Source organism: Ascaphus truei, chromosome 16 (genome assembly GCF_040206685.1).
Source record: "Ascaphus truei isolate aAscTru1 chromosome 16, aAscTru1.hap1, whole genome shotgun sequence".
NCBI lineage: Eukaryota > Metazoa > Chordata > Amphibia > Anura > Ascaphidae > Ascaphus > Ascaphus truei.
Genome location: NC_134498.1, coordinates 50105643 through 50176152, shown reverse-complemented (window position 1 = coordinate 50176152; position 70510 = coordinate 50105643). Strand labels below are relative to the sequence as shown.

At 49.7% G+C, this 70510-nt stretch overlaps 4 protein-coding genes across 5 annotated transcripts in view; all 4 read left to right on the top strand.

The window, feature by feature from the left end:
- Positions 1 to 17214: 17214 nt before the first annotated feature.
- Positions 17215 to 40007, top strand: MTMR8 (myotubularin related protein 8). The gene is made up of 14 exons (XM_075573545.1): positions 17215 to 17367; positions 18816 to 18938; positions 19664 to 19826; positions 23027 to 23184; positions 24606 to 24734; positions 27544 to 27678; positions 28931 to 29063; positions 30604 to 30713; positions 31567 to 31692; positions 31988 to 32037; positions 32876 to 33076; positions 33859 to 33984; positions 35322 to 35448; positions 35721 to 40007. Exons 1-14 carry the CDS (start codon positions 17344 to 17346, stop codon positions 36222 to 36224), a joined length of 2109 nt encoding a protein of 702 aa, XP_075429660.1. The 5' UTR covers positions 17215 to 17343; the 3' UTR covers positions 36225 to 40007.
- A 2041-nt stretch (positions 40008 to 42048) lies between these two features.
- LOC142467618 (ankyrin repeat and SOCS box protein 12-like) lies at positions 42049 to 48865 on the top strand. Of its 2 annotated transcripts, none has more exons than XM_075573544.1 (3): positions 42049 to 42362; positions 44602 to 45445; positions 48593 to 48865. In XM_075573544.1, exons 2-3 carry the CDS (start codon positions 44623 to 44625, stop codon positions 48724 to 48726), a joined length of 957 nt encoding a protein of 318 aa, XP_075429659.1. In that variant the 5' UTR covers positions 42049 to 42362; positions 44602 to 44622; the 3' UTR covers positions 48727 to 48865. The 2 variants fall into 2 exon arrangements, with proteins under 2 accessions (XP_075429659.1, XP_075429658.1); XM_075573543.1 differs by having other exon boundaries at positions 42052 to 42298.
- An 8901-nt stretch (positions 48866 to 57766) lies between these two features.
- LOC142467617 (ankyrin repeat and SOCS box protein 12-like) lies at positions 57767 to 63132 on the top strand. The gene is made up of 2 exons (XM_075573542.1): positions 57767 to 59475; positions 62840 to 63132. The coding sequence occupies exons 1-2, from the start codon at positions 58719 to 58721 to the stop codon at positions 62971 to 62973; spliced, it is 891 nt and encodes a 296-aa protein (XP_075429657.1). The 5' UTR covers positions 57767 to 58718; the 3' UTR covers positions 62974 to 63132.
- A 2902-nt stretch (positions 63133 to 66034) lies between these two features.
- The window catches only part of AMER1 (APC membrane recruitment protein 1), an 11056-nt gene continuing 6580 nt past the window's right edge, over positions 66035 to 70510 (top strand). Inside the window, exons 1-2 of the mRNA XM_075573541.1 lie at positions 66035 to 66624; positions 70219 to 70370. The gene's annotated coding sequence lies outside the window, so the exon portion shown is untranslated. The remainder of the gene's footprint in view (positions 66625 to 70218; positions 70371 to 70510) is intronic.

Here is a 70510-nt window from a genome sequence, read left to right as displayed (position 1 = left end):
TCCCGCTCCGCCGGTGCTAATCACTAGTGTCCCGCTCCGCCGGTGCTAATCACTAGTGTCCCGCTCCGCCGGTGCTAATCACTAGTGTTCCGCTCAGCCCGGTGCTAATCACTAGTGTCCCGCTCCGCCGGTGCTAATCACTAGTGTCCCGCTCCGCCGGTGCTAATCACTAGTGTCCCGCTCCGCCGGTGCTAATCAATAGTGTCCCGCTCCGCCGGTGCTAATCAATAGTGTCCCGCTCCGCCGGTGCTAATCACTAGTGTCCCGCTCCGCCGGTGCTAATCGCTAGTGTCCCGCTCCGCCGGTGCTAATCGCTAGTGCCCCGCTCCGCCGGTGCTAATCGCTAGTGTCCCGCTCCGCCGGTGCTAATCACTAGTGTCCCGCTCCGCCGGTGCTAATCACTAGTGTCCCGCTCTGCCCGGTGCTAATCACTAGTGTCCCGCTCCGCCGGTGCTAATCACTAGTGTCCCGCTCCGCCGGTGCTAATCACTAGGGTCCCGCTCCGCCGGTGCTAATCACTAGTGTCCCGCTCCGCCGGTGCTAATCACTAGTGTCCCGCTCCGCCGGTGCTAATCACTAGTGTCCCGCTCCGCCGGTGCTAATCACTAGTGTCCCGCTCCGCCGGTGCTAATCTCTAGTGTCCCGCTCCGCCGGTGCTAATCACTAGTGTCCCGCTCTGCCGGTGCTAATCACTAGTGTCCCGCTCCGCCGGTGCTAATCACTAGTGTCCCGCTCCGCCGGTGCTAATCACTAGTGTCCCGCTCCGCCGGTGCTAATCACTAGTGTCCCGCTCCGCCGGTGCTAATCACTAGTGTCCCGCTCCGTCGGTGCTAATCACTAGTGTCCCGCTCCGCCGGTGCTAATCACTAGTGTCCCGCTCCGCCGGTGCTAATCACTAGGGTCCCGCTCCGCCGGTGCTAATCACTAGTGTCCCGCTCCGCCGGTGCTAATCACTAGTGTCCCGCTCCGCCGGTGCTAATCACTAGTGTCCCGCTCCGCCGGTGCTAATCACTAGTGTCCCGCTCCGCCGGTGCTAATCACTAGTGTCCCGCTCCGCCGGTGCTAATCACTAGTGTCCCGCTCCGCCGGTGCTAATCACTAGTGTCCCGCTCCGCCGGTGCTAATCACTAGTGTCCCGCTCCGCCGGTGCTAATCACTAGTGTCCCGCTCCGCCCGGTGCTACTCACTAGTGTCCCGCTCCGCCGGTGCTAATCACTAGTGTCCCGCTCCGCCGGTGCTAATCACTAGTGTCCCGCTCCGCCGGTGCTAATCACTAGTGTCCCGCTCCGCCGGTGCTAATCACTAGTGTCCCGCTCAGCCCGGTGCTAATCACTAGTGTCCCGCTCCGCCGGTGCTAATCACTAGTGTCCCGCTCCGCCGGTGCTAATCACTAGTGTCCCGCTCCGCCGGTGCTAATCACTAGTGTCCCGCTCCGCCGGTGCTAATCACTAGTGTCCCGCTCCGCCGGTGCTAATCACTAGTGTCCCGCTCAGCCCGGTGCTAATCACTAGTGTCCCGCTCCGCCGGTGCTAATCACTAGTGTCCCGCTCCGCCGGTGCTAATCACTAGTGTCCCGCTCCGCCGGTGCTAATCACTAGTGTTCCGCTCAGCCCGGTGCTAATCACTAGTGTCCCGCTCCGCCGGTGCTAATCACTAGTGTCCCGCTCCGCCGGTGCTAATCACTAGTGTCCCGCTCCGCCGGTGCTAATCAATAGTGTCCCGCTCCGCCGGTGCTAATCACTAGTGTCCCGCTCCGCCGGTGCTAATCACTAGTGTCCCGCTCCGCCGGTGCTAATCACTAGTGTCCCGCTCCGCCGGTGCTAATCACTAGTGTCCCGCTCCGCCGGTGCTAATCACTAGTGTCCCGCTCTGCCCGGTGCTAATCACTAGTGTCCCGCTCCGCCGGTGCTAATCACTAGTGTCCCGCTCCGCCGGTGCTAATCACTAGGGTCCCGCTCCGCCGGTGCTAATCACTAGTGTCCCGCTCCGCCGGTGCTAATCACTAGTGTCCCGCTCCGCCGGTGCTAATCACTAGTGTCCCGCTCCGCCGGTGCTAATCACTAGTGTCCCGCTCCGCCGGTGCTAATCTCTAGTGTCCCGCTCCGCCGGTGCTAATCACTAGTGTCCCGCTCCGCCGGTGCTAATCACTAGTGTCCCGCTCCGCCGGTGCTAATCACTAGTGTCCCGCTCCGCCGGTGCTAATCACTAGGGTCCCGCTCCGCCGGTGCTAATCACTAGTGTCCCGCTCCGCCGGTGCTAATCACTAGTGTCCCGCTCCGCCGGTGCTAATCACTAGTGTCCCGCTCCGCCGGTACTAATCACTAGTGTCCCGCTCCGCCGGTGCTAATCACTAGTGTCCCGCTCCGCCGGTGCTAATCACTAGTGTCCCGCTCCGCCGGTGCTAATCACTAGTGTCCCGCTCCGCCCGGTGCTACTCACTAGTGTCCCGCTCCGCCGGTGCTAATCACTAGTGTCCCGCTCCGCCGGTGCTAATCACTAGTGTCCCGCTCCGCCGGTGCTAATCACTAGTGTCCCGCTCCGCCGGTGCTAATCACTAGTGTCCCGCTCCGCCGGTGCTAATCACTAGTGTCCCGCTCAGCCCGGTGCTAATCACTAGTGTCCCGCTCCGCCGGTGCTAATCACTAGTGTCCCGCTCCGCCGGTGCTAATCACTAGTGTCCCGCTCCGCCGGTGCTAATCACTAGTGTCCCGCTCCGCCGGTGCTAATCACTAGTGTCCCGCTCCGCCGGTGCTAATCACTAGTGTCCCGCTCCGCCGGTGCTAATCACTAGTGTCCCCCTCCGCCGGTGCTAATCACTAGTGTCCCGCTCCGCCGGTGCTAATCACTAGTGTCCCGCTCAGCCCGGTGCTAATCACTAGTGTCCCGCTCCGCCGGTGCTAATCACTAGTGTCCCGCTCCGCCGGTGCTAATCACTAGTGTCCCGCTCCGCCGGTGCTAATCACTAGTGTTCCGCTCAGCCCGGTGCTAATCACTAGTGTCCCGCTCCGCCGGTGCTAATCACTAGTGTCCCGCTCCGCCGGTGCTAATCACTAGTGTCCCGCTCCGCCGGTGCTAATCAATAGTGTCCCGCTCCGCCGGTGCTAATCAATAGTGTCCCGCTCCGCCGGTGCTAATCGCTAGTGTCCCGCTCCGCCGGTGCTAATCGCTAGTGCCCCGCTCCGCCGGTGCTAATCACTAGTGTCCCGCTCCGCCGGTGCTAATCACTAGTGTCCCGCTCCGCCGGTGCTAATCACTAGTGTCCCGCTCTGCCCGGTGCTAATCACTAGTGTCCCGCTCCGCCGGTGCTAATCACTAGTGTCCCGCTCCGCCGGTGCTAATCACTAGGGTCCCGCTCCGCCGGTGCTAATCACTAGTGTCCCGCTCCGCCGGTGCTAATCACTAGTGTCCCGCTCCGCCGGTGCTAATCACTAGTGTCCCGCTCCGCCGGTGCTAATCACTAGTGTCCCGCTCCGCCGGTGCTAATCTCTAGTGTCCCGCTCCGCCGGTGCTAATCACTAGTGTCCCGCTCTGCCGGTGCTAATCACTAGTGTCCCGCTCCGCCGGTGCTAATCACTAGTGTCCCGCTCCGCCGGTGCTAATCACTAGTGTCCCGCTCCGCCGGTGCTAATCACTAGTGTCCAGCTCCGCCGGTGCTAATCACTAGTGTCCCGCTCCGCCGGTGCTAATCACTAGTGTCCCGCTCCGCCGGTGCTAATCACTAGTGTCCCGCTCCGCCGGTGCTAATCACTAGTGTCCCGCTCCGCCGGTGCTAATCACTAGTGTCCCGCTCCGCCGGTGCTAATCACTAGTGTCCCGCTCCGCCGGTGCTAATCACTTGTGTCCCGCTCTGCCCGGTGCTAATCACTAGTGTCCCGCTCTGCCGGTGCTAATCACTAGTGTCCCGCTCTGCCCGGTGCTAATCACTAGTGTCCCGCTCTGCCCGGTGCTAATCACTAGTGTCCCGCTCCGCCGGTGCTAATCACTAGTGTCCCGCTCCGCCGGTGCTAATCACTAGTGTCCCGCTCCGCCGGTGCTAATCACTAGTGTCCCGCTCCGCCGGTGCTAATCACTAGTGTCCCGCTCCGCCGGTGCTAATCACTAGTGTCCCGCTCCACCGGTGCTAATCACTAGTGTCCCGCTCTGCCGGTGCTAATCACTAGTGTCCCGCTCCGCCGGTGCTAATCACTAGTGTGCCGCTCCGCCGGTGCTAATCACTAGTGTCCCGCTCTGCCGGTGCTAATCACTAGTGTCCCGCTCCGCCGGTGCTAATCACTAGTGTCCCGCTCCGCCGGTGCTAATCACTAGTGTCCCGCTCCGCCGGTGCTAATCACTAGTGTCCCGCTCCGCCGGTGCTAATCACTAGTGTCCCGCTCCGCCGGTGCTAATCACTAGTGTCCCGCTCCGCCGGTGCTAATCACTAGTGTCCCGCTCCGCCGGTGCTAATCACTAGTGTCCCGCTCCGCCGGTGCTAATCACTAGTGTCCCGCTCTGCCCGGTGCTAATCACTAGTGTCCCGCTCCGCCGGTGCTAATCACTAGTGTCCCGCTCCGCCGGTGCTAATCACTAGTGTCCAGCTCCGCCGGTGCTAATCACTAGTGTCCCGCTCCGCCGGTGCTAATCACTAGTGTCCCGCTCCGCCGGTGCTAATCACTAGTGTCCCGCTCCGCCGGTGCTAATCACTAGTGTCCCGCTCCGCCGGTGCTAATCACTAGTGTCCCGCTCCGCCGGTGCTAATCACTTGTGTCCCGCTCTGCCCGGTGCTAATCACTAGTGTCCCGCTCTGCCGGTGCTAATCACTAGTGTCCCGCTCTGCCCGGTGCTAATCACTAGTGTCCCGCTCTGCCCGGTGCTAATCACTAGTGTCCCGCTCCGCCGGTGCTAATCACTAGTGTCCCGCTCCGCCGGTGCTAATCACTAGTGTCCCGCTCCGCCGGTGCTAATCACTAGTGTCCCGCTCTGCCCGGTGCTAATCACTAGTGTCCCGCTCCGCCGGTGCTAATCACTAGTGTCCCGCTACGCCGGTGCTAATCACTAGTGTCCAGCTCCGCCGGTGCTAATCACTAGTGTCCCGCTCCGCCGGTGCTAATCACTAGTGTCCCGCTCCGCCGGTGCTAATCACTAGTGTCCCGCTCCGCCGGTGCTAATCACTAGTGTCCCGCTCCGCCGGTGCTAATCACTAGTGTCCCGCTCCGCCGGTGCTAATCACTAGTGTCCCGCTCCGCCGGTGCTAATCACTTGTGTCCCGCTCTGCCCGGTGCTAATCACTAGTGTCCCGCTCTGCCGGTGCTAATCACTAGTGTCCCGCTCTGCCCGGTGCTAATCACTAGTGTCCCGCTCTGCCCGGTGCTAATCACTAGTGTCCCGCTCCGCCGGTGCTAATCACTAGTGTCCCGCTCCGCCGGTGCTAATCACTAGTGTCCCGCTCCGCCGGTGCTAATCACTAGTGTCCCGCTCTGCCCGGTGCTAATCACTAGTGTCCCGCTCCGCCGGTGCTAATCACTAGTGTCCCGCTACGCCGGTGCTAATCACTAGTGTCCAGCTCCGCCGGTGCTAATCACTAGTGTCCCGCTCCGCCGGTGCTAATCACTAGTGTCCCGCTCCGCCGGTGCTAATCACTAGTGTCCCGCTCCGCCGGTGCTAATCACTAGTGTCCCGCTCCGCCGGTGCTAATCACTAGTGTCCCGCTCCGCCGGTGCTAATCACTAGTGTCCCGCTCCGCCGGTGCTAATCACTTGTGTCCCGCTCTGCCCGGTGCTAATCACTAGTGTCCCGCTCTGCCGGTGCTAATCACTAGTGTCCCGCTCTGCCCGGTGCTAATCACTAGTGTCCCGCTCTGCCCGGTGCTAATCACTAGTGTCCCGCTCCGCCGGTGCTAATCACTAGTGTCCCGCTCCGCCGGTGCTAATCACTAGTGTGCCGCTCCGCCGGTGCTAATCACTAGTGTCCCGCTCTGCCGGTGCTAATCACTAGTGTCCCGCTCCGCCGGTGCTAATCACTAGTGTCCCGCTCCGCCGGTGCTAATCACTAGTGTCCCGCTCCGCCGGTGCTAATCACTAGTGTCCCGCTCCGCCGGTGCTAATCACTAGTGTCCCGCTCCGCCGGTGCTAATCACTAGTGTCCCCCTCCGCCGGTGCTAATCACTAGTGTCCCGCTCCGCCGGTGCTAATCACTAGTGTCCCGCTCCGCCGGTGCTAATCACTAGTGTCCCGCTCCGCCGGTGCTAATCACTAGTGTCCCGCTCCGCCGGGCTAATCACTAGTGTCCCGCTCCGCCGGTGCTAATCACTAGTGTCCCGCTCCGCCCGGTGCTAATCACTAGTGTCCCGCTCTGCCCGGTGCTAATCGCTAGTGTCCCGCTCCGCCGGTGCTAATCGCTAGTGTCCCGCTCCGCCGGTGCTAATCACTAGTGTCCCGCTCTGCCGGTGCTAATCACTAGTGTCCCGCTCTGCCCGGTGCTAATCACTAGTGTCCCGCTCCGCCCGGTGCTACTCACTTGTGTCCCCACTCCTCCCCTGTACTAATCACTAGTGTCCCCGCTCCTCCTGTACTAATCACAAGTGGCCCCGCGCCTCCCGTGCTAATCACTAGTTTTCCCGCTCTTCCCCTGTACTAATCACTAGTGTCCCCGCTCTTCCCGTGCTAATCACTAATTTCCTGTGTAAGGTGAGGAGTGGGACAGTATACACCAGCATTATAAAGCTGCTACCCACTGCTGCAACGTCCCTCCTGCCTGGGCACTATATATAGATGCCTTAGCGCAGTAGTGAGCAACGCGATATTCCTCATGGGTCATACATTACCCATATATATATATATATATATATATATATATATATATATATATATATATATATATATATATATATATATATGCAGTAACACACACAGAAATAACGCTCAACACTATATATCACTCCCCGAAGAAGACGGTTTCAAGTCGAAACGCGTTGGAGTGGGAGTCTGCTGAGGGGGGCCCCTACCTTTTTTCTCCTGACATGAGGCTTTGACTTACCAATCTGCCTATGACATCCATTTACTGAGTGGTGATGTATATCTCATATTGCTACTTGTACTACTCTTGTCTCTACTCCATGCAACCTCTCAATATGATTGTATGGTAGCCATCTAATTGTGAATGTACTTATTTTCAGTGTGGATATCTGTCTCACAGGTGTGCTCCTACAGAGCTCCCTGTGCTCTGTGTATGTCAGATTTGGTTTTATGTTTAGACCCTTGCCTCAAGGCTCACACACTTTGGTAGAGTTGAGCCCCCCTCATCTTTTAACCTCATCCCCTGTTTTAATTCACCTTAATAAAATTCTTTTGTTTACACTTGCTAGGTATGTTCGTGTGCTTTTTATAAGGTTGCTTTCTTTGTTGGTTCAATATATATATATATATATATATATATATGTGTGTGTAATGTGCGACCCTTGAGATATATCGCGTTGCTCACTACTGCGCTAAGCCCCAAGTGTGCTACACGTCAGGCTAGACTGCAGAATACCAATTAATTTGGCGACTACATGGCGTTCGTTACATTGCCTGCATGATACGTAGAGGGTCATTTATTAAATGGGCTTCCCACGTTCAGTCCTCAAGAGCAACCATCAGGCTTTCAAGATTTCTCTAATTAACACTTAAAATACCAATTAACATCGCTCTAGTAATTACGAAGATGACTTGGTTGGGTATATGTTGGCCTGTTGGACGCTCCCTCTGCAGTAAAATAAATGTATTAGGGTTATTAATAGTATCGCCTACTTGTAAAGCGCCAACATATTCGGCAGCCCGGTACAAAGGGGGTACAGTGATGTGATAATTATATAGTCACATACAAATAAGGACAAACATGCACAGATACACAGAGGGCCCTAGTCGGGGCGCTTACAATCTAGAGGGTTTAAATATATATTCCGTTTTTTACACTAGTGTTTAAATTCGGAAATATTTAACAAAAACGGGTCCCACGGGTGCTCCGTGGAAGTGAAGGAGTTAATGAGATGTCACATTCGCTTGTGCTGCTCCCTTATAACATATATGTTCTGGCAAACCGTGATTCTGCGCCTGCACCCGACAACGGCGCCACCTTGTGGCCAACTGCAAGCCTTTCATGCAGGGGTGCTCGACACCAGTCCTCAAGCCGCACCCAACAGGTCAGCGTTTCAGGATATCCCAGCTTCAGCACAGGTGGCTCAATCAGAGGCTCAGTAAGACTACTGCTAGGGATTCTGGGAAATGACATGCAAATGATTAGCACACACTGTCACCTTTTTGCTTCTTGTCCATTTTAACATCGCAACCCCTATAAGCTTATGCCTGCCGCATTACACAGCTTTAGCAGCCTAGTGAACACCGTGAGCGCAGTTCCCCGTTGTTCTTAACTCTATCGTTTTTATTACATTAAATAAACATGCCTCCATATAGTGGTAGTAAGTTGAGGTATATAGAATAGCAAGGCTGGGGGCCCTGTGGAACCAGAATATAGTTTTTAAATGTTCCATGGTTCTTATCCACTGGTCTACCAGGTCTTTCATTTCCGCGTGACGCGGATTCCGGCAGAACAATCAAGTTTATTTCATGATGTCACAGATACATAATTACACACCCTGGCAGTAAATCACACGCTATATTTCACTGGCTAATTCATGGATTGAGTGGCTGACCTTGGTTTGCCTCACCTTTTTAATTCAGATGAATTCAGACCATGATTGCCTCTGCTACTGAGGCTGATTATGTATGTATGGGTGTCGTGTGGTCAAGTCGTGTTACTCCTTTTCAACGGGAGATGCTTCCCCAGAGTGGACCTCCCTTGGCCTCTGTAAACCCCTGGTTCCTGTAATCCGGGCCCTGGCTGCCATCGGGAGATGACATTGCAACTTTGTGTTGCTGATCCTGCAGCTATATTTTTCGGGGGGTTTTATGTCAAACACAAAAAAAACCTCAGGAACCGGCTTGCAGATTACCAAAAAATAAAAAAAAAGTAATCTGTTAAGTGCCACATACTAACTACAGACAGTCATCGCTATCCAACGTGTCACTTTACAACGCATGGCATATCCAACGCTTTGCAACGCCTCCCTATGGACCGTTATCCGACGCCTGAATGCGTTATCCGACGCTCACCGCCACTGATTAACATGGGACTCGCTTTACATCGGTGTCACTATCCAGCGCCACTTCCAGAACGGATTCCGGTGGATAACCGAGGACTGCCTGTAGCGTACACACACTCACACTCACCACACTTGTGAGGGGAAGTGCCGCTCTCCAACAACGATTTCCTTGTCCGTCCAAAAGAAGTCCGTAAAGTGATTCAGAGGCGCAGAATCCATCAAGCAGAGGATACAAAGATGTGCACAAAGAAGGAGGTCACCAGATCCACTTCTTTAAATCACGGGGAATCCCATCAGAAGATGGCCGCCAAAGTGTCACTAACGGGTTTTTAGGGACTTTGGATGCTGTGTAGTGACGCTTTGGTGGCCATCTTTGGATGTGATTTCCTGTGATCTAAAGAAGTGGATTAAATATATTATTCCGTTGTTCCAGGGGCCTGGTTGACCCAGGTGGCGGGCCATAGTTTGGCCACGGGCCGTGTTTGGCCCACGGGCCGTAGTTTGCCAACGGGCCGAGTTTGACATCCCTGGTCTACTGCTTCAAATAAGCCATCCACCGAGGCCGGGGGAGACACCCCCCTCATGCAAAAATGAAGAGCAATATAGGCTTTTGGTTTATATTTTTTGGGGGGAGAGTTGTAAGAATTGAAGTTTCGATAAGGCTTTTAATAAGACTTCTTTGATAAAGTGCTGATATTTGCACCAGTTTTGCTGCTGGTCTTCTATGTATTATGAGTAAAATAATGACAAAAGAAGAAATCCTTCTATTTATGGTCTAACCCAGGGGTGCTCAAGACCCCCCCCCCAACAGGCCAGGTTTTAAGGATATCCCAGCTTTAGCACATGTGGCTCACTTGAAGATTGCACCACCTGTGCTGAAGCAGGGAGCCACTGATTGAGCCATCTGTGCTGAAGCAGGGATATCCTTAAAACCTGACCTGTTGGGGGAGGGGTCTTGAGGACTGGAGTTGACCACCCCTGGTCTAACAGAGTAATCCATGTAAAACCACACTTTTCATTTGCTCATAACTTTGACAAAGACGCAATTTTAAGAAGAGTGAGGATGAAACCTGCAACTTTTCTATGTCTTGAATCTGTTTTAATTGAACAATTTTTCATTCAGTTTTTGAAAACATGAATTCTTCTTTAGATTAGACAAACTTTTTACCAAATTCATCAGCAGTCCTTTCTCTTTGATCATTTTCCAAACACGTCATAATAACCTTTGAATTAGTGCAGCAATTAAGAGATGTAATCCTAAAAATAGTAAATGTTTTGTTGTTATTAAAGATGGCAGCTCTTTCATGCTCCTTGTCAGAATGTCATACTTTCAAACTTAATTACTTGAGGTTGCCTCTCTCGGGTCAACGGGACATACTTAATTAGTGCTATATTGTTCCTCAGAATGCAAAAAAACGCATGATAAATATTCCTCCCTTTCAGAAATAGAACATTAATTACTGGATTCACATACATTTCATGCTTTTGCTAAAACCTAGAGATACCAGAATTTGCGTTTCTGTGAAGCTGTTAGTACGTTTGACATTGCTGACGATTCCCGAAATGAGAACTCATTATAAAAAGTTAAAGGCACTTACACAATCTTAAATGTGACAAAAGTTTGGAAATACATATTTATGGCTTTACCTGTCATTTTAATTCGATCAAAAATATCACTGTTCTGGTATCCATTAATGCAACTCATCTGTACTTATAGAAAAAAAAACAGTCGAGTAATTGGGCGCAGGTTGCGTTTTAAGCTATAAAATTGAAAGAAAAAAAAAGCATTTATTTGCAGGTGTAAGTGGTGCATTGTAATTGTCTTTAATAAACCTGGTTGCTGGGTTTTTAAAGCAGATTTTAACAAGAATTTTGCCCAAATTGTCTCCAGTGGCTTTTGGTATGAGTACCCGCGTACCCGCGTACCCGCGTACCCCAGGCTCCCTGTACTCTAATCAACATCCTCAGATAGCAGCAGCATTACCCCAAAGCAGGAAGTAAACCTGATATAATGATATCCTGATCTGGAATGCGGGACACTCTGGCATTAAAGCAGCACTCACATTCACTCTATTCCCCGCCCTCCAAAATTGGGGGTATCACCCTTTCCCTTCCCGAGGTACTAGTGAAGTTACAGGGTTTAAATCTCCCACATGGGGAAACAAAATGGCAGCTGAATCTCCAGCCAATAGGAAGCCACATTATCGGTTGCAACTTCTTATTGGACGGGAATTTAAATCAGCTGGAAAAAAACCCCCAGAAAGTAATACCAGTAAGTATCTCGGGAACCGGGGGAAACAGAGCGATTCCGCTCGGAACGACCCTTATATTCCAATCCTATAAAAGACGGGGAATTAGTTAGGGTGTGGCCAACTCCAGTCCTCAATGGCCACTAACAGGTCAGGTTTTCAGGATATCCCTCCATAGAAGGCTCAATCAGTGTCTCAGTCAACGACTGCACCACCTGTGCTGAAGCAGGGATATCCTGAAAACCTGGCCTGTTGGTGGCCCTTGAGGACTGGAGTTAGCCATCCTAATGAGTTAGGGCAACCGCATAAAGCTAGGTGATTTTTTTCCCCCTCCAATTTCCATGTTCCAGAATGATAAAACAAAATTCATTAATTTAAATCGAAAAGCCGAAAGATGCCCGCTGCTGCGCCTTGCGCCGCGTGAAAGTGACATGGCACCTGACATTACTTCGAATTCATTCTGTTTTCTGAGACGGGCAAAACGTAATTACATGTGACTGCCTCACAAGGGTCGGCAGGGCACAATGAATTAGCACGACATTGTTCTACTATATGTTACTTGCTGTCAGAACAGAACAGTAATTATTCATTATTGCATCCAGATGAATTTCACACTTTCACTAAAACTTGTGTGCAACCAAAACATTTCATTAATGCGGCTTTTTTTGACACCTCTGCTGCTGATTGTGTTTAAGACTGTTCCTCTACATTCAGAGGATCAGAGGGTATCTGCATTAGGTCCAGTTCGACATCTTGGAAATGTACGTGTCCACGTCTCTCGTATCCCCTTTATAATGCGGATCTGACATTTTAGGGATTTGACCTAAATGTGTAGTTCATTGCTCTGGCGTTAAACAATGATGACCCGTCCATGTTACTTATTTATACTCTTGAACTCTAGCTAAATAGAGACTAATTATTAGACTGCATTGGAGCCTCTCTTGCAGCACTCTCATGGATTAGACTGCATCATCAGTCTCTCTTGTAGCACTCTTGTCGATTCGACTACATCAGAGCATCTCTTGCAGCACTCTCATGGATTAGACTGCATCATAGCCTCTCTTGCAGCACTCTCATGGATTAGACTGCATCAGAGTCCCTTTGAAGGGAATGCTTTTTTAAATATAAAAGGTCACTAATTTGCCTTAGGTCATTGGAAGCCCCACATGTTAACCCTTTGAATACCACAAGACGGGCGCCAGGACTCATGACGTAGTTCTCTTAGGAGAGATCGCGTCCTGCGGTCCATTCACCATCTGCAATGATGGCAGGTGGAAGGGGGTGACTCCTCCCCTTCTTTCCCATCATCAGTGACGGAGCAGTCACGTGATCCAGCACGCAAAGCAGCTCCAATCTGAAGCCAGAACATCACCCGCTGCGGGACCTGCAGGCTTGGCCATTTTGATTTCCCCTCTGGGTCTGAAGCGCTCTATTTTTAGCTTTGGGGATCCCCCCCAGAGACCCCAAGATACTTGCTGATTTAGTTTCCAGTGTTTCTGCCTCCTGAGAAAATCAAAATGGCAAAACCTGCAGGTCCCGCGTCGGATGACGTTGTGGCTTCAGATTGGACAACCGTGGCGGCCATGTTTAAATATCCAGGAAGAACACTGGTAATTCAAACAGAAACCTGGCAGGCCTTCAATGCCAACCATAGCATTAAGGCCCGGAGCACCTCCTGCTTCAGACTGTCTTAAAAACAAACAAACATATGGACTATAGTCATGAATCGTACTTTACCCGTCAATGATTTCCTGTCAGTCTGACTAATTCGAGTTAGTCTCACTGACTTTTAGCATTAATCTGTTTCGTGGATTTTAATGGAGTTTCATGAACAAACCTCCCCTCCCCCCCCAGCACTTTTTTATTAACATGCCATTTTGGGTCCAAACCCCCCTAATCACTGATTTCAGTCCTTGGAGGTTTACATTTTTGCATCTCTATAATAGGGGGATTTTGTGAGGCTGATGAGTAACATTTATTTGAAGGCCCTTAGATTAAACGTGGGTGCAATATATACACAGACAATTTCTCCCTATTTATGAGGGGGGCTGCTTCATTTGTAGCTGAAATCGGTATCATTTTTCTGCTGTGTCAGAAAATCTCCGCACCCCAAATCTCTTCACCCCAATGCAAATCAATGGAAGTTTGGGGAAACCAAATCTCCTGCGTTTTCATCACAAATCTCCGTGAATGAAGCTTCCAGCAGTGGGCCAGTGTGGCGATGTATCTTTGCTGTAGTGGGCGAGTGTGGCGATGTGTCTTTGCTGTAGTGGGCGAGTGTGGCGAAGTGTCTTTGCTGTAGTGGGCGAGTGTGGCGATGTGTCTTTGCTGTAGTGGGCGAGTGTGGCGATGTGTCTGCTGTAGTGGGCGAGTGTGGCGATGTATCTGCTATAGTGGGCGAGTGTGGCGACGTGTCTTTGCTGTAGTGGGCGAGTGTGGCGACGTGTCTTTGCTGTAGTGGGCGAGTGTGGCGATGTGTCTTTGCTGTAGTGGGCGAGTGTGGCGATGTGTCTTTGCTGTAGTGGGCGAGTGTGGCGATGTGTCTTTGCTGTAGTGGGCGAGTGTGGCGATGTGTCTTTGCTGTAGTGGGCGAGTGTGGCGATGTGTCTTTGCTGTAGTGGGCGAGTGTGGCGATGTGTCTTTGCTGTAGTGGGCGAGTGTGGCGATGTGTCTTTGCTGTAGTGGGCGAGTGTGGCGATGTGTCTTTGCTGTAGTGGGCGAGTGTGGCGATGTGTCTTTGCTGTAGTGGGCGAGTGTGGCGATGTGTCTTTGCTGTAGTGGGCGAGTGTGGCGATGTGTCTTTGCTGTAGTGGGCGAGTGTGGCGATGTGTCTGCTGTAGTGGGCGAGTGTGGCGATGTATCTGCTATAGTGGGCGAGTGTGGCGACGTGTCTTTGCTGTAGTGGGCGAGTGTGGCGACGTGTCTTTGCTGTAGTGGGCGAGTGTGGCGATGTGTCTTTGCTGTAGTGGGCGAGTGTGGCGATGTGTCTTTGCTGTAGTGGGCGAGTGTGGCGATGTGTCTTTGCTGTAGTGGGCGAGTGTGGCGATGTGTCTTTGCTGTAGTGGGCGAGTGTGGCGATGTGTCTTTGCTGTAGTGGGCGAGTGTGGCGATGTGTCTTTGCTGTAGTGGGCGAGTGTGGCGATGTGTCTTTGCTGTAGTGGGCGAGTGTGGCGCTGTGTCTTTGCTGTAGTGGGCGAGTGTGGCGATGTGTCTTTGCTGTAGTGGGCGAGTGTGGCGATGTGTCTTTGCTGTAGTGGGCGAGTGTGGCGATGTGTCTTTGCTGTAGTGGGCGAGTGTGGCGATGTGTCTGCTGTAGTGGGCGAGTGTGGCGATGTGTCTTTGCTGTAGTGGGCGAGTGTGGCGATGTGTCTTTGCTGTAGTGGGCGAGTGTGGCGATGTGTCTTTGCTGTAGTGGGTGAGTGTGGCGATGTGCCTTTGCTGTAGTGGGCGAGTGTGGCGATGTGCCTTTGCTGTAGTGGGCGAGTGTGGCGATGTGTCTTTGCTGTAGTGGGCGAGTGTGGCGATGTGCCTTTGCTGTAGTGGGCGAGTGTGGCGATGTGTCTTTGCTGCAGTGGGCCAGTGTGGCGATGTGCCTTTGCTGCAGTGGGCGAGTGTGGCGATGTGCCTTTGCTGCAATGGGCGAGTGTGGCGATGTGCCTTTGCTGCAGTGGGCGAGTGTGGCGATGTGACTTTGCTGTAGTGGGCGAGTGTGGCGATGTGCCTTTGCTGCAGTGGGCGAGTGTGGCGATGTGACTTTGCTGTAGTGGACGAGTGTGGCGATGTGCCTTTGCTGTAGTGGGCGAGTGTGGCGATGTGTCTTTGCTGCAGTGGGCGAGTGTGGCGATGTGTCTTTGCTGTAGTGGACGAGTGTTGCGATGTGCCTTTGCTGTAGTGGGCGAGTGTGGCGATGTGTCTTTGCTGCAGTGGGCGAGTGTGGCGATGTGACTTTGCTGTAGTGGACGAGTGTGGCGATGTGCCTTTGCTGTAGTGGGCGAGTGTGGCGATGTGTCTTTGCTGCAGTGGGCGAGTGTGGCGATGTGACTTTGCTGTAGTGGACGAGTGTGGCGATGTGCCTTTGCTGTAGTGGGCGAGTGTGGCGATGTGTCTTTGCTGTAGTGGACGAGTGTGGCGATGTGCCTTTGCTGTAGTGGGCGAGTGTGGCGATGTGACTTTGCTGTAGTGGACGAGTGTGGCGATGTGCCTTTGCTGTAGTGGACGAGTGTGGCGATGTGTCTTTGCTGTAGTGGGCGAGTGTGGCGATGTGTCTTTGCTGTAGTGGGCGAGTGTGGCGATGTGACTTTGCTGTAGTGGACGAGTGTGGCGATGTGCCTTTGCTGTAGTGGGCGAGTGTGGCGATGTGTCTTTGCTGTAGTGGGCGAGTGTGGCGATGTGTCTTTGCTGTAGTGGGCGAGTGTGGCGATGTGTCTTTGCTGTAGTGGGCGAGTGTGGCGATGTGTCTTTGCTGTAGTGGGCGAGTGTGGCGATGTGCCTTTGCTGTAGTGGGCGAGTGTGGCGATGTGCCTTTGCTGTAGTGGGCGAGTGTGGCGATGTGTCTTTGCTGTAGTGGGCGAGTGTGGCGATGTGCCTTTGCTGTAGTGGGCGAGTGTGGCGATGTGTCTTTGCTGCAGTGGGCCAGTGTGGCGATGTGCCTTTGCTGCAGTGGGCGAGTGTGGCGATGTGCCTTTGCTGCAGTGGGCGAGTGTGGCGATGTGCCTTTGCTGCAGTGGGCGAGTGTGGCGATGTGTCTTTGCTGTAGTGGACGAGTGTGGCGATGTGCCTTTGCTGTAGTGGGCGAGTGTGGCGATGTGTCTTTGCTGCAGTGGGCGAGTGTGGCGATGTGTCTTTGCTGCAGTGGGCGAGTGTGGAGATGTGCCTTTGCTGTAGTGGGCGAGTGTGGCGATGTGTCTTTGCTGCAGTGGGCGAGTGTGGCGATGTGACTTTGCTGTAGTGGACGAGTGTGGCGATGTGCCTTTGCTGTAGTGGGCGAGTGTGGCGATGTGTCTTTGCTGCAGTGGGCGAGTGTGGCGATGTGACTTTGCTGTAGTGGACGAGTGTGGCGATGTGCCTTTGCTGTAGTGGGCGAGTGTGGCGATGTGCCTTTGCTGTAGTGGGCGAGTGTGGCGATGTGTCTTTGCTGCAGTGGGCGAGTGTGGAGATGTGCCTTTGCTGTAGTGGGCGAGTGTGGCGATGTGTCTTTGCTGCAGTGGGCGAGTGTGGCGATGTGACTTTGCTGTAGTGGACGAGTGTGGCGATGTGCCTTTGCTGTAGTGGGCGAGTGTGGCGATGTGCCTTTGCTGCAGTGGACGAGTGTGGCGATGTGCCTTTGCTGTAGTGGGCGAGTGTGGCGATGTGCCTTTGCTGTAGTGGGCGAGTGTGGCGATGTGTCTTTGCTGTAGTGGGCGAGTTTTCACAGGGCTCGGGGCAGCTCATTCGCTCTCCTCTCTGGGGGGGATTTTTTGTATTTCCATATTTGCGGCCCATTTCTTTTTCACCCGCCGCAGATTGTAGGACAAGATACTGAGCGTATCCCACAGGCGCGGGGTAACGTTCTGATGTCTATGGGTGCAGCACCCTGGGCTCTGTGGTGACAATTCCTGGGTCTCCATGGTTACAGCAATCAGATTGTCCTGGTTTCCATGGTTGCAGCTGCCTCCTGTCTAGACAAAGTATAGCTTCCTGGTTTCCATGGTTGCCTCGGCTCCAGCGGTTTCCATAGTTACAGTTGCCTCGGCTCCAGTGGTTTCCATAGTAACAGCGGCATCGTTTCTAGGCACAGCATCACTTCCTGGTCTCCATGGAGACGGCACCTCGACCTCACCGCTCACTGGTTTCCATGGCTACAAACGCCTCCATCCAACGCTGTGTCACGCAGCGAGATCTCGCGAGGGCTGGGGGGCGGATCCCGGCAGCTGATCTCCCCCGGTAAGATGGCGGGAGGCGCGCAGCCGTGAGGAGGCGGAGAGCCGGGGCCCGGCAGCCATGGAGCACATCTCTACACCGAAGGTCTCACACTGACACACACACACACACACACACACACACACACACACACACACACACACACACACACACACACACACACACACACACACACACACACACACACTGACACACTCACTGTATTACTGACACACACGCAGTCACTGTATTACTGACACACTAACTCACTGTATTACTGACACACACACACACACACTCACTGTATTACTGACACACACACACACACACTCACTGTATTACTGACACACACACACACACACACACACACACTATTACTGACACACACACACACTCACTGAATTACTGACACACACTCGCTGTATTACTGACACACACACACACACACACACACACACACTCGCTGTATTACTGACACACACACACACTCGCAGTATTACTGACACACACTCGCTGTATTACTGACACACACACACACACACACTCGCTGTATTACTGACACACACACACACTCACTGAATTACTGACACACACTCGCTGTATTACTGACACACACACACACACTCGCTGTATTACTGACACACACACACACTCGCAGTATTACTGACACACACACACTCGCTGTATTACTGACACACTCACTCACTGTATTACTGACACACACTGTAGTACTGACACACACTATGTACTGATATATATTTGTTGGGTTTATACATAGACCTATTTATATAGGGAAAGGGATGTGTAGGAATAAAACACTGTGTGTGTGTGTGTGTGTGTGTGTGTGTGTGCGTGCGCGCGCATGGACAGAATCAGAGAGTGAAAACAGAAAGGTTAAGAGAGGATACTGATAGAGAGCTGAGGATGATATCTAAAGAAGTGTAAGTAATTAATGGCAGATTTGATGTGCCACAACACATAATAATAATAATAATAATAAATCCCATTGCTGCCAGGGAGGCCTGCAATGCATTGCTTGTTGTTCTAGCCGGGAAGGATTACATTAAAGCCACGTGTCTTTAAGACAGGTCACGTTTTCAAGAAGAGATTTGTGTGGACTTAAAAACATGCACACTACACAATATGAACAATCTTCTTGGTCCCAAGCTCTTGAGTGTTTTCTGTCTTTGCTATATATTGGTCCCAGACTCCTAATTCTGTTTTATATACATCAGAATGTCTGCCCTCCAGGTTACCGGACAATCTCTGTTCTGTATTCAGGAGAGTCAGGGAGGTTTGGGCAGTTGACCTCCCGATCTTGCAGGATTATCCGCTGCTTCTTGAATAGATTTATAGCAGAGTGTCACATTATATTGTTTAAAAATACAAGATCCTCTTTTTGGCCCCAAAGAGAGCTTTATCCCTCCATACGTCGCCTCCTCCCTTTTGAAAGCCTGAAAAGGAGCATTTGAAAACATGTTGGGAGAAAGAGAATAGAGACGGGGAATTGGATGGCCGGGCATAGCCGCTTTTTTCGTTGTCTCCTGTCACAGGTAGAGAATGTGAAATTGCTAGACCGATACACAAATAAGAAGTCTGCCACTGGGACCTTATACCTGACTGCCACTCACCTCATCTATGTGGATGCTGCAGCTGGAGCTCGCAAGGAAACGTGGGTATGTTCATGTGCCAGTTCTTAGGGTTACGTTCAGTTAAAGGGCCTAACAGGGTTTAATGAATCTTAGCCTAAGTCAGGGGTTCTCAACTCCCATCCTCAAGATCCCCCAACAGGTCAGGTTTTCAGGCTATCCCTGCTTCAGCACACGGGGTGCCGTCTTCGACTGAGTCACCTGTGCTGAAGCAGGGATTTTTGTTTTTGCATATAATTGACTTGGTGAATATGGTGTTAATTCGTTAAACGCAACATCCGATCCTGTTTTGGGTAACATCCTGGTTGGGGGCTTACTGAATAAGGTCCAATATGCAATCGAGCATTAAAGTCTTATTCAGTTAAGGACTTTAGACCTCAGACAAATTGTTCTGCAGGCTGCCTGTGGAGCAAAGAGGTTATACTGTAGCTGCAATCCCTCCCAATTTATTTTAAAGAGGCAAGGAAGTCAGGTATTCCTAAAATATTCAGCATCTCCTCCGCCTCTTTCTTTTCTCTTTGACAATTTCTCCTTGGTACGCTCTTTACGTGCTTATCTTTCTTATAGGGGAAACGACTGGATTTTGTTTTATCATCTGTAATTTACAGATCTCCATGTATTGTTACATCATAAAGGTTATTTTTCAAAGGGGTCTCTCAAAAAAAGAAAAAGTATTCAGAATATATTGTGTGGGGCTGCAGCGTGAGCCGTTGAGGTTGTCATCTCTGCTGATGAATGTTTATCTCTGCTAGATTCCACACCACCACATCGCCTGTGTGGAGAAGCTGCCGCTCAGCACAACTGGCTGTCCCCTCGTAATTCGCTGCAAGAACTTCCGGGTGGCGCACTTTGTCATCCTGCGAGAACGGGATTGGCATGACGTGTACACCTCCTTACTCAAGCTCTCACAGCCAGGTACTCTTAGTGTGTGGGGTAACTTCACAAAAAACCACAACTGGTTATTTTATGGAACACCAGCACACATTGTTACATTAGCAAAAAGTGTTATTGATATACATTATATATACAGACATTGTATGAACAGTTTAAAGATAAAATAAAATACATTATAGGCAGTTACAGACAAGATTAAAATGTGAGACAGCTTTAGATTTGAAAGAATTAGACTGGTGGCGGCTGTGAGAGTCTCTGGTAGATTGTTCCAGTTGTGAGGTTCTTGGTAAGGCTACGGCCACGTTACCTCTGAGCGCGCCAATGCTTGAGAGCGGTGACATCACCACCTCTCCAAGCATGAGCGCTCAGCTGTCCTGCACAAATTCTACAGAATAGCCTGACTCCCCCCCCTCCTTACCCCCTACCTCTACCACCACCCTCCCCCCTACCACCACCCTCCCCCCTACCACCACCCTCCATCCCTACCTCCTACTCTGGTTGTAGAATGGTCATGTGAGCAGTCTCAGTGCTTAGAAATCAAATTTCCATGTCCCTCCAAGCGTCGAGCTCTGACGAGCGCGTTCCACGTGGTCGTACAGATTTCATATCATTGAAGTGAATGCTCCAAGCGTGCTCGGCGGCAGCGTGGCCGCAGCCTAAGAGAAGGAGGAGCGGCAGGATACTTTGCTGAACCTTGGGACCATGAACAGTCTTTAGCAGTCAGATCTCAGATAGGTGCTACATGTGGTAGGGGTGAGGAGCTTGTTCAGATAGACGGGGCGCTTGCCCAGAAAGTATTTGAAGGTAAGACAGGAGAGATGAACTTTGCACCTGGATTCAAGAGCGCCAGTCTAGTTCTTTGAGCGTTTCGTAGTGATGTGTGTGGTAGTTACATTGGAGGATAAAGCAACATACAGTATTGAGTTGTAGAGGGTATCTAGTTTGCCAAGGTGACTTTGGGGTGCTGTGCCAAATACTATGTCCCCATAGTCTATAATTGGCATTAGTATCTGCTGTGCGATGCGCTTTCTGACCAGCAGGCTTAGGCCTCGCTTACAGTGTATGCGCATGGCGTCTCGCGTGCCTGTCGACTGAGCAATCTGTGGACTGACATCCATAGCGACTGAGGCGTGGCGGAGGCGTGGCTGTGACGTCACGAGACTGGTTTGCCCTTATTGGCTGAACTTCTCAAGTGACCTGGCGTTGCGCAACAAAATCAAAATCTTTTGTCTGCTTGAAAATCTGCCGCTCCGTTGCCCTTCCTCGCGTGCACTATGGCCGGCCCCATAAATCCCCTGCATTTTGTTAGAGCCGCACGTGCCGTCGGTCGCTCCACCAACGCGCTGTTACAGAGGATTTATTCCTATAAAGTACCCCTAGTTTGGCATAGGTTATGGATGTCAGGGCATCAATGTGCAACCCAAATATTAAATGGGAGTCAAACCATATGCCCAAGTATTTAAAAATGGTGACAGGGGCCAGGATGGTATTAGAGTTGGTTCTGGAGCTGATCATAAGTATAGTGTTTGTATGGTGAAGGGTTTGCTTTCATATTTCAGACCCAGTTATGTACCCTTTTAATGCAATGGTTTAATCAATCCTATCTTGGTGACAGTTACTGTAATGTGTCGGCCGTTCTGCCCTGTGTTGCAGTCATGATGAACTACTCTCCTATTCCTGACTGGAGACCCGGCTGACGGAAAATGACTTTGTGTTCAAATTCCTTCACTCGCCGGCAAATCACTGACTTCACAATTAGGCGTGTGTGCGTGTGTGTGCGCGTGTGTGCGTGTGTTTGCGCGCTCGTGTGCGCGTGTGTGTTTTCCTTTGCAAGAACTTTGGAATTCTTCGTTGTGCCTTTTGCCTCTTTCTATAGCTGAAGGCTGATGCTCTGTTTGTTACTTTAGACCAGGCGTGGCCAACGCCAGTTCTGAAGGCCATCAACAGGTCAGGTTTTCAGGCTATCCCTGCTTCAGCACAAGGGGCTCAGTCTTGAGCCAGCCAAGGAAGTAGGGATATCCTTAAAACCTGACCTGTTGTTGGCCGTGAGGACTGGAGTTGTCCACTCCTGCTATAGACAGTTGGAGGTTTGCATCACATGCGTTATATTGTAACACAATGCAGAATAAGTATGTAGCAGCACTTTTTATTTTTTTTTCTTTCTTACCAAAACCACTATTTATTTATTTTAACCCTCCAGGTACATATAGGCCTGTACTGTATATTGGTTTTAACCGATATGTGCTAAAGAGAATTTCAGGGAATTGGGCGTAAATAAAATGCTGTTTTTATATGAACTTGTTTGCAGCGTTTCATTTCCCCGCGCTGACCACGGATTGCTGTTGCGTCTTTGATTGCGGAATGTTGAAAAAGGAACCAGCGGTTTTATTTGTAACAATCGTCGCACAACAGCAGCCCGCACCTCTCGTATCCCGAGGGGACATTGTGCTCAGTCCTCAGGTGGTTTCACTCGTGCTCTGCATTTACTTATTACCGTTTTGAGCAGCTGATTAACCCAAAGGACCTTTCCGTCCCATTTCAGGAGTGGGATCAGACATTAAAGCTTCGTTGCTTATTTCTCACCTTTTTTTTTAAAGGTGTAGCAACATTTGGTAAGAAAAAGAAAGTCTGGTGATGCGAGAAAGTGAACAGTCATATAGCACTTTTGCCATCATTTCTTTTAAAAATGTTTTTCCCCCTCTGTAATTTAACTCCTTTGGTGCTGTATGGCAGGGGGCTCAACTCCAGTCCTCCAACAGGTCAGGATTTCAGGATATCCCAGCTTCAGCACAGGGGGCTCAACTCCAGTCCTCCTGACTCTCCAACAGGTCAGGATTTCAGGATATCCCAGCTTCAGCACAGGTGGCTCAGTCAAAGACCGAGCTACTGATTGAGCAACCTGTGCTGAACCAGGGATATCCTGAAAACCTGACCTGTTGGGGGGTGTCATAAGGACTGGCGTTGATCCCCCTGCAGTATGGGGTGAGCTTTTCTGGGCGAGTGTGCAGCAGATTACCAGCCCAGCATGAAAGCTTCTCTAAAAATAACCCACCCCCAGTCAGCACATTTCCCTTCTGTGTCAGTAAGGGCCGCGTCGCACAAAATAATCCCGACAGGGGGGGTTGGCGATTTTGTTATTTGGGATATTGGTTTACGATCTAGAAGTGAATATGATCAGGTTGTTTGTGTCCTTTCCTTCTTCTCCTGTGGTTCTTCTCTAGCGAAACATGAAGATCTGTATGCCTTCTCCTACAACCCCAAAGCAGACCAAGATGAGCGGGGTTTGGGCTGGAAGTTGATTGACTTGAAGATGGAGTTCCTTCGCATGGGCGTACCCAACGAGCACTGGGAGCTGAGGGACGTTAACCAGGATTACAAGGTGCGGACAGCTGCGGCTTCAATGACATTGTAGGCTGCTAATGGCTTTCAGGATCCTATAGGATGGCAAGGTGGCAGAGGTTGGTGAAAGTGCAAATACTCGAGTGTTTTGCATGCAAAATAGTTTAAGTTTTAAGAGGAACTTTGAAGGATTCATTTACTTCTGTCATTTCCCTACAACCTTTAGAATAACATAATAGCTATTTGAGCAATCATTCTGAGACCATGATGCATTATTTCTCTCATTTTATATAGAAAGTTTGTATAGAGGTTTTTAAGCGGAGGTAGAGGCTATCTCTCAAAAACAATGGCCATCTGCAGTATACAGATATAAGCAAAGATAAAGCAATTTTAATTGGGCTTAAATCCAAAGAGGCTTATCTCCACTTTAGCTCGCAATCCAAGTTAAACACACACGCACGTGTTGGGATAAGCACGCCCATGCTGGCGTTTATTCATCTGTTGAGATGAATACAAGTAAAACCCGTAGCATCTATCTAATGTCTCTGGAGTTGTGAGTAACTAACCTTGGGGTTCCCATCCGAACACTTGTGGATTCGGTTTGCTATCTAGTCACCAAACATGACAGTATCCTGACACGGTCAAATTAGGTTACCCTACTTAAACAGTTACCAGTAGTGTTGCCACTGTAATTATCCCTTAGCCCATACTGAATCATTGATTCTGTTATTCAGCTGTAGGGTTCATAACATGGCCAGGTTATTATCCGGATGCAATCACCCAAACTGAAGCCGTGACCCACAAAAGGGCGCTTCTCTCCCATGCATATGAGTGTGCTAAAGGTTTTTTGCAACTTTTATTGATCTGGGCCTTTAAAGTTCCAATCGTATGATTCAGAAACCAATGTAGCTGCAATGTTAGGCCGCGCTTATAGACCTGGCGACGCTGACGTCACGCTGCGGTCGCTGAAAAAATTGAATTGACTTCCAGTGGCCAAGCCGTCGCGTTGCTCCTACTATATACGCATGCGACGGACTTAATACATTTTTTTTGACGTCGCGTCGCCGGGACTATAAGCGCGGCCTAAGAGATACTACCCAATCTTCATGTATCCCCATCCTCAAATTAAGTGTGCTATTCTAAATAGCGACGTGAGTGTAGATGTTTCTAATTACCTGTGTTTGTGTGTTGTTTTTTTTGTAGATCCCCCTTCTTTTATTTTAAGCAAGAATATATATCAATGCAAAAATGAAATGGCGGTGCAGTATGTCTGTAGAAAGAAGTTACGTTATTTGGGTGCATAGCAGAGCTTTGAATGAATTGACTATTGTTAACAGCAGATAATGCATTGAACCTGCATGTGCGTTGGGTTTGGGGGAGTAGGAGCGCTTCCTGAAGTGTTTCTTCTCGGTCTCCTTCTCAGCGGAAGTCACGTTATGTGGGGTCTCTTTGCCTCCGCAGGTTTGCAGCACCTACCCAACCAGCCTGGTTGTACCGAAGGCGGCAAGTGAAGCCACGGTTGTTGGGAGCTCAAAGTTCAGAAGCAGGGGGCGGTTTCCTGTTCTGTCTTACTACTTCAGAGACAACAACGTGAGTCACGTGTCCTAACTGCGTTCTGATCCGCGGCGCTATGGCTTGCTCGGAAGAAAAGGAAGTATGGGTTTCCGGAGAGTATAAAAACAGGAACCCCTCTGCGATAAGGTCCTGTCTCCTGAGTACCCCCCTCCTATATCCTGTCAGCAGAACACGTCCTGCAGAAGGGAGCAGAATGCCGTAGATTAAAGGAAACGCCACGTTTCTCAAGATCCTACTGGGCATAGACGCCACGTATTTAGTATCATTGTAATAGAAATAAGCAATATACATAGGCTGGTCTTTAAGTCCGCCCCGTTTGTAATCTCTAAAGGTTTGAGTTGATGAACCCTGATTATCTGTTTCTCTGTGAAGACATCCCTATATGTTTTTGGATCATACAATTGGGAGCATCTTTTTATAGATAGATATTGAACAGGTACTGAAAATTCAATTTTTCTATATATTTATCATCACCCAGTCAGAGCTGCTTGAAAAACCTTATAGGAGCCCGCCCCCCCCTCCTTATATGAGCCCCCCACCCCACAATGTCAACTTGGCCTGACAACCATAGAGTAACTTCCACTGCAGTTCACTTATCTGGAAGTGTGAGTTAGACAAAAATACTCTTCGTGGGAGGTGAGACGACGCCGACGCTGCGCGTGGGAGGTGAGACGGCGCCGCAAGTGAGGAGACGACGATGACGCTGCGCGTGGGAGGCGAGGAGGCGGCGCCGCAAGTGAGGAGACGACGCTGCGCGTGGGAGGCGAGGAGGCGGCGCCGCAAGTGAGGAGACGACGACGACGCTGCGCGTGGGAGGCGAGGAGGCGGCGCCGCCGCAAGTGAGGAGACGACGACGACGACGACGACGCTGCGCGTGGGAGGCGAGGAGGCGGCACCGCAAGTGAGGAGACGACGACGCTGCGCGTGGGAGGCGAGGAGGCGGCACCGCAAGTGAGGAGACGACGACGCTGCGCGTGGGAGGCGAGGAGGCGGCACCGCAAGTGAGGAGACGATGACGCTGCGCGTGGGAGGCGAGGAGGCGGCACCGCAAGTGAGGAGACGATGACGCTGCGCGTGGGAGGCGAGGAGGCGGCGCCGCAAGTGAGGAGACGATGACGCTGCGCGTGGGAGGCGAGGAGGTGGCGCCGCAAGTGAGGAGACAACGACTCTGCGCGTGGGAGGCGAGGAGGCGGCGCCGCAAGTGAGGAGACGACGACGCTGCGCGTGGGAGGCGAGGAGGCGGCGCCGCAAGTGAGGAGACGATGACTCTGCGCGTGGGAGGCGAGGAGGCGGCGCCGCAAGTGAGGAGACGATGACGCTGCGCGTGGGAGGCGATGAGGCGGCGCTGCAGATGTGTGAAAGATCGAGCTGCTTTGTAAGCTGTTTTATAGCAAAGTCTTCCAACCAAACCATAGGTGCAATAACTCGGAGGGAATAGGACAATGAGAAAAACACTACACAGTGCAATATTGTTGACAGAGAAATAGTGAGATAGACCAAACAAGTATAGCGGCGACATTCCCAGCAGGAAATCAGGCACTGGGTTAGAACAGTGGAGCGCAATCTTTTTTCCCTGCGCCCCCCTGCCGGCTGTTACCCTCTCTCCGTGCCCCCCCCCCCCTCCTTACCTTGGTGTTGGTGTCATGACGTCACATCACCTTGTCGCGTTGCCATGGCGACACGTCTCCAGAAGCAAGGTAAGTGCAGTTTACAGAGGCCTTCGCTACTTCTCCAGCACTTAAATTAAGTACCTTCAAGAAGCACGCGGGGCCTCTAAACCCCGCGCGCCCCGCAGACGATCTCGCGTCGCCCAGTTTGCGCACCGCCAGATTAGAATGAGGTACTTCTTCTGCGATGGTCAGATGGGTTTCACAGGTTAATGATGGAGGATAATTACCAGATCAACCTGTGAAACCCATGTGACCATCACAGAAGAAGTACGTCATTCTAACCCAGTGCCTGATTTCCTGCTGCACGTGGGAATGTCGCCGCTATACTTGTTTGGTCTATCTCACTATTTCTCTGTCAACAATATTGCACTGTGTAGTGTTTTTCTTCTTCTCATTTGTATATACTCTGAGATATTGCGCCCCTGGCTTGGTTGTAAGTATTGCTAGGACACCCTGGAAAGTCTTTCAGTGGGCTGCATCTCATCGGGTTGTAGGATAATAGTTTTTTCTGTTGCAGAACCTATTTTTAAATGTTTTAAATTTAAGTGAAATCCCTTGTTCTGTTTTGTCTGTTTTCATTATAGCCAAGTCTGTAAGCTTTATGGCAACACCTGCAGTATGGCTATAGGTAGCAAAAAAAAATATGCATGTGGGAATTTTGACAATCTGTTATTGACCAACCCATAAATGCGCTTGAATATGGTTACATAAGTCTTTCTCGGATTCATTGTTCCGATTTTTTTAACTTTACGCCATCCTGTCTCACTGCTTTCTCCCCCCGCCCCCCTCCTCACCCAAAGTCGGCGACTTTTTATTATACTGCAGCCTACATCACAAGAACACAACTTGTTGCCCCAGACTGCTCAAAGTTCATTAATGAAGCACCCGATCTGAATAATATTTAGCTGCACAAGTTATACTGTAAATACCTTTGTTGTATATAATTAACCACACGTAACATTTCCCCTTGCTGCACGTGTCTGAAGTAAGAGTCCTGTGCAGCGTCCGAGTTTCCCTGCAGGTCAGGGGGCACTTTGTACATGGTGGGAGATGATGATGATGATGATGGAAGATCCGTTCCTTCTCCTTTGAGGCTCTGGGGAACGTTGAATGTGAGGAGCCTTGTTCTCATGCTGCTTGTGTTTCTTTCCCAGGCTGCGATCTGCAGGTGTAGTCAGCCTCTGTCTGGCTTCAGCGCCCGCTGCCTGGAGGATGAGCAGATGCTGGAGGCCATCAGCATGGCCAACCCAGGCAGTCCGTTCATGTATGTTGTAGACACAAGGCCCAAGGTATCCGTGACTGAGATCATGCATGTGGTGGGGTGGGGGTGGGGAAACACACGGATATGTTTTTTTATTTTATCAGAAACATTATAAAGGCAGGTACCGGTAGCTAGCTTCAATTGTGTTAGAACGCCATTCATGCTACAAGCACACAAAGTACCCTCCAGTACTTAAAAGGTTAAAAAAAGGTTCCCTAGAAGTTTTTCACTTAAAGCAGCAATGTTAGTTTTATTTATAATAATAATAACTTTATGTGAATTGACGGTAGAGGCAGGGAAATTAATACTCTGCCGTAACCCAGGGGAGATCTGGATGTTACAGAACGAATATCTAATGTTTAGTAACTCGTAGGAGAGGGATCGGTGGCGAGGTTTAAACAAAGCTGTAGGGTGACCAGCCACGTGGTGTTCTGTACAGTTGTTGCTGCATCACACTCCTGCAGCAGTTCCCTTCCCCCAGTGGAAGGACTAGAAAAAGGCTGAATGAAGAACATGTTAGGGCTTTAATATACAGCGTGCGGCCGTGCTTTCCTATGCGAACGCGCGTGCATGTGCCGCATGCTTTTCGTGTATATAGTGCCGGGAGCTTCAGGTAAGGTGTGTGTGTGTGTGTGTGTGTGTGTGTGTGTGTGTGTGTGTGTGTGTGTGTGTGTGTGTGTGTGTGTGTGTGTATGTGTGAGTATATGTGTGTGCACGGGTTGTGTGAGTGAAAGTAAGTCCTAGATAAGATTTTTTTTTTTTTTTTTTAAAGAAAAAAAAACTTTAATATTTGTTTTTTTTTTTTTTACTTCTGCAGTTATTTACGCACACACACACACATCTATACAAACACACATCCATGTATACACACACACACACATTTGAGCGCAGGCAGCGGCGCTGTCTGTCGGCTCCCCTCTCCCTGCCGTGCGCGCGCGGCCCTTCTATAGAAAGGCTGACTGACGTCAGCCAACTAAAAATCCGCGCGCGCTGCGTAGCACGCGCCCGGCACTATAGAACGTGCCTTAGTGACTGCTGCTGCAGCCATGATTTCCTGCCGCTGAAATCATATTAAAAGCTTTAGCACAAAGACTGGAGTTTCCCACCGCTGATCTAGGGGATAGATGCAATGACAAATACTCTGTATTAAGGGGGGATGGGAGGTGTTATGCTTTTGTTTTACATTTTGCTGTAACTTCTAATGATTTGTCATGTAATGTTTTGGGCTTGGTTGTGTTGTGGTTTGACTCGAGCGGCTGCCTTCCTTCTGTGTGTGACAGCTGAATGCGATGGCGAACAGAGCAGCGGGGAAAGGCTACGAGAATGAAGATAATTACTCCAACATCCGCTTCCAGTTCATTGGGATTGAGAACATCCATGTGATGCGGAGCAGCCTACAGAAACTCCTGGAGGGTAAACACACTGACATACTGCAGCTTGTGTTCTCAGAGAGTGATTAGCATTGGTTAAGCCCCAGGTACAGTGGATCAGGATCCCCTTATTATCTCTGCGGCCGGGGCTCGCGGCAGAACTTTAATCCACTGGTTAGGAAAAATCCAGGAGATTTAACCGATCCACCTTAACCACATCCGTTCTCGAGTCAAATCTCGAGTCCTTAAAGCTGTCATGTCATTTTATAATGTTAATATAAGCATACGTATATATTTAAAATGTAAATATAAGCATATTGGCATTCAGGCCACATGAGAGAGTACAAATTGTGACTCAGAAGTATAAAGTTATGCATGCATACACACAGAAATATAAAGTTATGCATGCATACACACAGAAGTATAAAGTTATGCATGCATACACACAGAAATATAAAGTTATGCATGCATACACACAGAAATATAAAGTTATGCATGCATACACACAGAAATATAAAGTTATGCATGCATACACACAGAAGTATAAAGTTATGCGTGCATACACACAGAAGTATACAGTTATGCATGCATACACACAGAAGTATACAGTTATGCATGCATACACACAAGTATAAAGTTATGCATGCATACACACAGAAGTATAAAGTTATGCATGCATACACACAGAAGTATACAGTTATGCATGCATACACACAGAAGTATACAGTTATGCATGCATACACACAGAATATACAGTTATGCATGCATACACACAGAAGTATAAAGTTATGCATGCATACACACAGAAGTATACAGTTATGCATGCATACACACAGAAGTATACAGTTATGCATGCATACACACAGAAGTATACAGTTATGCATGCATACACACAGAAGTATACAGTTATGCATGCATACACACAGAAGTATACAGTTATGTATGCATACATACAGAAGTATACAGTTATGCATACACACACACAGAAGTATACAGTTATGCATGCATACACACAGAAGTATACAGTTATGTATGCATACATACAGAAGTATACAGTTATGCATGCATACACACAGAAGTATACAGTTATGCATGCATACACACAGAAGTATACAGTTATGCATGCATACACACAGAAGTATACAGTTATGCATGCATACATACAGAAGTATACAGTTATGCATGCATACACACAGAAGTATACAGTTATGCATGCATACACACAGAAGTATAAAGTTATGCATGCATACACACATTAAGTATACAGTTATGCATGCATACACACAGAAGTATAAAGTTATGCATGCATACACACAGAAGTATAAAGATATGCATGCATACACACAGAAGATGATTATAACATGCTCTCATATAATAGATTTTGAACTGTGCAACATCCTTCACTCCTGTGACACTGGCATGACCTTTTTAAACATATTTGTATGGAAAGGTTTCTTATAATGTACAGATGTGTATCCCGCAGCTGGGTGGCTCTATCTGTTGCTGCCAGTGTCATACCATCATGTGGAGTTGGCGTGCTGGCTGAGTTAACCGCGGAACAAACTGTCCCTTTTCCTCTCCAGTGTGTGAACTGAAAAGTCCGTCTATGAACGATTTCTTGACGGTGCTTGAGAACTCTGGCTGGCTGCGGCATATTAAAACTGTAATGGACGCCGGGGTGTTCCTGGCTAAGGTATGTCATGGTGGTCACTACACTCTATCGGATGCTCTGGTAATAAAAGCTCCCTTTCACCTCCGTCACCCACCTGTGACTTGGAAATAAAACGGTTTCTCTCCGTGGCTGTGTCGCCCGGAAAAGCAGTCAAGATTACATCCCAGAAGAGGCCCCCCCCAAATATAAACCAGAAATCATTAGTGTGTATTTAAACGTTATCTTAAACGCTCATAAGTTACACTTTCCCTTTTTTCATTCATTGTGCAAAAATTAGTCGGTTTCCGTTTTCTCTGCAGGAACTATTTTCCTGGATTACAGCCCTTGACAGCAGAGATCCCCGCCCCCCCCCCAACAGGTCAGGTTTTCAGGATAGTCATGCTTCAGCACAGGTGGCTCAATCAGTCCCTGCTTCAGCACAAGTGGAGCAGTCTTCAACAGCCTCTGATTGAGCCATCTGTGCTGAAGCGGGGATATCCGGAAAACGTGACCTGTTGGGGGCCCTTGAGGACTGGAGTTGAGCCTCACTGTATTCGTGTTATCACAACAGATGCGATAAAGACTGCATCAATAATCCAAATCGTTTGGTTACTACGGAGACACGAAAAGTTTAAACAAGTCTTTTAAAAATACTTATTTGTTGTGTGTAAAATTGGTCAACCACCTGCTTGTAAACCCCAGCACATGCCACTGCCGTTCGGTTCGCTGTGCTGCTAGCGGGACTGGCCCTTTAAATGGTATATTATGAGCGGAATATTCAAAGCGGGCAGTGAATGAAATCCCGCCGGGATCGGGTGCTCACACCGCCGTGGCCGCGCAGTGGAAAGTGAAGTTACCCTCTTAACGGTTGTTTACCTGGCACATTTCTCGGCAGGCGGTGAGAGTCGACAAGGCCAGTGTGTTGGTGCACTGCTCCGATGGTTGGGATCGGACCGCTCAAGTCTGCTCGCTGGCTAGTGTTCTCCTGGACCCGTTTTACAGGACCATCAAAGGACTCATGGTGAGGACAGAAACGGGAGCAGCGATCCCAAGGGCAAGCTGGGGGCGGCCAACTCCAGTCCTCAAGGGGCCACCAACAGGTCAGGTTTTCAGGATATCCCTGCTTCAGCACAGGTGGTTCCCAAAATATGTGTCTCCTGGGATTCCCCAAGAGAAACCCCCGCCTGGAGAGTATCCGTGCAGTTGCCTAAATGCGGCATTCTTGCTCCTACTTTTATTTTGACTTTTTTTTGGGGGGTGGGAGGGCTGTAGGCAGAAGTCTTTCTCATAACTTTGTTCTCCTCTTCTCATCAAAGGTTCTCATAGAAAAGGAGTGGATTTCCGTGGGCCATAAGTTCACTCAAAGGTAAATTCTAAAATGCTCTTTGTTGGGGGAAAAACTCCTGAAAGGGCGTCACGAGATTCACATTTTCCCCAAATTCAATTCTCCAAAAAAGTTGCCTTTTCATTTGTGTCACATTGAGTCTGTGTCTGTTTTCTCCGGATAATCTGACAGTGTATACAATGTTTTTTCACATTATTTTAACGCCTTCGCTATACACTTAGGGCACCGACGAAGAACTGCGCTGTAGCAATCTGTGGCTGAGCAGAATAAAGTATTTTATTGTTTATTTCTCTAGAACGAAGGGTTTGTTAATGCTGCCTGTCTCAGGGTTGCTCTCCTGACATCTTTTAAGGGGTTAAATAATTTTGAATGTGTTTTTGTAAACATGCAAATAAAGAGCACGCGTGAGCACATTCACATGTCTCCGACAGGCCTACAGCCTGCCTTGCAGCCAGGGATTCTGGGTAATGACATGCAAATGAGCACACTGTGTCGCTTTTAGCTTGTTCATTTTAACATGGATCCCTATAAATGTATGCCTGTGTATTACACAGCTTTTGTAAACCTGGTGAGCGGAGACATTAGAGAAGTTTGATTACCTCTGGCTACTCCCTGGTTCCAAAACCACCAAATGTTTGCATTGTGCAATTTAAAAATTCTTTAAAGGGAAAATGTGACATTGTTTGCAAACAAGGCGTGTGCACCTTTCAGTCACTTTAGTAGATAAGATTGTGTGCTGAAACTACACACTACTGTGTATTAGAAGCTATATCAAGGTGCCATTAACTAAAAAAAAAAAAACGGTATCGGGGGTTGCACTTTTTAAGGGGTTAACACTCGTGCTGTTTGTCTTGTGCAGATGCGGTTACCTCAACGGGGACCCCAAGGAAGTGTCCCCTGTGTTCACGCAGTTTGTTGAGTGTATATGGCAGCTCACGGAGCAGTTTCCCTGCGCGTTCGAGTTCAGCGAGCGATACCTGCTGGAACTTCACGACCATGTCTTCTCCTGCCAGTTTGGGAACTTCATCGGGAATTCCCAGAAGGAACGCGAGGACCTCGGGTGAGTTTGCCGGCGGACGTGTGACTGACGGGGACCATCCGTCTGATATCCGGTTACTCCCTGGTCTATTGGCCCTGCATGAATTTCCCAGGATTAACAAAGAATGGCCGCCCGCAGGCTGCTCCCGGCATGTCAGTGAGTCGCCCCTGACCAACTGCGTGGCTCAGGGAAAATGCCTTCCTTTATTTTTTATTATGGAACACAAACTCCCCTTTTTTAATGTTTCCCAAAAGAGTCCAATGTATTTTGGGGTTGCTGCCTTAAACCAGCAGATCTATTACTTTCAGGACGCTTTGTTGTTCTCCTTGATTTTAAGTTCCTGCCAATAGACATGAAAGGGCCTGTAGTTCTGGGGTTTGTTTTAGGCATTTAAGTCTCAAAATTGAAAATGGTCGAGAATTTAAAAACCACAATTGCACCAAATGGGAAAGCTCAATGTTTGCATTAGTTTGCAGGTTATGAATTGGAGCGTTCATGGAAGACAATTCAATTGTTAAAATTTAAAACATACATTTTAATTTTCATACCAAAACAATGTCAGAATGTTAGCCTCATTAGGTAAGTGAGATGATTGGCCCAGACAGTTCCCAAACAGATTAAAACCATTCCGATTGGTTGACATCATCTTGTTCCATAATATATTGATAACCACGTACTATTGGTTGCTGGCGGCATGGTGCTCCTGTGTTCGGTATTTGGCACCATGGCGCATTAAAGGAATTGTTAGGCTAATTATTCATGTTTATTTATTTTCCAATAACCTTTCATTCGATCTCCACCAGGATCTTTGAAAACACTCACTCGTTGTGGCCGTTTCTTTTGAGCCGGAAGCGGGACTACGTGAACCCCCTGTATATACCCACCGCCTACAAAACTCTGCGACCAATCACACTGCCGTTCAGCTTCAAGTAGGTTACTTGCTAGAAAAAAAAAATGGGAGCATGGTTGCGCAAAGAAATGAACACAAAACACACACCAGATATAATAAGCTATCTCAATCTCTCCCTGCAGCTCAGTCCCAAATCTCTCCCCAGAGAGAGAGCACAAATACACAGGAACACTGGGCCCTATAGAAGTTTTCTCCCATGCGCTATAGGTCCAAGTGTTCCTGTGTATAATGTACTCGCTAGGCCAGGGGCGGCCAACTCCAGTCCTCAAGGGCCACCAACAGGTCAGGTTTTCAGGATATCCCTGTTTCAGCACAGGCGGTACAATTGAGCCTCTGAGACACCTTTGCTGAAGCAGGGATATCCATAAACCCTGATCTGTTTGTGGCCCTTGATGACTGGAGTTGGTCAGTCAACGACTGACCAACTGTGCAGCCTGTCCTGAAGGGATATCCTGAAAACCTGACCTGTTTGTGTGCCCTTGAGGACTGGAGTTGGCCACCCCTACGCTAGGCAATTCCCCCGCTTTTAACCTCTACACTTCCAGAGGCGCTGGCAGTGCATGGCGGCCCCCAAGCCCAGTGTGAGGCGTAACTGTTACATTGAAAGGAACGCAAAAATGAAAAAAAAAACTCGCTGCTGATGCTATTTAAGCTTGGTCATGTCGCAGCTTGTCACATGCAAAGTCAGCAAGTGGAACGGCTACATCTGCGTGATGCTTATCCCGAAATATTCCCCATGTATTACACGCCTGCATTGTACAGCGATTCCAGTGTTTCATTAAACAGGACAGGGCAAACCATTCACAATGCCAGTGATATTGGCATTGTTTTGCAATTCCATGTATTATATCTCTAAATATGTAATCGATTAGAACGAGAGAGGGGTAATATGTAATGCCTTGGGGTTTTAACCCCCTCACTGCCACGGTGGCTTGCCTACGTTTTTATAGAATTTTTTTTTTAAAGCAGCATAGCATTTGGGGGTGGGGGGGGAAGAGGGGTTAGTAGGTGGGAAGCAGAACCCCATTAATTTCAGCTCCGGGGGACCCCCTGCTTCCTGATACGCCGTAGGGGGGGTGCCAGGAGCAGCTCTGCAGGTTTAAAGCCCACAGTCCCGCAGGCCAATAGGAAGCTTCAAGGGATGATGTCGCCACTTCCTATTGGCCCCCGGGACATTTAAGCCGTCATTTCGTAGCCCCACCAAGCCCAGCCGGAGCTGTTGCCGGCACCCCCGTACATAGGTAAGTATTTCCAGAAGCAGGGGTCCCCAGAGATGAAATGAACGTGGTTGAGTTGCGGAGACCCCCAGCTTTAAAGCGCGCTTTGTAACTTCAATTGTTATTTATTTTTTTGGAGGTTCTGGTGTGGAATGTATAATCGCTTTGACAAAGGCATGCACCCGAAGCAGTCTGTCCTGGATTACCTGCTGGACTGTATGAACAAGAAAGGCACACTGGAGACCAGCGAAACGGAGATGGAAAATGTAAGTGTTTCATGGGGAGAGCGAGAACAGACAGAGCGTAAGCCACAGAAGGCAGTGTAACTAAACGCTTTGCAGACTACTCCATCAAACCGTAGGCAGCGACCCGTCCGAGATGCTGCACCACAGCTGTAGAGAAGATTCAAATGTATTGTTCACTCCAATTCTGTTGATGTGCATAGGCTATCGGGTGTTTTCGCACTGGGATGGTCTTGTGGCATAGCACTGCTTAGTAATTATGGCCCTTTACCTCTATTTGTCTTGTCCTGAAACAGAAACGTGTCGCACAAGATGACCCTGTTCGAGAAGTCTCTGCATTGCCAAAGCACTTGGAAGCTGTTCCAGCGGAGGCAGAAAATCCAGCGCGCTGCAAAGGAGAGCCCGTGGCACATCTCTCCAACGGGTCCATCGCTGACCGCGACCATAGGCGGCCCGAGCAGAATCAGAGCAAAGAGGAGGACATTACCAGTAACCACGAAGAGGACATCACCAATAACCACGAAGAGGACATCACCAGTAACCACGAAGAGGACACCAATAACCACGAAAAGGACATCACCAATAACCACGGAGAGGACATCACCAGTAACCACGGAGAGGACGCCACCAATTACCACAAAGAGGATGTCACCAATAACCACAAAGAGGACATCACCAACAACCGCGAAGAGGACATCACCAATAACCACAAAGAGGACATCACCAACAACCACGAAGAGGACAGAACCTCGTCTGCCCAGAATGTGCTTCCAGCTGCCGAGATGGGAGAATGGCGGTGACCAGCAAGAATTGTCACAAGTAATTAAAGGAAGCTGCTGAGGACATTTACCTTCCCACGAAGGCTCGGACAAAAGAAACACTTGTACGTTGGGAAAGGGACAGGTAGGATGGTTTTGCACGGCTTAAATCCCTACACAATGGCGTGCTTTAGCTTCGCTTAACACAAGGCTGCCACGTTTAAATTGGCTGAGTGTGTAAGGTTCAGGTGTCTAGTCTGGACCTGGATCCCAGAACGTGATACTGATGCGAGTGGGACCAGCCAGCAAAGAGTTTATTAGCACGAGGAGGTCTTGGAAAGTCAACGTTCTTATTTTCATGGTTTTTGGCAAGAGAGAGAACGACGCCCAAGACTATATGTGCTAGCACTTTGGCAATGTCCACGTGGTGCAGGTATATGTCCCTTCAGCACACAAAGTCTTTATAGGCGAGAAAGAGAGCAGAGACTGGCACAAAGGGACTAGGGAAGCTGATCCTGGAGGCTGGTTCTCTGTAACCGTTTTATTTCCGCAATACCTGGCAAAGCGATAAGGGATCGGCCAGCGTGCTGCCCCCTGATGGATGCCTTATCCTGACATGTTTTTATCTGGTGTCAGGACCAGAGTGGGACTCTTCCCTTAAAGCCGCGGTTCCGCCCCGGTATTTTTTTCCATTTCCATTGGTCTCTGGAGCTGAACCGCGTTAATTTCAGTTTCGGAGATCCCCTGCTCCCCAAGACGCTTTCTCCCGACGGCATCCCCAGCGGGGTGCACCGTATGGTGGTTTTACATCTCTCGCGGCCCAAGATCCAATAGGAAGCTGCCACATCATCCATCATGGCTTCCTCTTCGCTGCTCGCGTTCCGTGGAGACATTTAGTAATGGGGCAGTACTGGCAGCACCTTTTGGAGTATCTCGGCGCGCAAGGGGTCACCGGAGCTGAAATTAATGCAGCTCATCTCCGGATACCCCCTGCCTCATAACTTAAATGGAAAAAGGCTTGCAATGCTCCTTTAACACCTGTGCTGCCAGACTGGTGGGCAGTGCATTGCTGGCAGCACAGGGGTTAATACCCTCCCCCATTTTTGTCAGTATTGCAATATTTTTTAACTGCTAATCAGGATTGCGCAAGATAACCATGCCAGGTTATCACGTGTCGGGGCAGGGGCCACAATATCCGATAGAACAGGGGCGGGCAACTCCATTCCACCAGGGCCACCAACAGGTCAGGTTTTCAGGATATCCCTGCATCAGCACAGGGGGCTCAGTTGAAGATTGCACCACCTATGCTGAAGCAGGGATATCCTGAAAACCTGACCTGTTGGTGGCCCTGGAGGCCTGGCGTTGCCCACCCCTGGAATAGACCAATAAATAAGAAGCATTGAGACATACATCCGGATTGGGAGTAACTGCACGTGTGTTTGCCATCGCTCTCGCTCACTGATGAAGGAATGCAGTTACTGTTCCAGAGCTGCAGTAATCCTCGCCAAATTATACACCGCTATCGTTTGTGAATTTTCAAAGATCACTTATATAAATTGTTTTTATATCAATATTTCTACACAATATAAAGTTAGTACCGGAGGAGGATTTTAGAAGTATCCCAACAGGTAAAAAAATACAGATTAAAGGCAATTTGTTACAAGAAAGTATTTCCTTTCACCTTATTTGGGGCACAACATTTTTAAATGCGGTTTTGTGTGCTCACTAACATTGTACCCACCATATTCTTGCCCCACCTGGCATGGAGGGGGTTAACCTTTCCACAGACCTCAGAGAATGATGATAATGTCGTGAACGCTTCCAGAAATATTCCTTCATAAAGCAATGACACAAACAGCAACCAATATAAAAGGCGGAGACATTGGGCGGGGAGCGGGCGAGATTGTGCCGCCGGTCGGTGTGAGGTCGGACACCATGCGGTTTAGTCAGTTGGTTCTAGTGGCATTTTTACTTACATTCTGCGAGCTCCAGTTTTATAGAAATCAAATGTCTCATCTTCTTTATTGATACTACAGATAGATACCGTGCATTTACAGCACCTATGTTGTGTTTGGGTCTGTTGCACGGAGTCGACTGACCCTTCAATGGCACACCCCCCACCCTCACCAGACACAGACACCCCCACCCACGTCATGTTTGTTTCAGCCCTCATGCTGTCGGGGGGTTAGTCTGAGAAACGTCTAATAAATGACTGCATTAGTGGAACCTGCCAGTATGGCGATTAATGGGGTGAGTCGCATGTGGTTCCCCAAAGTAATTCGTCCTGTGAGTGACCCCCCCCACCCCCCCACCCCCCCATTATAACATGTTCGATTGTATCACCCTGTTACATTACAATACTGGTGATTATCATGGCGTGTGCTGGTGCTTTGCCGTCCTGTTTCTGTAAACTGATCAGACGTGTATTCCTCGTCATAATGAAGCACTGTACAGGGGATATAATAAGGGGGTATCAATGAACCAACATTCATCCACAGCCACCTGTGCCGCCACTGGATTTGTGCCTCGTTGTACCATTCTTGAATCCACACACTATGTAACACATCAGGAACGTGAATCATTGCCTCGAGTTAAAAGGGATTACAATCTATTATTCCATTAGAAGCAATTGTCCAATGGGTCAGAATACCAGGAGAGACGCGCAGGCTGAATAACACTGCCTGCCCGCTGTTTGTGCTGACGGGAGCCTTGTGCCGTTGCTTTTAATGGAATAATACATTTTGCTGCTGTCACTGGGCCGTGCGCTAACCAGGGAAACTCTGAGCTGCATTCAAATGCGCTGCCCCACGGGAGGGGGGTTTCCCTGCGCATTAAAAAGGAGCCGGGGTTTGATGGATGGGCCTCCTCCCGTGAGCTCATTCAGTAGTGAAACGATGCTTTCCAGGCTGCAGTACCGCTGAAGTATTCACCGTCCATTGTCTGCTAGATCAAACGTAATTTTTCTTAGTTATTATTGTTAAGTGGCCACATCCAATAAAACAAATGTCCTTTTAAAATCCGGCCGAGGAGACCGTTTCAAGGACACACAAGGGAGGAAACCCAACCATTATTAAAAAAATAATATATATATATATATTTGTGTAATCATTGTATTGTTCCTAATGATATGTTTATCTTTTAACCTTGCCCGGTGCTGATACTGTTTGGGGTGTTATGTCCGTGATAATGGCTGTGGAATTCGCGTGCAATGCGTCATGTTCTGGATCCCACAGGCGGAGGGTCAACCTGCGCTCTTATGATGCAGCACAGAGTCTGATCTGAGATCTATCAGAGGTGGGCAACTCCAGTCCCCAGGGGCCACCAACAGGTCAGGTTTTCAGGATATACCTGCTTCAGCACAGGTGGTGCAGTCGAAGACTGAGCCACCTGTGCTGAAGCAGGGATATTCTGAAATCCTGAGCTGTGGCCCCTGAGGACTGGAGTTACCCACCCCTGGTCTAAAGCTTCCGCTACCTCTAATCCTTACAGATTAATATGTGGCAAAACCCCCAAGGAAATTAGGCATATACTCTGCATCACTGTACAGTGTCACATGCTTCTGATGGACCTCGGCTTATCATTGTAACGAATACCCAGAGACGAGTCATTGTATGAATGTAAATGCTGCTTCTATGTGCTCGCTGAGGGGTATTACATGTCTGTCATTTGAAGCCTCTCCGTGTACATACACTCTCTGTACTGCTCTCTTGGAACAATAATATGCCGCCGTCTCACTAAGTTTGTTTATAAATGTCACAATTGTCTCTTTGTTTTTCTTACAGTTCTGAATAAATGCGTTTTTGGGGGGCGCTTTTTAATACACTAGTGCTTTTTCTGTTTTTATACTTTTATGTGGTTGGAAAAGATTAAACGCCAGTAGAACAGAAACTGTTAAGGTATGTGTGCCAAGCGATTTAAAGGCACTTTCACTTAGGCCAAATATATCATGTTCCCCATACATTTTCTTTGAATCTATCATGATTTGATATTCACCAGAAGTTTTCTGCTTATGGAAAATGTTAACATAAAATATTCCTTGGAATAAAAAAAGCTGTTGTGAATCTTTTGTGTTTTCTATTCAGCAGCACCGAGGAACATCACAAGACGGATTAATTACAATAATAGCTGGTTCTCCATATCACAAACTGAGGCGTGCTGCCTCCTTACTCCTGCAAAAATGTGCAGCTGTAAACAAACCCCCCCATTATTTTATTGTACATTTCATGTTGAATCGTCTAAATCAGGGCCCTTCAACTAGTTCTCCAAAGGCCCCTGAGCAGAAAACATTTAGGAGTACAAGGCCCACAAGCCTATTGCAATGTCATTTTAGATAGATTTAAAGCCTTAAGTGTTCACTGTTTTGCAAGCATTTTAGAACATCTGTGATTATATATATATATATATATATATATATATATATATATATATATATATATATTGTACATAACATTAACTTGCGCGTGTGTTTCAGTGTAAAACATTACACTTTGCTGCCTAAGCAACGAGTATGAAACCAGCAGAGAGTCTGAGAGTCACCCCGAGGGCTCCCGCCGGGCGCCAGTTGCAGTGAGTGCCCTGGCTTAAATTAACCTTTTTATTTTGAGGCAAAGTTTTATACAGGGTGTGTGTGACCTGCCTTCTAAGCCCAGAAACGTATGGGTCTGTCTGCAAACTCAATCCTGGTAAAATATGCCAAACATTTAGGTTATCTTTGATATTTTGCACCCGCTTTGAACTCTGGCTGTTGCAAAGGGCTGATCACGCCCCTATAAACCTTGCAGGGTATTCTTGTAATGTGAGCCTGGGAGGTTTGTGCCATCTGCAGTGGTATCTAATTTATGGGAGTACAAAGCAGAGACACGGGCCTATTCACCATACAGGATTTTTCATTTTAACATTCCCTTGGTTTCATCTTTCCTACAGCGATCCTCCTCTTTCCTTTTATTATTTTGCAAATGTTTGTTCCTTCCCGTAGATGTGAGATTCAATACTTCTTTTCTTATTGGAAATAAAATGAATGTTGTGTTTTGAGCTTTTAATTTCCCTATATATTTGGTTTTTTTAATTGGAGGACCTCTGCTTAAGTCTTTGGTTAATTCATTTCTCTGCTGTTTCAAAATGCAAGAAATTGGTGAGAGCTTCAATGTATCGCTGGCTTTGCTTTATTTTCGTCACTGTATATTTTAAGTGCCAGGAAATAAAATGTTGGTCGCAAATTTCACGGAGACAGGAACAAAAAGTCTGCTCTATCCTAAACTTATTTTTATGCGGATCAGTATCAGGTTTTCAGGATATCCCTGCTTCAGCACAGGTGGCTCAGTCAATAACTGAGCCAGCTGTGCTGGAGCAGGGATATTCTGAAAACCTGACCTGTTGGTGGCCCTTGAGGACTGGAGTTAGCCACTCCTGGCTTAACTGCACAAAAGGTGTATGTAACGTGATATTTGATCAGAAGCAGGGACCTAGGGACTTAAACATTTGCATCTTTTGATTGACTGACCATTACATATATCTTTTTGATTCATATTTTGGATGTGCCGTGCTATCCGGTACAATATTACAGCGTGTCATATTTGAATCACTACGTAAATGGTTGGCATTATATAAAATAAAAGTCCAAAAACAAACGCACCTAGTTCTAGAAGATGTTTCCAAAGCGACTGACCAAGATGGTAGCTGCGCTGACGTTACCGATGGCTGCCTTGAGTAATTCAGCAGATGTACTAAAGCCAGGACATTGTCCCTCCCGTACCAGGCTCTGTAGCATCTTCCCTCTAAACATACTATAGCACCTGCCAGCCACCTCTATATTTACCCACCCAGTGGGGAGAACAGTCCAAGAATGGAAATGGTAAGCAAAGCCTCTGCAGGGTTATTTTTAGCAGAAGTTTGGTCCCTTATCCATTCAGTTGCACTTCACTTATCTCAGTCAGTCCGTCCAATACACCAGTGTTCCTCCTTGGGACTCCAGGGCTTGGGTTTGCGGGAACGGTCGCCCGACAGTTTTTGGATATCATTTGCAGACACAAGAAGAAGGGGTTTGACGTTGGCACCAAGGCATAAGGATGGGGCACCAGCCTTAACAAGGGCATTGAGTCAGCATACGTCTCATAAAGGTGAGATATCAGCTATGTCAGCATGAGGCTACATGGTGGCTTTTTGCAGTAGCAGCCCAAACCTGTGAGTATTTAATGAGTTTATTTCATTTTATATAAAAAAATATATATTTGAGAGAATCTAGGTAGGGCTATGGGAATGGTGCAATTTCATGTGTTACAGTGCAAGTAGCTATTTTATTCTTACATGGTTACATAGTAGATATGATTGATTGAAAAAAAAAAGACATGCGTCTATCAAGTTCAACCTATGCTAAATTTAGATGACAGATACTTTATCCTATATCCGTGTTTACAGTATATTGATCCAGAGGAAGGCAAACGCACAATCCCAGTGAACTATCCAATGATATATCATAAAAGGAAATATAAATTCCTTGCTGACTCCTAGAATTGGCAATCAGATTACTCCCTGGATCAGCACCCTTCCCATTCTGCACTTATTGCAATTTAACCCCCAGGCTGCTGGAGAGGCATGCAATGCATTGCAAAGAATGCATCACTGGCTTCCATGATGTTACAATGGCAAAGTCCCCCAAATAAATGTGAAATTATACTCTTCTTTGCTGCATGTAGCCATTTAACATACTTCTTTTTTTTATGCTGTCTACAGTGGTTCTTTCCTTACATCCCTAGCTTGTATCTCTCCTACAGCTGTTCACCTGTATAATGCAGGTTATTGACTATTTTCCCATTGGCTTTTACCTGAAACAATAATCAGTTGTGTGTAATGAAATGCTTCTACTGTATCTAATAACAATTGCAGAGAAAAAACAGACAGCTTTTATTTTCTGCGTTTTCCCTCAAACATTTTACACATTCAACTTTCTATGTTGAGAACCAAATTCTTTTTTGTCTGTAATGAAACCTCTTCTTATTTGGAGGGTCCTGGATTTAAGAGAGATACAGAGCCCTAAGCATGGTGTCCATGCTGACGTTCCTTTGTTTGCTATTTCACGGTTACATTTCATTGGTTCAGAGCCCGCTCACTTTATCTGTTTATGCCTCAGGGTTTACCAAACTATTAAATATGGAAAATAAACCGCAGTCAGAGTTCATGTCGCTGAGCAGAACGTTTTCTGCGTTTACAAACCTGAACTACCACTTTTTAGTTTATGAAATGGGTATTCCTTTGTCTGTCCGCCGCACAAGGGGAGCCACAAACCTTACACTATGGTGTGTGCGAATCTTTCCCCGCAGTTTGTGCTCACTATTCGTACAATGCTGTCACATTACCCCCATATAATAATAGCGGTAGCGCTACTGTTTCTCAATCCTTCAGAGCGCGAGCGTCAGAAACCGGCGGCACAGATTTACATATGGGAGTTATTCATGAAACTGCAATAGTACCGATCAAGACACGATCGCACGGAAACTACTACTGAAGTCAATGTACTATCACCGTTTTGGGAATTAACCCCCCACTGTCTGTGAAACAGTTAGTACATTAAAGGTACAATCCCACATTATCGGCCAGTAGAATTTCTCTGAATGGTGGAAGTGTTTGTCACTCAAGTGTTTTATTTCCCCTTATCCCGCCCCGTCCTTATCAGAGAGCAAATACAGATAAGGGGAGATGAGGAGGGGGGATGGGGACTCTGGGTGGACAAGTGCTGATCACACTGTGACATCGCACAGTGACATCACACAAAAGGGAGCAGCCAAATCCAATGTAACCTCTCCCAAGTCTCACTTTAAAACATGTTAAAAAATACTTATAGGTGTCAGATTTGGGTAAAAAAAAAAAAAAGGGTATCAAAGATAAGACTCCTTAAACATGTCACTGGAATGAGTTCACTTTTGTCCTAGGAGGGACTGCCCCCTGTAGGGAAACTGTCATTTATACAAATGATGGTAAATATTCAATAAATAAAAACAATAAAAAGAGACAAATCGGGCACAGTAAGTTTGGTGAATATTTTTGGACCGTGCTTATGTTATGCTATTCTATGTTTTGTATATTTTACACGTATCTTTCTTTATATGTAACACACATTTGCAGTTTTTTCCCCTCCCAGTTTATGAGGGAGACTTTCTTATACTGTAATTTACAGATTCTTTTCCCCCCGGCATTCTCCCACAAACAAAGTCTCCCCGACCTCGCACATCACTCTGTGTCATATTTACTAAGCGGTGCTATTTTATAAAAACCGCTTTGGGGCCAGAACACCATTTTCAGCACATTTTATGTGAATTAAACAGAAGCTGTCTTGGCATGGCTTAGTAGAAAAACCCAATCCCCTGAATCTCAGATGTATAAATTGTGTTCCACAGAAATTCTCATTGTGTTTCTTCTTCCGCAGTGTCTATGTATTGGGAAGTTCATGATGAAAACGGTCCTTTTCAGATGCAGAAAGATGAGTCTTATGGATATCACAAAGATTTTTTCCATGTTAAAGCCAAAAGAGGAGGAAGAGGACCTTGCAGAAGCCCGGGAGCTCCACTTGGCCGTAGTTATGGACAACCCTGAGTATCTCGGTTCTCTGCTTTCTGAAGACAGATACAAGGAGTTCATCAACAGCCGGAATGGGTGGGGCGTTCCTGGGACCCCTCTCCGCCTGGCCGCCTCTAAGGGCTCCCTGGAATGTCTAAAGATTCTCTTGGCCAACGGAGCCGAGGTGGACAGCCTGGATGTCAAGGCCCAGACTCCGCTCTTCACTGCAGTCAGCGCTGGCCATTTAGACTGTGTCAGGGAGTTACTGAAGGCCGGAGCCAGCCCCTGTGGTAGCATCTACAATAACTGTTCCCCCGTGCTGACCGCGGCTCGGGACGGCAACGCCAGCATCTTAAGGGAGCTCTTAGAATATGGGGCGGAAGCCAACGTCAGGTCAAAGGTCCCCGACTGGGCAGCTAATAACACCGCCTCCACTGGCCCCTTATACCTGTCGGCGGTGTACGGACACCTGAAGTGCTTCAGGACTCTGCTGCTCTATGGGTCGGACCCAGATTACAACTGCACAGACCAGAAACTTCTGAGTAGGATCAAGCGGCCCAAAACAGTGCTGGAGATCTGCCTGAAACACGGGTGTAGGGCACAGTTTGTGGAACTACTCATTGATTTTGGTGCCAACGTGTACTTACCCAACATTCAGATTAACAAGTCTTTCTCCAATCCCGAGGCAGTGGAGCTCCTGATGAGAGAAAGAGGTAACACATTCTGCAGATACAGAGTAACAGAGTTGCCTCTAATCTTATCGCTTGTTTTTCTCATCCCTCAGCTAATCCTATGTCTGAGAGTTTGTTACGTCGCCAAAAATTCCTTACTTCTCTCATTGAATTACTGTTGTTGTCGGCAAAAAAGTGGCATAAACACCCACTGTGCAGAGTGGGTAATGACAAAAAACATTTATGCGCACTAAGGCCACAGATATAGTGGGTGCGCGGTGGAGCGCATGGCGTCACGCACGTCTGTTGGCCGAGCGATCTGTGGCCTGAGATTCACAACCTCGCGAAGGCGTGGACGTGGCGAGGCTGGTTCGCCCTCATTGGCTGAACCGTTCACGTGACCCGGCCATCACGCGACAAAAACAAATTCACTTGTCTCCTGAAAACGCTCCTGCGCCATCGTGCGCTCTATGGCCTGCCTCACAGAGGCGCGGCCTGTTGTTGCTCACGCGCGTGGTTGCTCGCAGTATGGACGCGGCCTCAGACAAGTCCCCAAACCAGCATGATTACCCTATCATCACACGGCGTACAATGCTTCCACTGCTGCCAGGGATTCTGGGTAACGACATGCAAATGAGCGCTCAGAGTGTCACTTTTTGCTACTTATCTACTTTGACATAGATCCTTTTAAGCTTATTCCTGCTGTAATACAGAGCTTTTACAGCAAAGCCCGGGATATAGAAAAGTGCATGGCCAGCAAACCTAGAGAGAGCCTTTTGGACCATTTGGGTCTCATCCAGGCCGGTTGGGTACTGGTCTCACGCTGATGAAACATGCAAACTGGTAACAGGATAAACGATTTCCCGTTTCTCCGTTAAAAAAGTAATTCACAGAAGCCCCTTCCAGCTTTCTTCCACTTAATGCTGCCGATAAGAAATGGTTAAATATATGTACATTTCTTATCTCTTCATTCTATACAACATACTGTTTCTTAGTTCGGAAAAAGCATCCTAGATCTATACCAGGGGCGGGCGACTCCAGTCCTCAAGGGCCACCAACAGGTTAGGTATTATGAGTTTCCCTGCTTCAGCACAGGTGGGCTCCATCAGTGGCTCAGTCGAAGAGCCTGCTTTAGCACAGGTGGCTCAGTCTTCGGCTGAGCCACTGATTGAGCCACCTATGCTGAAGCAGGAATATCCTAAAAAAAACTGCCCTGTTGGTGGCCCTTTGGACTAGGATTGGCCAAATGACGCCGCAGGGTCACATGACGTCACATGCGTTGTCATGTCAGACGCCAGAGAACAGGTAAGGCGCGGGGGGAAGGCTGGGGGCGCAAGGGGAAAAAGTTTGCGCACCCCTGGCCTACCACCAGACTATTATTGTATTGCGTTGAATCTTCCTTTTTATTACTATCGTTTATTTGCAAAGCGCCAACATACTCCGCAGCGCGGTACAAGGCGTAGTACATGGAAATGTAAACGACATACACAGAAATGCTTGCCAAATAAGGAGAAACGAGCAGAACCAGACACGAAAGGTACCAAGGGCCCAGATCCCGAGAGCTTACAATGCCCTCAGCCACATTAAAAGTACAGAAGATTACATTTTGAAAACTGCATAGACATGTTGGTCCTGTATGGAACATTTAATGGGAATTCCTCTTGCAGGTCCCACTGGTATGGTGCTTTTTATAACCCTGCGCTATTCATAAGTGTGTCTGTTACACGTTATGGCCAAACAGCACGGGCTGTTGAAAAGTCCAGTGACATTTAGGGAGAGTTTACCTGATAACATTGTGTGCAGTATCCTGAAATCTGTCATCCATGCGCTTTAAACTCATTCTGCGCTGAGACAAGGAGGCACCGATAACGAGATGATCCCTGTAGTGGAGATGTGGCTAATTTAAAGACTCATTAAAACAGCCAAACTTTTTCCAAGTGGTCTAATTATTAGATAGCAGTTAGTCACACTCGTATTCTTCAGTATGTCACAGTTACAAACTAAATAAAGCCAGTCAGTGGGCAGTGTTTACAAAGAGTTGGGTTTACTTCTGGAACACAAGTATTATCAGCGAAACATTCCAGGGGAGAAAACCGATTTCTGAGCCTGTGTGGGGGGGAACGGAACTGCGAATCATTGAATACATATTAATCAAGCTGAGGTTCTAAGAATGCACTTATATTCATTATGTGAAATGTGTGTTTAATAATACACTGGGTGAAATACATATATTCATTATGAGATTTTTAGATTTTATAGTTATATAGTAGATAAAGTTGAAAAAATACATATGTCCATCAAGTTCAACTTGTGCTAAATTTAGATGATTGATGCGTATCCTATATTTTTGATTTACAGTATATTGATCCAGAGGAAGACAAACAAAAAAAAAACATCCAATGATTTCTCATAAGGGAACAAATAAATTCCTTCCTGACTCCAAATATTGGCAGATAGTCCCTGGATCAACATCCTTCCCATGTTTACTTTTCAGGTATATCCCTGTATCTCTTTCCTTTCTAAAAAGATGTCCAACCTTTTTTTAACATATCTATTGTATCTGCCATCACAGTCTAAAACAAAATGAAAAAAAAAAATACAAAAAAATCCAGTGCAACTTTTGGCAAAATGGTTTCACGCAGAAAAAGAAAAAACACCCTAACTTCAGCAAATAACATTCAGATCTCTTGCTAAATCTATCAGCTGGTAACCCCCTCCCTGCCAGAGGCACCTGCATTGCATGGACAGAGAAACGGTTACATATTATGACGGGTTCTGAACTCCAGTCCGCAAGACCCCAGAACAGGTCAGGTTTTCATGATATCCCTGCTTGAGCACAAGTGGTGCAGTCTTCGACTGAGCCACTCTGATTGAGCCATCTGTGCTGAAGCAGGGAATATCCTGAAAACTTGACCTGTTGGGGGGGGGGGAGGGGGGGCTTGAGGACTGGAGTTGAGAACCCTTGTATTGGGGCATTCACACCCTGCTTGTTAAGAGTATCACCTGGATGTTCACCATCACACAGGGCGAGGAAGTGGTTTGCTTCACCGACAGCACAGGGTGATATTGTTGCTTGTACATTGTAAATTCCCAGCGAAGGCGGGTGGGACAAAACATAGTAACAGGGTAACAGACATTAGCACGTCCTGACCTCCACGAGTGTAATCTCTCTGTGTTGTTCCCTTACAGTGGATCCCAGGTCCTTGATGTCTCAGTCCCGTTTGGCCATCAGGAAGCTACTGAGACAAGTGGGAAGGCCGCATCTTATTGACCAGCTGGAGATCCCTCAGACAATGGTCAGATATCTACAGCACCAAACCTGAGACAGCTGATAGTCTGCAGAGACAGTGCTGCCAGGATCCATGGGACCTTAGGAGAGCCGCTCTGCACAATGCACTGAGCAGTTTGGGATGGTTATTGGGACTATATACTGGACCTGTGATTAGATCAAACTGTTTACTTCACCGTTATAGTTTGTATTTGTACAGGTGCCTTTAGGAAAATATTGCACATCATAACAATATTCCAGCAACAGTTAATTGATGTAAATAATGAACAAACCAAAGTGTGACTGAGTATCACAGTATTTCAGGTTGGTACGCCAATCTCATTTCTTCCTATCGATTGAAGAAGGTAAAAGGAGAATGTGTGTGTCGCTGCCAACGCACCAAACTTCAAATAGACAATATGATAAAGGGCTTAAATGTGGGCAGTGGTAAAATAAATGATTACATAGCAGCATAAAAAGTGAACTGTATAATAAAAATAGTCACAAGAGTGAAATAACGTGTATAAAAATGCTTAAACACAACCCTAGAGGTCTGCAGCTCAGGAAAAGGGAAGGCTCAGCTCCACAGAACTAGAAATGAGAACAAAAAAGAGCACACAACTCTCATAGTGCATTACTGTATTACGGATACGGCATGAAAAAGGTTAAAAACGCACGTACAGTATTAAAGATAAAACAAGCTTATCGTATATATCCACCGTGTGGTTGGAAACTGCCCCCAGCAGGTACACCGGGGCAATGTCAGGATGTGGGCCTTGACCAGAGCAGAGAACTATTGTGTTGTGTGGTAGAAATGGTACATGTGTGTGTATCTTTATTTGTATACCCCCATGTACAGAGCTGTCCATAGCAGTAATAGACAGAACTGAATAATAGGAGACAAAATGGGAGTAAGCGCTTCATACAGAATCGTAAACATTAGGAAAAGGCGTTCCTGCCCCGTACAGCAGGCCCGACTCTGCCCGTCCCAAACATTCCCCACTATTTGCTCTGCGAGTGATCTTGTGTTCACAAGGCGGCCGTGCAGTGGGGTTAGATGAGATACAAAGTGACAGTGATACAGCCGTTATCACACACTGACACAAAGTATACTGAAAACGGCACAAAGAGATTGCACATACTTATACAAAGTATACAGGGACCAAAGGTTAAAGAGACCCCTGTCCTCATGAGCTTACAATCTAATGGGGAAAAGGAGGACACTATATTTATCAAAGGAGAGTGAAGCAATCAGATTTCTTTCTTTGATGAATTACTATTTCCCAGCGGTATTGAACTGTAAAAAGTTTGGCCATTAAACAGGAGGTCAGAAGCAGAGCTAAATTCTGGGCTAAAATGTTTTTAGGGGACGTGGTCTTTAAAGAACATCAGAAGAAGAAGAAACCAGAGAACAGAATCCTATCCGCTCGACAGACCTGAGATTGGACTGCAGGTGGAGAGATCGATGTGACCTCAGGGATTACTGCTGTAACACCAACACACAAAGCCAGATGTCCCACCAGACCAAGCTGAGCAGACCACGAGCAAAGCGAAACAGTGACGAGTACAGTGGGCCACTATGTATGTAGGACATAGTGCCAACAGTGTACACAGAGCTTTACAGGAGAGAGAATACTATAATGAATATAATGTATTTATAAAGCGCCCACATAATCTGTGGCGCGGTACGATGGAGGAACAACAAACAATATCAGACACCAGGAAACAAAATCCCTGCCTGAGGAGCTTACACTCTAAGGATGTATAATAGAAAGGTGCAGTCTTAATATAAATCAATATATCTAAATGCAACTATCCTGTACTGAAGCAGGGATATATGGAAAACCTGACCTGTTGGTGCCATTGAGGACTGGAGCTGCCCATCTCTAATCTATGTTTTGGTGCGAATTGACCTTCATTTCCCCCTATTCCTACTGGCCACGGGCTTCACTGGGAACTGTGTATACTGGAGAGATAGGGATGTACAGAACATTGCGTTACAAGCGGCGGCCTCTGTGATGTCCGACTCTGTAACGCAGCCCCAATCCCGGCGTCTGTGCATTGTATGAGCCACAGACGCGGTATGTCCTGGGTTATATCGCAGTGAGGCCGTGGGTGTGGTACATCCTCCCCTGTGCTGGACTCTGACACAAGCCCACGATGGAAATAAACAGTGCGACAAACCCTTTTGGTACCCAGTACTATTTAAGTAATAATCCCCTCAGAACAGGGCATTACTGGCCAATAATGCCCTGGCTGGAAGAGTTGAAGGCCCGAGGCGAAGCGGAGGGACTTTAACCCAGCCAGGGCATTATTGGCCAGTAATGCCCTGTTCTGAGGGGATTATTACTATTATAGGCTAAATGTAGGCTTATTTTTTTATTTTATTTTTAAAAATGTTCATAAAAAAGATAGATACTTTTGTAGTCATATTGATTTTTATCAGCTGATTGTCTACATTTTATTTGCTTTTACTGCAAGTTTATTAAAAGGAAATTGAACATACACACAGCCCCCCCTCTCTCTATATATATATATGTAGCCATGCATAATAATGACTGCGTACATCTTCCCTGTTGGCAGTAAGTCCTGGTAGGTACAGGCCTGCCAACAGTAGTTATGGAGGTTTTCCCTCACACCCTGGTGTGGTGCCCTGTGTAAGGAAGGGAGTGGCTGTATGCTCTGAGTCCCTGGATAGTGACATCAGAGATGCGCCTGCCCCCTGAGGTATAAAAGGCACAGCACTGTCAGTTAGTGTTGTGTTAGCCAGCAGTTGTGTGAAGCAGCTGGTAAAATGTATGCTCCTGCATAAGGGATTGGAGGAATACTTTTGTGACCCTAGTGCTGTAACTAGCGGTAGCAGAGTGACCAATCAAGTCTGTCTAAGCCACACTGTGTCCAGGGACCTGGCGCAGTGGTGATCTCCCTAGGAGAACGGGAATCCCACTTCAATACGGGAGGGCGTACCTGGCAAAGGGACAGCACGGAGAGATGTGCGGCTAGAGCCGGCAGCTGCATGGGGCAGTCTGCTACATCCCATTCTACAATAAATATGCCTTGTTCAAAGATACCCCCACTGTGTGAGTGTGAGATTACTCTGCAGTGGCGGTCACCACCGAGAAGGAGTTCCTCACAAGGACCATCTCCCTGGGGAAGCATAGATCCTGATGAGGTGGAGGCGCTGCACATGAAGTAAGTTGGACTCGTAACCACTACCTCAGAGACCTGTCCTGCTGCCATCCTCTATAACACCAAGCGGGAGACTCAGGAGTCCTGTTACTAGCAGGTGCACCACCACACACGACCTTGTAATGGGGACCGGTTAGACCATACGGGCCAATATGAGATTGGGTGGGTCAGACAAGGGGGGTCCAGCCGTTACATATATACACACACACACACACACACACACACACACACACACACACACACACACACACTGCAGCCGCCCCCTCTACACACACAAACACACTTTGCAGTCCCCCCTACACACTCTGCAGCTCCTCCTCTACACCCACAAAACACACTGCAGCCCTCCTCCACCCTCTACACTCACACAACACACACAGCAGCCCCTCTACACTCACACAACACACACAGCAGCCCCTCTACATTCACACAACACACACAGCAGCCCCTCTACACCTACAAACACACTGCAGCCCCCTGTAAACCCACAAAACTGCACACACCAAAACACACTCTGCAGCTCTCCTCCACCGTCTACACCCACTGACACACCCACACACAGCAGCCCCCTCTACACCGACAAAACACACTGCAGACACACAAACCAACAAAACAGACTGCTGCCCCCTTTACATCCACAAAACACACACCAGCAGCCCCCCTCTACACCCACTGCAGCCCAATGTAAACCCACACACTGCAGATACACACACACACACCACTCTGCACCCCTCCTCCACCATCCACAAAACACAATGCACACACTGAAGCCCCCCCCCCTCTGCACCCACAAAACACAGACACACAAACCAAAAAAACAGACTCTGCCCCCTCTACACCCACAAAACACACCAGCACCCCCTCCCTTCACCCACTGCAGCTCCCCTCAAGACCCACACACTGCACACACACCCTGGCTGCAGGCAGGGAGGGGGAGGAGTCAGTGCCTGGCTGCAGGCAGGGAGGGGGAGGAGTCAGTGCCTGGCTGCAGGCAGGGAGGGGGAGGAGTCAGTGCCTGGCTGCAGGCAGAGAGGGGGAGTAGTCAGTGTCTGGCTGCAGGCAGGGAGGGGGAGGAGTCAGTGTCTGGCTGCAGGGAGAGGGAGGAGTCAGTGCCTGGCTGCAGGCAGGGGGAGGAGTCAGTGCCTGGCTGCAGGCAGGGTGGGGGAGGAGTCAGTGCCTGGCTGCAGGCAGGGAGGGGGAGGAGTCAGTGCCTGGCTGCAGGGAGGGAGGGGGAGGAGTCAGTGCCTGGCTGCAGGCAGGGTGGGGGAGGAGTCAGAGTCTGGCTGCAGGCAGGGAGGGGGAGGAGTCAGTGCCTGGCTGCAGGCAGGGAGGGGGAGGAGTCAGTGTCTGACTGCAGGCAGGGAGTAGGAGTCGGTGTCTGGCTGCAGACAGGGTGGGGAGGAGTCAGTGTCTGGCTACAGGCAGGGTGAGGGGAGGAGTCAGTGCTTGGCTGCAGGCAGGGTGGGGGAGGAGTCAGTGCCTGGCTGCAGGCAGGGTGGGGGAGGAGTCAGTGCCTGGCTGCAGGCAGGGAGGGGGTGGAGTCAGTGCCTGGCTGCAGGGAGGGGGGGGAGTCAGTGCCTGGCTGCAGGCAGGGTGGGGGAGGAGTCAGTGCTTGGCTGCAGACAGGGTGGGGGAGGAGTCAGTGCTTGGCTGCAGACAGGGTGGGGGAGTAGTCAGTGCCTGGCTGCAGGCAGAGTGGGGGAGGAGTCAGTGCCTGGCTGCAGGCAGGGAGGGGGAGGAGTCAGTGCCTGGCTGCAGGCAGAGTGGGTGAGGAGTCAGTGCCTGGCTGCAGGCAGGGAGGGGGAGGAGTCAGTGCCTGGCTGCAGGCAGGGAGGGGGAGGAGTCAGTGCCTGGCTGCAGGCAGGGAGGGGGAGGAGTCAGTGCCTGGCTGCAGGCAGGGAGGGGGAGGAGTCAGTGCCTGGCTGCAGGCAGAGTGGGGGAGGAGTCAGTGCCTGGCTGTAGTAAGGTTGGGGAGGAGTCAGTGCCTGGCTGCAGGCAGGGTAGGGGAGGAGTCAGTGCCTGGCTGCAGGGAGGGAGGGGAGGAGTCAGTGCCTGGCTGCAGGGAGGGAGGGGGAGGAGTCAGTGCCTGGCTGCAGGCAGAGTGGGGGAGGAGTCAGTGCCTGGCTGCAGGCAGAGTGGGGGAGGAGTCAGTGCCTGGCTGCAGGCAGGGAGGGGGAGGAGTCAGTGCCTGGCTGCAGGCAGAGTGGGTGAGGAGTCAGTGCCTGGCTGCAGGCAGGGAGGGGGAGGAGTCAGTGCCTGGCTGCAGGCAGGGAGGGGGAGGAGTCAGTGCCTGGCTGCAGGCAGGGAGGGGGAGGAGTCAGTGCCTGGCTGCAGGCAGAGTGGGGGAGGAGTCAGTGCCTGGCTGCAGGCAGGGAGGGGGAGGAGTCAGTGCCTGGCTGCAGGCAGAGTGGGGGAGGAGTCAGTGCCTGGCTGCAGGCAGGGTGGGGGAGGAGTCAGTGCCTGGCTGCATTGAGGGAGGGGAGGAGTCAGTGCCTGGCTGCAGGGAGGGAGGGGGAGGAGTCAGTGCCTGGCTGCAGGCAGAGTGGGGGAGGAGTCAGTGCCTGGCTGCAGGCAGAGTGGGGGAGGAGTCAGTGCGTGGTTGCAGGCAGGGAGGGGGAGGAGTCAGTGTATGGCTGCAGGCAGGGTGGGGGAGGAGTCAGTGTCTGGCTGCAGGGAGGGAGGGGAGGAGTCAGTGCCTGGCTGCAGGGAGGGAGGGGGAGGAGTCAGTGCCTGGCTGCAGGCAGAGAGGGGGAGGAGTCAGTGTCTGGCTGCAAGCAGAGTGTGGGAGGAGTCAGTGCCTGGCTGCAGGCAGAGTGGGTGAGGAGTCAGTGCCTGGCTGCAGGCAGGGAGGGGGAGGAGTCAGTGCCTGGCTGCAGGCAGGGAGGGGGAGGAGTCAGTGCCTGGCTGCAGGCAGGGAGGGGGAGGAGTCAGTGCCTGGCTGCAGGCAGAGTGGGGGAGGAGTCAGTGCCTGGCTGCAGGCAGGGAGGGGGGGGTGTCAGTGCCTGGCTGCAGGCAGAGTGGGGGAGGAGTCAGTGCCTGGCTGCAGGGAGGGAGGGGAGGAGTCAGTGCCTGGCTGCAGGGAGGGAGGGGGAGGAGTCAGTGCCTGGCTGCAGGCAGAGTGGGGGAGGAGTCAGTGCCTGGCTGCAGGCAGGGAGGGGGAGGAGTCAGTGCCTGGCTGCAGGGAGGGAGGGGGAGAAGTCAGTGTCTGGCGGCAGGCAGGGTGGGCGAGGAGTCAGTGCCTGGCTGCAGGCAGGGAGGGGGAGGAGTCAGTGCCTGGCTGCAGGCAGGGAGGGGGAGGAGTCAGTGCCTGGCTGCAGGCAGGGTGGGCGAGGAGTCAGTGCCTGGCTGCAGGCAGAGTGGGTGAGGAGTCAGTGCCTGGCTGCAGGCAGGGAGGGGGAGGAGTCAGTGCCTGGCTGCAGGCAGGGAGGGGGAGGAGTCAGTGCCTGGCTGCAGGCAGGGAGGGGGAGGAGTCAGTGCCTGGCTGCAGGCAGGGAGGGGGAGGAGTCAGTGCCTGGCTGCAGGCAGAGTGGGGGAGGAGTCAGTGCCTGGCTGTAGTAAGGTTGGGGAGGAGTCAGTGCCTGGCTGCAGGCAGGGTAGGGGAGGAGTCAGTGCCTGGCTGCAGGGAGGGAGGGGAGGAGTCAGTGCCTGGCTGCAGGGAGGGAGGGGGAGGAGTCAGTGCCTGGCTGCAGGCAGAGTGGGGGAGGAGTCAGTGCCTGGCTGCAGGCAGAGTGGGGGAGGAGTCAGTGCCTGGCTGCAGGCAGGGAGGGGGAGGAGTCAGTGCCTGGCTGCAGGCAGAGTGGGTGAGGAGTCAGTGCCTGGCTGCAGGCAGGGAGGGGGAGGAGTCAGTGCCTGGCTGCAGGCAGGGAGGGGGAGGAGTCAGTGCCTGGCTGCAGGCAGGGAGGGGGAGGAGTCAGTGCCTGGCTGCAGGCAGAGTGGGGGAGGAGTCAGTGCCTGGCTGCAGGCAGGGAGGGGGAGGAGTCAGTGCCTGGCTGCAGGCAGAGTGGGGGAGGAGTCAGTGCCTGGCTGCAGGCAGGGTGGGGGAGGAGTCAGTGCCTGGCTGCATTGAGGGAGGGGAGGAGTCAGTGCCTGGCTGCAGGGAGGGAGGGGGAGGAGTCAGTGCCTGGCTGCAGGCAGAGTGGGGGAGGAGTCAGTGCCTGGCTGCAGGCAGAGTGGGGGAGGAGTCAGTGCGTGGTTGCAGGCAGGGAGGGGGAGGAGTCAGTGTATGGCTGCAGGCAGGGTGGGGGAGGAGTCAGTGTCTGGCTGCAGGGAGGGAGGGGAGGAGTCAGTGCCTGGCTGCAGGGAGGGAGGGGGAGGAGTCAGTGCCTGGCTGCAGGCAGAGAGGGGGAGGAGTCAGTGTCTGGCTGCAAGCAGAGTGTGGGAGGAGTCAGTGCCTGGCTGCAGGCAGAGTGGGTGAGGAGTCAGTGCCTGGCTGCAGGCAGGGAGGGGGAGGAGTCAGTGCCTGGCTGCAGGCAGGGAGGGGGAGGAGTCAGTGCCTGGCTGCAGGCAGGGAGGGGGAGGAGTCAGTGCCTGGCTGCAGGCAGAGTGGGGGAGGAGTCAGTGCCTGGCTGCAGGCAGGGAGGGGGGGGTGTCAGTGCCTGGCTGCAGGCAGAGTGGGGGAGGAGTCAGTGCCTGGCTGCAGGCAGGGTGGGGGAGGAGTCAGTGCCTGGCTGCAGGGAGGGAGGGGAGGAGTCAGTGCCTGGCTGCAGGGAGGGAGGGGGAGGAGTCAGTGCCTGGCTGCAGGCAGAGTGGGGGAGGAGTCAGTGCCTGGCTGCAGGCAGGGAGGGCGAGGAGTCAGTGCCTGGCTGCAGGGAGGGAGGGGGAGAAGTCAGTGTCTGGCGGCAGGCAGGGTGGGCGAGGAGTCAGTGCCTGGCTGCAGGCAGGGAGGGGGAGGAGTCAGTGCCTGGCTGCAGGCAGGGAGGGGGAGGAGTCAGTGCCTGGCTGCAGGCAGGGTGGGCGAGGAGTCAGTGCCTGGCTGCAGAGAGGGAGGGGGAGGAGTCAGTGCCTGGCTGCAGGCAGGGAGGGGGAGGAGTCAGTGCTTTGCTGGTGCCTCCTATCCAATCACCTCCCCTGTCTAAGGCTGCGGTCCCAGTCACCGCCACAGTGCACAGCTCGGCGTGCGCTGTGCTATCAAGCCCCGCCCCCCCAGTCCGGCCGGTCCCAGTCCCTACCTTGTCGCGCACCTTTCCCCAGCGGTGCGCGACACGTTTTCAGGGAGGCAGGAGAATTTGACCTCGACATCTGCGACGCCAATAAGGGCGAACCAGCCGCAGGACGTCATGGCCACGCCCCTGCAAACCCAGAGCCACGCCCCCTCCCGTCGCAAACCTTCCCTCTCACCCCAGACCGCAGATCGCGGTGTAGCGCTGTGCACGCGCCGCGCCCCCCCCGCCGGGCTCGCGTCACAGTGAAGACTGGGGTCTCAGCCTTAGAGCTGATCTCACTTCAAAGTAAGGCTGCGGTCCCAGTCATGTCTGCGACACGCGCGCCCGGCGGGGGGGCGGCGCGTGCACAGCGCTAACCACGATCTGCGGTCTGAGACGAGAGAGGGAGCTTGCGATGGGAGGGGGCGTGGTCGGGGATTTGCGGGGGCGTGCCCATTACGTCACGCGGCTGGTTCGCCCTCAATTTCATTGAGTTTTAAAAAAACTTGCAGTACGGCGCGGATGCACCTTCAGCGTGAAGGTGCGTACTGGGCCCTTCCCCATTGAGGGGCGGTGCTTACACGCACAGCGCACGCCGCGCCGTGCGCTGTGGCAGTGACTGGGACCCCAGCCTAACACACACAGCGTCCACAGGCTGGAGACCAGAAGAAATCCTGGCCTGGATCAGCAGCTCCACCTGGCCTGGATGTCTGAAACCCAACACAATGATAGACAGGAGGGTGTAGTCCCGCCCCATGGAATTCTGATTTGTCAGAAACTTTGTCATTCACTTGACGGTGATGATCAGTGGCTATGACCCGCCCTTCCTAGATGTTGATTAGTTGGGGTGGCTGTCAATCACAGGGAGGAAGATGAGGAAGTGTTGAAGCGGCTCATGTGAAATACTGGGGGAGAGAAGAGAGAGATAGAGAGGGGAGAGACAAACACGAGGAGAGAGACAGAGTAGAAAGACAGAGAGGAGAGAGACAGACACAGAGAGAGAAGAGAGAGGAGAGAGACAGATACAGAGAGAGGCAAAGAGAGGAGAGACAGACACAGAGAGGGGAGAGAGGAGAGAGACAGACAGAGAGGAGGGAGACAGGAAAGAGAGAGAAGAGAGACAGAAAGAAGAGAGAGACAGACACAGAGAGGAGAGAAACAGATACACACAGAGAGAGAGAGAGAGAGAGACAGACAAAGAGAGGAGCAGAGCAGACAGAGAGAGAGAGAGGAGAGAAGAAAGAGAGAAGAGAGACAGGCACAGAGACAGAGGCAATACGTTGATACATTCAGGAATACAGAACACATTGCACTGCAATTAGGTCCGATGATTAGAAGAAACGGTAATAGTGTAGAAGACTGGTGCACTCACCTAGGGGGGATACTCTCATTTTGGGAGACTGCATTTACTCTAATTAGAGAGAGCCTAGAACCCTTTCCTCTAAATAGGACAGCCAGCTTGCTGTGTGATTTGGAGAGACAGTCCTCACTTTAATTAGGAAATACCAAGACTGCAGTCTGCGCTTTCACCCCCTGACAGAAGAAGGCTGAGGTTCTGACCACAGATTATAATATGCACTATATTTCCGTATGATCTATATGCACAGTGGGGGCAGTGATAACACATGTGGAGTGCTCACACATGCTTCTTGCCCCATGAAGGGCACTCTTGCGTGTGGTTTCCCTTTGGAGCAGTAAACACCTGTAAGGATCCCCCATGCTGCGGCTCAGCGGATATGAAGAAGACCTCGCCGAAAGCCGCGAGCTCCACCTTGCGGTGTCCATGGACAGACCGCATCACCTTAGTGAGCTGCTGTCCCAGGACAGATACAAGGAGTTCATCAACAGCCGGAATGGGTGGGGCGTTCCTGGGACCCCTCTCCGCCTGGCCGCCTCTAAGGGCTCCCTGGAATGTCTAAAGATTCTCTTGGCCAACGGAGCCGAGGTGGACAGCCTGGATGTCAAGGCCCAGACTCCGCTCTTCACTGCGGTCAGCGCTGGCCATTTAGACTGTGTCAGGGAGTTACTGAAGGCCGGAGCCAGCCCCTGTGGTAGCATCTACAATAACTGTTCCCCCGTGCTGACCGCGGCTCGGGACGGCAACGCCAGCATCTTAAGGGAGCTCTTAGAATATGGGGCGGAAGCCAACGTCAGGTCAAAGGTCCCCGACTGGGCTGCTAATAACACCGCCTCCACTGGCCCCTTATACCTGTCGGCGGTGTACGGACACCTGAAGTGCTTCAGGACTCTGCTGCTCTATGGGTCGGACCCAGATTACAACTGCACAGACCAGAAACTTCTGAGTAGGATCAAGCGGCCCAAAACAGTGCTGGAGATCTGCCTGAAACACGGGTGCAGGGCACAGTTTGTGGAACTACTCATTGATTTTGGTGCCAACGTGTATTTAGCCGACGTCCCATGTGATCAGTCATTCCCCAATCCCGAGGCAGCGGCGCTCCTGATGAGAGAAAGAGGTAACACATTCTGCAGATACAGAGTAACCAGCACGTGCACATACAACCCCTTATCTGTGACTGCGGGGCCCTGAATACCAGGCTGGAGGTGAAAGCCGGGATGCTCACCCACCCAGTGCCAATCCAGTGCCAATACAGTGCCAACCCGATACCTGCACCATACTGAGCATCTAATGATAAACTATATCTATAAGAGAGAACAGACACAAAACAATTATAGTAGCACTAATCTACAGAAACACATATATCAATAGCACCGACCGGATAGTGTGTGATACACAGCACACACGGGGTTAATCACAGATGCTAGCACAATGATGTTAGGGAGCAGGACATACAAGACACAAACAACACATAACATACATGACCAGTCCCAGAAAGTCCTTCCAAGGTAGAAAGGTTGAGTCCAATGGTTGCAATGGGAATAAACTGCAGCTCCCAAAAGGATCAACCAAATCCTAAGGAGTACCTAAAACGGAAAAAACGAGAGAGCGCAATCCCATAGCGCAATATGACATTTATTGGGACAAGGGAATAGGGACAGTGGGATCAAGCGCACTTACAGGGTGAAATTTAAAACGAGCATTAGTGAATTATATCACCGCCAACGCTTTCATATTGCGCTATGGGTTTGCGCGCTCTCTTTTTCCCCCCGTTTTATATATATATTTGTACAAATATTTTAATTGAGTTTCGTGGGGGGGGGGGGGGTAATGATATACAGGGGGAGGGGGTGTGGTGGGTGTAGAGGGAAGGGGGAACGGGAAATACTTGCCATACATTTAAAAATTTCAAACCTTTTTCTAGTTACATTAATGTTTTCAGGCCGAGTAGCACTGTTACACTGTAATCACATACCGGCACACTTATCCAATGCAGAACATTTATTCACATACGGGCTCTACAGGTGCACTGCCATATCCCTTTCCAAAGATTCTCTTCATTGGCTCTCTTGCCCAATGATACACATTATATATATATATATATATATATATATATATATATATATATATATATATATATATGTGTGTGTATGTAGAGGTATCAGTACATATATATATATATATATATATATATAGTTAAATATATATTTAACAATGTCACATAAGATCGTTTTTAGTACTAATATTATCATTGTGTCAATTCAAACTTCCTTTTTAGTACTTGTAGTGATTTTCCATATTGAATTTACAGCCCTTGTGTGTTTTTTTTGGGTAGGGAGGGGGTCATTTCTGGTACTGTGCTGATGTTTTTAACCTGCTATAGGAGTCTCTGTCATGCTTTCCTTTTTACCCTTGTTGAATATTCAGTTATTTCCCCCAGAAGTGATATTGTATGATGATTACACACAAGCTTGCCCACTTTGGCTGCTGCAACTTTCTGCTTACCGGCTTTCCTGCAATCTACTAAAAATGCCAAAGTTACATTAATCTTGTTCTGTCTCGGGTCAGTTCCTTTGTCACTCTGCTGGCTGTCCTGAAACACTGCATTGATTACAGGATTAATTGTCTCTCCTTTGGGGCCCGGCCACTGATCTTGTTAGTATTTTAACTATAATCTCTCTGTTTGTCTGCAGGTTCTTACTAAATCCTGTGGTGATGAGAGGATAAGGAGAACATTACTTCTAGAAATGTTCTTTATACCGCGTGTTCCCCGTTTCCATTTTTAATTTCTATACATTAAAACCAGGATGAAATCGAATAAATGAAATAAACCGGGTAGAATCAGGGGTTGGGAAATGACACACACACCCATTTTACCTCCAGCTGCGCCACACTAAAGCAGAACCAAGAGCAACAACATTTGCGCCCAGCATCTTCGTGAGCCAATTATAGCGTTAACTGTGCTGTTCCGTTCGGTGTTGTACGCGGTTTCACTACGGGAAATGCTTTAATCAGAAAAACTGGTAGTTTTCCGGTTAAAAATCAGCAAATACTGAAAACGAGGAACACTATTTATGCAGTTGCCTCACTCCATTATGACTCCACTTACCAGCCATGTTTCGGATTCTCACCAGCAGACAGCTGTAGGGTTGGCGGCACATTTTACAGACCATTGGTCTCTTTATTGTGGACACATCTCCAGATGGATATTGGCAAATAATAATAAACAGACGCCAGGCAGATAATGGGGACTTAAAGGGCGCAGGTTGGTGTTTTTTGTAACACAAGTTTTACTGAATTTTGCGGATATTAGGTACAGAAATAAAAAGACGGGACGAGTGCACCGCCAGTTGTACAGGGAAAAGCAGAAACATTACACTGTATACATTTGAACAGACATAGTCACATAAACACATGATCCTATGTCAGGAGTGGCCAACTCAGGGGCCACCAACTGGTCAGGTATTCAGGCTCTCTGCTTCAGCACGGGTGGCTCAATCAGTGGCTCAGTCGAAGACTTGAGGACTGGAGTTGGCCACCCCTGTCCTAGGTAATGAACCCACTCAAGTCAGTTTCCACCACCCTTGAGAAAAGTGTCCCACGTTTTATGGCATTCCCTCAAGCTATGCCCGGTGAAAGCTGTTGGCCTCCATCCTCATCACTTCATCGATCTTTCGCACGACCTTATTCTGCGGTGGGATTAGGTGCTTTTCCCACGAAGCAGCAATCGAGCAGTGAGCCGCAGCTAGAATATGGGAGGCCAATCTCCTACTGGCCAGATTTATATTCTCGATTGGCTTGGCTAGGATAATTATGGCGTTAGAAGCTCGTGGTCCATGACTTAATTACATCAATAGGCCGCGGACATGGTGCAGGGAGCGGCGCTGGGCAGCGCTGACGCTCATGCTCTCCTGCTCAAGCAGGAGCTTTTTCGTGTCCCTGCATGAGCGTCAGTGAGCGCGCTTGTGTGCCGAGTGGGAGGCTGGCCTGGAGGCGGGGCTAGTGGATCCACGGCGCCGACGTCACGGACTGCCATTGGCTTCTGGCAGTCACGTGACCGGCCCTGCGCTTCCCTCAGCGGGAAAACTAAAATTGGCTTGTCGGCTGAAATTCAACACGCCTCCGCACGCCTGCGGAAGCGTGCGGAAGCGCTGTCTAAAGCCGTGCTGATAGGGATAATGTTTCTCCTCAGCGCGGCTCAGCACGGTCTTTTTGACCATGTCCGAGGCCTTAGTGTGGATGGAAAGACAGAGAAGGGGGATAAGATGCTGACTTCCAAATATGTTAACGGTTTAGATAGAAAGCGTTTTGCAGAAGAAAAAGTCAAGCATGAGCGAGAGTTGATTGAACTGAAGAAGCACTTCATTGAAAAGAGCAGCCTCCCAGTGATGGCGGGTGGGACAAAACATAGTAACAGGGTAACAGACATTAGCACGTCCTGACCTCCACGAGTGTAATCTCTCTGTGTTGTTCCCTTACAGTGGATCCCAGGTCCTTGATGTCTCGGTCCCGTTTGGCCATCAGGAAGCTGCTGAGACAAGTGGGAAGGCCGCATCTTATTGACCAGCTGGAGATCCCTCAGACAATGGTCAGATATCTACAGCACCAAACCTGAGACAGCTGATAGTCTGCAGAGACAGTGCTGCCAGGATCCATGGGACCTTAGGAGATCCGCTACTAATCAAATACAATTTGGAGAATCTTTCTTCTGTACTGGATAAAGGCATCATATCGCTGTATTAGCATGCTCATCATTAAAGAGAATCTGAAGTCACATGGATGTATACTCTTATTTATGTAGCCCAAACAATGGGTGCAATGCTTTGCAAAAGAGAAAATACAGGATAGGGAATTTTAATTTCATAAGTGCAGCAGACATAAAATCAGTCATTAGGAAAGGAAATTCCTGCCCCGGGGAGGATACAGTCTGGGGGTTGCCTGGGTCATGTTTCTTGATCTCATTGTATGTTGCATTAATTAACCCCTTCACTGACAGATTATTAAAGATTGATTACATAGAGGTGAAAAAACGCAGACTTTTCTCATGACATTATGATTATATGATGCAGATATAATTACATTTATCATGTGTACATATCTGCCATTTTCTTCTCGTACTTTTGCACCTTTTCGTCTCCAGGTCTGTGATGGTGTAAATCTCCCTTAACGGTCCGGTGTGTGATATATTAATCCTATTAATGAGCTAATTCTATTTAATTGAATATTGTTTTTCTTCACACGTTTTTGTTATTCATTTTATTGCATTGAAGTTTTCTTGTGCTGATAAAATGAATATGCCACAGGAGGAAATGTGAATATAACATACAGGTTGGGCAGGCCATGGCTGGATGTGGAGGAAATGTGAATATAAGGCAGCGCTTATAGTGCTGGTGACGCGACGTTGCGTCAAAACAAATGCATTAAATCAGTCGCATGCGCTTATAGTAGGCGCGACGTCGCGTCAAAACAAATGCATTGAATCAGTCGCACGCGCTTATAGTAGGCGCGACGTTGCGTCAAAACAAATGCATTGAATCCGTTACATGCCCTTATAGTAGGTGCGACGTTGGGCCGGAGCGACCTAAATCTCTGTAGTCAGTAGAATTCAAATTTTACAGCGACGGTCTCACCATGTGACAGGCTATAAACCAATCAGATAGCTTCTGATGCAGGGAGAGGGGGAATGTGTGTGTGTGTGATATTGTGTGATTGTGTCTGTCAAGTGAAACACTACATTAACAACTTTAAAATAGTAAAGTCTCCCTTAATTTAAAGTAAAAGTAAAGTATATTCAGCAAACAAACAGAAATTACAACGTCTCTCCGTTTCAGCCTCCCACGGCTCTGGTCTCCGCTCCTCTGCCTTCCCCCTTGCTCTGGTCTCCGCTCCTCAGCCTTCCCACGGCTCTGGTCTCCGCTCCTCAGCCTTCCCCCTTGCTCTGGTCTCCGCTCCTCTGCCTTCCCACGGCTCTGGTCTCCGCTCCTCTGCCTTCCCCCTTGCTCTGGTCTCCGCTCCTCTGCCTTCCCCCTTGCTCTGGTCTCCGCTCCTCTGCCTTCCCCCTTGCTCTGGTCTCCGCTCCTCTGCCTTCCCCCTTGCTCTGGTCTCCGCTCCTCTGCCTTCCCCCTTGCTTGACGTCTCCAAAACTCAAATTACAACTTTCGCAAGGGCTACGGAGACGGGTGACATCATCCGTAGCCGTAGCCGGCACTATAAGCGCAGCCTAACACAGGTGGAAATCTGAATATTAGGCTGCGGCCAGGCAGGGAGGGAGCGTGCTGGCGCTCATGCGTGATGACGTAACGCGCTCCTACTCGGCCGGGCAATTTGTGGCCGGCTAGGTGCGTGCGCGGGGGGCGTGTCGGGGGTATCAGCCAAGACGTCATGAAGCTGGTTCACCCTCATTAGGCGAACCGCTCACGTGACGCGCGAGCGGCAGATTCAAATTTGCTTGCTCCGGCAAGCAGCTAAGTGCCTAGCATGCGCAGGCGCTCGCCACACATTGCAGCAATGTTTCATCGTGGGCAGCGTGAGCGCGCCTGCCCGCTCAGCGCCACCCTGGACGAGGCCTAACACAGGAGGAAATGTGAATATAACACACAGGTAAGGCTGCGGTCCCAGTGCGTTCTACCGCGCACGGCTCGGCGTATTTACAACTTGCGACGGAGCCAGTTCAGCCAATGAGGGCGAACCAGTCACGTGAGGTCATGTCCACGCCCCCGCAAAACCCCCGCTACGCCCTCTCCCGTCACAATCCCTGCCTCTTTCCAAAGCGCAGATCGTGTGACGCGCTGTGCACGCGCCTCCCCCCGCCAGGCGCGCGTGCTACAGTGCAGACTGGGACTGCAGCCTCGGGCCGCGCTTATAGTGCCGGCGACGCAACCGATGACGTCGCTGGCCTTAAAAGGGGGAGGTAGAGGGACGGAGAAGCTCTCTGATTGGCCACATTGAGGGACCGTCGCCGAAAAAAACAAAAACAAATGTCAGTGACTAACAGAATTTTGGTAGCACTGGCGCTCCGTCGCTTTGTCGCCGTCGCGTACACAATAAGCGCTGACGACAAAGCATTTGTTTTGACACGACGGTCGCGTCGCCGGCACTATAAGCGCAGCCTAAGGCTGCGTCCATAGACATTTCTCCCGTGCGGAGGCGCGCGGAGGCGCGCGGAGGCTGAGGTAAAGTGGGTGCCGTCCGTGGGCGTGGCTATGGGTGTGCCAATGATGTCACGGAGCTGGTTCGGCCTCATTGGGCGAACCGCTTACGTGACCGCCCTATCGCTGATTTCTCGTGCATCGCGCGCCCCCTCCTCCCTCCGTGCGCACGCGCCCGCACGCTGCATGTACGCGCACACAGCATTAAGGCAGTCTGTTCGCTCAGCGTGCGGACGCGTCCGCGCTGTCTGCCACAGTATGGACGCAGCCTAAAGCCATGGCTGGATGTCGGGGACAGTTACATTGTATCCACACAATGCTGAGAGCCGAAAACCCGGCCTGGCTCAGCACTTCCCCAACTCTGCCTTGTGATTGGCTCAGCTGTGCTGTCCATCAGCGACAGATCATAGGAGCAGATTGTTTTTGCCGCCTCCCCGCTACGTGATTGGGTGAGAGTTGGATGGCACGCCCATGCTGCCTGCTGATTGGTTGGTGAGGGAGGTGAGTCAGAGCTGGCCTGTGGGAAGGAGTTAGATAGCGGGCCGGACAGGAGCAGTGTGTGCGGGGACAGGGAGGCCGGACCCGGGGAGCCAGAGCACGGGACACCGGGGACAGGGGAGGCCGGACCCGGGGAGCCAGAGCACGGGACACCGGGGACAGGGGAGGCCGGACCCGGGGAGCCAGAGCACGGGACACCGGGGACAGGGGAGGCCGGACCCGGGGAGCCAGTGCACGGGACACCGGGGACAGGGGAGGCCGAACCCGGGGAGCCAGAGCACGGGACACCGGGGACAGGGGAGGCCGGACCCGGGGAGCCAGAGCGCGGGACACCGGGGACAGGGGAGGCCGGACCCGGGGAGCCAGAGCACGGGACACCGGGGAGGCCGGACCCGGGCAGCAGTGTGTGCGGGGACAGGGGAGGCCGGAACCGGGGAGCCAGAGCACGGGACACCGGGGACAGGGGAGGCCGGACCCGGGCAGCAGTGTGTGCGGGGACAGGGGAGGCCGGACCCGGGGAGCCAGAGCACGGGACACCGGGGACAGGGGAGGCCGGACCCGGGGAGCCAGAGCACGGGACACCGGGGACACAGCAGGGCCTAGTCCTGAAGGGAGAGCAGGTGAGAGAGAGAGAGAGTGTGTGTGTGTGTGACTGTCACTGTGTGTCTATTACTGTGTGTGTGTAACTGTGTGTGTCTGTCTGTGTGTGTGTCACTGTGTGTGTCACTGTGTGTGTCACTGTGTGTGTAACTGTGTGTGTCCCTGTCACTGTGTGTGTCACTGTGTGTGTGTCCCTGTCACTGTGTTTGTGTCCCTGTCACTGTGTTTGTGTCCCTGTCACTGTGTTTGTGTCCCTGTCACTGTGTGTGTGTGTGTGTGTGTGTGTCCCTGTCACTGTGTGTGTGTGTGTCCCTGTCACTGTGTGTGTGTGTGTCCCTGTCACTGTGTGTGTGTGTGTCCCTGTCACTGTGTGTGTGTGTGTCCCTGTCACTGTGTGTGTGTGTGTCCCTGTCACTGTGTGTGTGTGTCACTGTCACTGTGTGTGTGTGTCACTGTCACTGTGTGTGTGTCACTGTGTGTGTGTCACTGTCACTGTGTGTGTGTCACTGTCACTGTGTGTGTGTCACTCACTGTGTGTGTGTCACTCACTGTGTGTGTGTCACTGTCACTGTGTGTGTGTCACTGTCACTGTGTGTGTGTCAGTGTCACTGTCACTGTCACTGTGTGTGTGTCACTGTCACTGTGTGTGTGTCACTGTCACTGTGTGTGTGTCACTGTCACTGTGTGTGTGTCACTGTCACTGTCACTGTGTGTGTGTCACTGTCACTGTCACTGTGTGTGTGTCACTGTCACTGTCACTGTGTGTGTGTCACTGTCACTGTGTGTGTGTCACTGTCACTGTGTGTGTGTCACTGTCACTGTCACTGTGTGTGTGTCACTGTCACTGTGTGTGTGTCACTGTCACTGTGTGTGTGTCACTGTCACTGTGTGTGTGTCACTGTCAGTGTGTGTGTGTGTGTGTGTGTGTGTGTGTGTGTATATATCTATTTGTATGTATGTATGTGAGGGATGCGTATGTATAATTACACACAGAGAAATACATATATAAATGTATATATTTTTATCATTTGTTTATAAAACACCAACATTCTGCAGCGCGGTACAATGGGGATACAGAGTTATGTATGTTACATACCCAATAAGCAGATACAGAACGTAATGAGGCCCTGATCTTGAGAGCTTACAATCTAGAGGGTTAAGGGGCAGTGCGGGACGGAGTATGCCTCAGAGTTGAGTACAACTGATCCCGTTTGGGGGATGTGTGTGCATACACAAAAAAGGAAAGATGGTGTGTGTGTGTGTGTGTGTGTGTGTTTATGCTTAATTGCATAGCCAGTTAACCAACCCCACACTGATTAGACCCATTAAGGTCGAAACGGCTGTCTGTGGGTGGGTTTTCTGGCTATGCATCTTAACCCTGGCTGTGCTTAAAGCTGTGACCATGCAGCAAGCTTAAGCCTATAGGGAACCATGTTAAAAAAGGTTTTGAAGCGACACTGTGTGTCCATTTGCATATCATTTCCCAGAATCCCTTGCTGCAGTGGGAGTGCTGTGTGATAATGGTGAAAGGCAGGGTTATATATTCATTCAATATATATATATATTGAATGAGGGGAGCGCAAAGGACCGCAGCGTAATATTGTATAAAAGGGCTTTAATCGGACGAGTGATATTCTTAAAATGCAGAAGAGAAATGACTCATCACGTTTATAACGGAGTTTCCTCAGCCGGGCTGTCTGCTGGAACCTCAGCCTTTCTATACAAGGGCCGCGCGCGCGCGCACGGCAGGGAGAGGGGAGCCGACAGGTGTGTGTGTGTGTGTGTGTGTGTGTGTGTGTGTGTGTGTGTGTGTGTGTGTGTGTGTGTGTGTGTGTGTGTGTGTGTGTGTGTGTGTGTGTGTGTGTGTGTGTGTGTGTGTGTGTGTGTGATTGCGTGATTGCGTGATTGCAGAACGAAAAAAAAAATATTTATTAAACTTTTTTTTCTTTAAAAAAATCTTATCTAGGACTTCCTTTCACTCAACACATACACACATATACATACACACACATATACATACACACACATACACACACACACACACACACACCTGCAGCTCCCGGCTCTATAGACAGGAAAGCATGCGGCACGCGTGTTCGCATAGGCACGCACGGCCGCATGCTGTATATAACAGCTCTTACTCCGAAGCCCCAGCTCCTTCCCACAATGCTATACAATAATATACAAAGTTTCACTGACGAAAGACAAGGATGTTTCACTTAAAATGCGCATGCTCGTCACACACATTTATTTATTTTTATATCCACATTTCTCCCAGAAATGGAAAAGTACCAGAGTATTTTACAATGAAGGATGCAATCGGAAAAAAAATGTACCTATAATACCCCCTTACAAATTAAGAAGAAACATTTTTGTTTTACTAAGTGGAGTTGAGGTGTCATTCGAATGAAACGTGTTTTTTTCTGTGCCCTGAGAGCTCGGATGAATGCCTTTGCCTGTTTCCCTATTAGAATAGCCTTTGTTATGATTACAGAATATTCTACGTCAGACAGCAGCTGCAGTCAGATTTGTATTTTTTATTTTAAGCCCTTTTTTTTCTCCACTATAAGACATGCAGAATGAGTGTAACTTGTTTTCACATGTGGCTCTCTGTTTCCGCCCTGCCTCCGCATATCAGGCCAGCAGTGTGTAAAGTGACAGCTTGCTCAGCTTTGCTGTTGCTCCAATAATTAATTAATAAGCCGTGGATTATTGCTGTCCCATTTCACACACGCACATCTTGTGGTTAATGGGGCATTCCTACTTACTCCTCTTAATGCATTTTGTGTGCAAATTTGCATGTCTTCATTTTTGTTCGTGAAATTAGCACTTAAAAATTCCTTGAAAAAAATATTACATCAATATTTCTGCATTTTTTTAAGTGTCCGCCTTTTTGATTCTCTAAAAACTGCCTCCTAACTTATCAATAATCAGTTTTTCCGCAAAAACGCCTGTCATTTGATTGTTCTAGGTTCAGTGTAAAGCGCTATAAAAGTGGCATTGAAGACATTATATACGTGAACGCTTTCATTTGATGGCGTCTTCACAATATATTGCAGAGATGGAGGGCACGTTGAACTTCTGTACTTCCAAAAGCACAACATATATATATTTCTTCTTAACTTGGACAGTAAGCTGCTCGGGGCAGGGCCTCCAATTCCATGATGTTGTCATTTTACTTTTTGCACGTATCCCCATTGTTTTGTTCTTGATTTACTTTATATGGTGATTTTGTAAAGCACAGCATACAGCGGAACAATATAAATACAATTTAACATAGGTTGCACTTGATGGACATGTGTCTTATTTATTTATTTTCAACCTCGTCTACTATGTAACAATTATACATATAGCTCTGATCTATGCAGCACTGGACAATGTGGCAGACACCATGCATCACTGCCCTGAATAGCCTATAATCTACGTTTAATGCCTGAGATAAAGGGCCTGGCCTAAGGTCACAATGAGCCAACACTGGGATTCAGACTGGCTTCACACACAGCAGTTACATCATTCCCCAGCTTACCCCTTCCTCCCACATGTGCTATATTATAATGTGTGCATGGTATTTATTTACATCGTTCTTAAGTATCTTGTCTCGTTTGCTTTCTCAGTCACCGGCATGATGTGCATCTCCACCCAGTGCTACCGATGTGTGCTGCTGATCATCCATCCACAATGAATCTGCGATCCATTAAGGCTAAAGATGTCAGGCGCCGGGTGATTACACACTTTGCCTCATCTTGTGTGTTGTATCTATGCCACGGTTAGTGACATTAATCTCTGTCATTCTGCTTCTTGCAGCTGTATGGCTTATCCATTGCTTGAGATGCCTGCATTATAGAATAACACACATTTATAACTCAAGGGGGTTCAACTGTTCCATCTCTGCTTCCCATTCTTCTA

Coding starts and splice junctions, on each gene's coding strand:
- MTMR8 (XM_075573545.1), top strand. CDS start 17,344: ATGGAGCACATCTCTACACCGAAG. Junction 33,985..35,321: donor ACACTGCCGTTCAGCTTCAA/GTAGGTTACTTG, acceptor ATTTTTTTGGAG/GTTCTGGTGTGGAATGTATA. Junction 35,449..35,720: donor GCGAAACGGAGATGGAAAAT/GTAAGTGTTTCA, acceptor GTCCTGAAACAG/AAACGTGTCGCACAAGATGA.
- LOC142467618 (XM_075573544.1), top strand. CDS start 44,623: ATGATGAAAACGGTCCTTTTCAGATGCAGAAAGATGAGTCTTATGGAT. Junction 45,446..48,592: donor GCTCCTGATGAGAGAAAGAG/GTAACACATTCT, acceptor GTTCCCTTACAG/TGGATCCCAGGTCCTTGATG.
- LOC142467617 (XM_075573542.1), top strand. CDS start 58,719: ATGCTGCGGCTCAGCGGATATGAAGAAGACCTCGCCGAAAGCCGCGAG. Junction 59,476..62,839: donor GCTCCTGATGAGAGAAAGAG/GTAACACATTCT, acceptor GTTCCCTTACAG/TGGATCCCAGGTCCTTGATG.